Below are 59,951 nucleotides of genomic sequence, written 5' to 3' on the forward strand. Positions count from 1 at the left end.
CGAGGTACCATGAACAGGTGTTGGTGGTGGACGGCCACTGGTGGGATCTGGGAGAGGAGACAGAGTCGGGAAACTGGGATGAGGAGGGGAATGGAAGATGTGGAGTCCCAGCCTGCCGACAGGGAGGCGATACCCTCAGGTACGGGACGGCAAGGCACAGGGGAGCAGAAGAGTCCCGGCTGTGGGGGCTGGAGTGAGCTCAGTCTCAGGGAGAGCAGGACGGCGGGCGGGGGTCTGTGAGGTCAGCCAGTCCTGGGGGCTGAGGGTCCCGACGTACGCTCGCCCCTTGCCGTGCCGGCGCGGTGAGCGGTGAGCGGTGAGCGGAGCCGGCGCATCCCCAGGCCCGGGGCTCCCCACCGCCGCCCCGCGCTGCGCAGGGCGGGGGTCGTAGCGGAGCGGGGGGCGGCGGTGCCCTCGGCGGGCGGCGGGGGCGGGCGGAGGCGGGCGCCCCGCGGGCGGCGGGGCGAGGGAGGAGGAGCGGCGGCCGCCGGAGGATGGGAGCGAGCGGCGGAGCCGCGGAGCGGCGCGGGGGCAAGGCCGGGAGCGCGGCAGCGGGCGCCGCGGCATCGCCCGCGTAGGGCGGCGCGGGAGCCGGGCGGCGCCGCGGCCATGGAGAGGGCGAGCCCGGCGGCGGGTAAGCTGAACGCCGGCGGCCGCGGGGCGGGCGATGGGCACGGCCCCACCGGCGGTGCCCAGCCGCGGGCGGCGGCGGCGGCGGGCATCGCCGAGCCGGGCGAGCTCATCGGACGGGCGCTGGATTTCAAGAGCGAAGGGGCGCAGTGCTACAAGGACAAGAAATTCCGGGAGGCCATCGGCAAGTACCACCGCGCCCTGCTGGAGCTGAAGGCGCTGCTGCTGCTGCTGAGCCAGGAGCCGGCCGGGCAGCGCCCTCCCGCCGCCGCCGCCGCGGCGGGGCTGAGCGAGGAGCAGCGGCAGGCGGTGGAGGCCATCGAGGTTGACTGCTACAACAGCCTGGCAGGTCAGCGGGGCCGCGGGCGGGGGGCGGCGGGTCCCCACCTGCGCCGCGCACACCTCCCTCCCCCTCCGCAGAGCAGCGCTGCCGCCCCGCTCCGCTCGCCGCATCTCCTTCCCTTCCGCTGGCTTCCATTTTCGCGTTCGCGCTCCCGCTGGGCACAGCCGTGTTGCTCCGGGCAGCGCTGGGGAGGGGGCTTACGGCCGCTTCTGGCGCTCGGGCTCTCCCGCCACCCCCAGCCCTTCTCCCGGGCGGCTCCATCTGCCCCCCATGAATCCGTGCCCTCCTCCCCCGGGAGACAGGTGGCAGGGCGGCGGTGCGTGCGTGGGGCGCTCCGGCTGACAGAAATCGTGGTTTGTGAAATGGCCAAGATTGCCTGCTGCGCTGTACCCTCAGCCCGCGATGTCCTTCAGTCCCTTCGCCACAGCTCCGTCCCTGGAGCCTGTAATTAATGGTATTACAGAGAGACGGACTCCAACCACATTTGATGTAAGGAAGCGGAAGGGTTTGGGCGCAACTGCAATACCTCCAAATAGTTCTACCAGATATAAAAAGAATTTTTTGGCTTCTTAGCACTGAAAGTTGAAAGCCAATACAGTCCTGGCTTTTCGCTAGCTTCCAGTCATCACTGTGGTCAGTAGACATTTGATCATGCCTCCCTTTGCTCCTTGCCATCTGTTTAGAAGTGCTGCAGGAAAATGGAGAGGAGTGGTGGGGGGTTTAACTACTTTGTAGTCTGATTCTGAAGTCCTTACAGAAACAGAACTCCTGTTGACTTCAAGAAGCTTTATCCAAACAAGTGCAGGATCAGATGTTATTTTTGGTCCCCAGCAGCACATGGTTTTTTTCTTTCCAAACCTGAAAGCATCTCTACAACAAAAACTTGTGCCTAGGTACAGACAGGGAAGAGACAATTCATAACTTGGACAAGATACACAGAATAACAGCATTAAAAAAGCTCTGCTGTTTTCCAGAAGGATGAAGGGTCACTCATCACCCTTTATATCCTTGGGGGTAAAAAATGGTGCAAATCAGGACAAAGCTTTTGGCTTTCTAGACAGAATTGGTTAGCTTTTTTTCCTGTTCTCTAGTGCTAGAAAAGATGCAGTATAAAGTGAATGGTTTGAAACACCAAGCCAGCATCCTCTCATCATAATGCATGCCAATCTCTTAGATTCAACATGCCTTTTGGGATGTAATGGGGAGCACAATTTAGCTCCTTTTCATCATGTTTCCAAATACTCTTCCTTTGAAAGCCTATTGAAATCTGTAGGTGGAGAGGCAAGTGAGATTTCAGAGCAATACCATAATTGCACAGAAGTAATTTTGTCTCTCTGCAAATTTCTGTTCACAGGTTTATTAAAATTCATTTATTGTATTTTGCAAGGATCATTTAGATGGGCAGGGTTACACAAAGAGCCCACAATACTCTGAACAATACGGCTTGGTGTGTTCCTGGGCTTGAAAAAAGGCTCAGAGGCACTATCTTTGTTAGATACAAATGAGACGTGGTAGGTAGACGGTAAATGAAGTGAGAGAGAAATGGAATTTGCTTCTGAGGCACTTTCTGCCAGTACACAAGTTGCACGTGGTAGAAATGTCTTGACTCCTGCTGATGGAGTTGTCCTGTGTCATTGTCATTGTCCAGCTCTTTTTTACAGTTTCATGTTTGTGCAAGGAATTTTTGTCACTGTTGGTTGTATCTGATCTTGTCAGCAGTAGCAATTGGTGTGAGAAACATTCTCCATCTTTATCCTAGATATGAACAGATTTTTTCCTAAATTTAACCAGTATGAACACAGGAGGAGGTGAATATAATTAACCCTGGACTTACAAGCAGTACTTTTCCTGGGATAACCTCACAGCAGGTCAAGCTGTCATTTTTCACAGGCGGTTGTCACATGTTTTCAGTAGATGGCATGCACAGAGAAGAGAACAGCATTTGTCTCAGAATGCACAGCTTCGTGTGTGTCTGCTGAGCTATCTGCAAGCAGTTTTAAAGAAATGCCCTGCATGCTGGAGAGGGGAGTGTGCAGTTAAACTGGAATTGCAGTGTTTTTATTCCTACCCAAGTCACAGAGCTCCCATTCTAGCAGGAGAATCAGTGAATTTACATTGAAAGAGAAAGGAAGAGAGGAGAGGGAGTTTCCCCAGAAATGTAACAATAATTAGTATATATTTCTAATAGCAGTTTCAAGGCGTGCAGCAGTGAGACTTCATTTTAAGTGTGATGCAGCAGAAGACACCAGTTTCTTTAGACTGTGGGCTCTAGCAGAGGCACCAGCGTGTACTGTTTCAGCTGAAATCAGTGTTACTTGACATAGGGAGCAGAGATGCAGGGAGTTTTGCTTCTGAGCACTGCTGGCTGCCTAGAGCTGTTTCTAAAATAAATAAATCTGTATAGTGCAGAAAGCATAACAGCAGTACATGTTAACTCTGGAGAAGGCAGCTTTTCACTTAGCTCTGAAGTATAGCCGGTAGCATTACCAGCTGTCATCTGAGTGTCCTTATTATCAAGTTCTTTTAGCACCTCCACTTGCTCTGTAAGCCTGGCATTTGAGAAGCCCACCTTGCTTTTGCACTGTCGTTTTTCATGTGGGCACCACACATCCACCTGTCAGAGATGCTTTGCATCACAGCTACAGATGCACACACACCTTGACTTGTTTAGATGCAGCATGAGAGTCAGAGGAGAGCATCAACATAGGTAAATATACACATAGGTGAGAAATAAACCCAGAGGGGATTTTGTGTGATCTCATGGGTAAAGGCTGGGGTTGTTTGGTTTTGGTTTTTTTTAAATCTGACCAAGTGCATGAGTGTGGGCAAATACTAAACGGTTTTCAGTGCCTGTCATTGCCTGCTGAAGGTAAATTTAGGCAGAGATGTGCACACAGATTCTTGTTTAGGTCCACTTGTTTTGTAGAGCACCTTCAACAGGCAATTCTACTGTAAGATGGAGGGGCCAGTTCACATATTTATTAAACCCCCCCAATATTTTGTCTGTTTTCCAAGGTCCGCTGTTGTAGAGCTGCATGGCACACCTACAGCCTAAACTATTTAGCCCATTTCAAAGGATCCCAGATCTGCTGGGTCTTAAGTTCTTGTGATTTTTTTTTTTTAAATTGCTATTTTAAATCAGCCAAGGAGTTTCAGAACTTGCCATTGGCAGAGCAGCTCATGTTTCTTTCGCTAAGCTGCTAGCTGGGCTTCATTTTAAGCTCCAAGAGTTTTGCCTTAAAGGGACTGCCCTTCGCAACTGTGCTGCTGCGTTCTTGCATGGGCCTGCCAATACCCCATCATTTTACCACACGTCATTCTGATGAATGTCATCAGAGGCAAGAGCAGCAGCATGGCCAAGGCTCCCAGAAATTGCTAGGGTAGGCAAAGACAAAAGCCTACCAGCAGCATAGAGCCTTGCGGAATGAATGCAGGGTTGTATAGCAAACAGTCCTTTCTTTATGACTCACTGGCGGTCTCTGACCTTGAGGAAGTCATTTGACCTCTTTTTGCCTCTCTCAGCCCTGTTGAAAAATAAAGAACAAGGACCACAATCTCATCCTGATGGTGCATTCAGCTGAGTTTTCTACAAGTTAGTGGTTTATGTTCTTTTAAAAAGATGGATGTACAAAGAATGCTTATGGAAAAGTAAACTGGCCAGATACACCTCAGGTCTTGATCTCCCACTCGTACAGCATATTTGATCTGGAAGAAGCTCAAATGCTTTATGTACTGCATGCAGATGGGGGTCATTTATCAACTACAAATGCAACCATTAAATGCAATCATTATTTTATGCCACCATTACTGCCTAAAAGTTTACAGGATTAGAAGCACTGTGTCTATTCTGCAGAGAGAAACAAGTCCTAGTCATTCCAAAGCAGCAAAATGCTAAGGGTAAGCACAGTTTTAAGCTTTTCTGGTGAGGGAATGTTGCACTGTGATAAGCAAACCTCTGTTGATTTTCCTAAGCATGCAGAAATTCTAGAGCTAATTCTGGCAGGAGAAATGGAACCAGAGAGAGGTCTGGGGATGACGAGTGGCACTGGGGGATCTGGTTGCTAATCCTCCCTCTCTGTGCTAACCAGCTGTATTATCTTCACCAAATCTTTTGTAAACTCCAGTTTATCCATCTGCATTTTTGATCTCCTGGGAGTACTGTAAAGCTGTTAATTACATGAATGTAAAGTGGATGTAGAGTGTTTATATTCCCATTCAGGTATCTGTAGTTTACTATAGGAGTCTTGGCAGAAGGGCACAAATGCCTGGACAGAGTATTAAAAATTTAGCTCTCCTAGATACTCAGATCTGGAAAATGATGTTTGGCTTCTTACACTGGCAGAAATTTGCACTGGTACCATTCCAATGGCTATGTGAAGGTCATAGTGACAGTCCCACAGAACATGACACTTCTAGCAGCATAGGAACCTTCTAGCCTCCTCAGGCTGGGGTGTAGGTACTACTTGCAATTACCGTTAGTTGCATGGTCTTCTGTGAGTAGTTCTGGTGAGAAATCCAAATACAAATACTTATAATAATGCAATCCAAGTAAAAATGTAACTAAACTTGAGAAAAGCTGGTAAAACTTTCCACTGACCACCCACTAGGAGACGTCAAAAGGAGTTTCTGCTAAAAGCCCATCCAAGTATATAGCCGTTAGCAAGTACAGACTCTACCAGGACACATGGTGCTGTGGGTGTTAAAGCAGTCTTGGATTGTTGCTTGATGTGATGGGTTTTTTTAATGTACTGCATCAACAAAAACACCCTCAAAAACATCCTTAGCCTCTATAAGGATGCCATAGAGTGGGAAAGAGGGGCAGCAGCAAACAGAGCAGCAGGATGTGGTCTGCATTTTCATTTCTTGGCAGAGGGTGTTTCCTGACAGTCTTGTTTTAGATACATCTGACCAGCCTGAAATGCTTGGAAGCTCCTTGTTTTACAGGACTGATGCAATTACTGCTCCAGGCAGGTGCTACTGCAGCAGAGAATAAACACCAATGACTGTGTGTGGTTTTTTAGTGATAGGCCCAAACTCTGACATGTATTTAAGAAAGATGTGGAATTTAAATCTATTGTCATGAATTGCTCTTTAGAAATACTCAGTATTCACTTATTCCTTTTTATTTAGGATAACAAAGATATCCCCTGTTCACAGAGTTTCTTGTGCATTGAAAGGGTGGGATGTAAATACATCCAGATGCCAGGGGGGTGTGAAGGAGGGAAGAGAAAGGATAGCAAGCTGCCACCAACCTTGGTTTAAGTGATACATGTCTGAGTCCATCTCTTGCTGAGGCAGAAGATGTGTTTTTCTCCATATATGTTACTATTTACCCCAAGCATTTTCAAAACTTAAGGCTCTGTGGGTTGCCGGTTTTTTTGCAGCCACTTCTACCACAAGTTTAATTCCCTTTGCATGAGGAAAAGCCTGTCCCAGCTGACCTTGTCAGCATTTGCCTGAAACAGAGAACTGAGAAGATCTAGATCCCCTGGCCAGACTGTCCAGAGGACAGGTCTCAGGTCTTGATGACCTGAGATCCATCAAAGTTTAGCTACGGCTTACTATGGGAGATGAAGCAGGAGATACCGAAAATCACAAAGCTCTCCAAGAACAGAGTGGTTAATTTGTTTACCTAAGAGTACTGCTTGTTTTCCACCAGGAGAACACTGCTGTTTTCTGAGTTCTGTAGTAGCACATCTTTCCAGCTTTACTCCATCCTCTTCTGAAATGTTGTCCTAGAGTTTCCTTCAGCAAGAGTTATGCAATGAGTCACAGCCTCTTACACCTCCACAGGTTTCCATCAGTGCTGTGCTGAAGATGGTTCAGCTGGTTCAGTAAAACCTAGTGTTAAAGATGGGTCCCAGTCAATTGGTAAATATACCCATGAGCTCCATAGTTACCACCTTTTCTGGGATCTGGGCAACTTCTGAATGGTTCAGCAGGTGGAACATCCTTCTCTTCTTGCTGTTCACTTGGGCTCGGGCCCAGAAATGCCTAACCCAGCTCCAGGCCTCTTTCTCCAGCCTTTCTCTTAGAACTGCTTATCAGTTCAGCAGCACATCCCAAGTTCCTTTTCGCTGTCCTATGGCATTGCTACAGATATTCCAAGAATGGAGGATCATCAGGAATTCACACATTAGGATTTTAGGATGGTAAAGGAGCTGCTGTGAGGAAAGGAACAGTAAAAGTAAACCGTGTAAATAAAAAGGGAGGTCTAAATGTTGCCAGCTTCTTAACATTGTGTTGTGTCTCAGAAAGTAACAAAGTAAAAAAGACTGTGAAATGGAGGAAACAAAATGAAGAAGGGGAGAAAATACTTAATAAACTTTTAAGAAAAATTACTGGCTATTTTTTTGTTCTCTTGCTTCATGGATTGATAGAGAAGGAACACAACTGCTATTAATTCTGGTTTCAGCTTACTCAGATGACCATACCAGTGACTAATATTGAGGGTTAAAAATGCTTTGAAAAAAAGTCAGGATTAGCTATCATTAACTAGAAAGGTGTTACAAAGGGCTGCTCAGGAATCTCTCTCCTTTTGTTCATTTCTGCACTGCATCTTGGATGGGAAACAGTAGGCTCAGGACATTGATGGATGAATGCAGGTAAATCTTGTGGTGGCATGGAGTGCTACTATTCTGTTCTCTCTAACAAAGATCGTAGAGTCAGTGCAGTTAGTGGAAGCTTTGCTGGAATTGCTGAACATAACTCCAGCTGGGGCACACTTGCTTGAGTGAAGCTGAGAGTTGGTAGTAGCAGTTTTCTACACTTGCCTAGGCAGCTGAAAATGGTAACCATTGAATATGGGGCTGGAGCAGAAAAATCCATCTCATGATAGCCATTTGGAGTTTAGGACACTGCCAGAAACAGCACCAAGACAGTCCATGGAAATGGTTTAGGCACAGTCATGTTTTTTCTCTGATAACCTATGGCAAAAGTGGCAGCTGGGAGCAGTGGTCTTTAGCTGTCATAGCTTGACATGCCAGAACTCATCTATTACTATGCATAGACAATAATGGATGTCATGATCTTTACTTCAAAATCTGCTCCATTTTCCCCACTTTCCAAAATTCTTGACACACCATTGCCCTGAGGCTCATAGGCTGGATAGCACCATCTGCTTCTCCTTGTCTTTGTCCTGTGTACCCAGTTCTACCATCATATGTCTCAGCACAGAAGTCGGGGCTGCTTGCACAGGCCGTGCCTCTACCCTTTGAATTCCTTTACTTGCTGTCCCAGTTGCAACACAGCTATGTCAGACTTTTTGACCTCCCACACAAAGCTTTGTTCCTTCCCAGACACCCCCATCTCTGTTATGCCAGTGAGGTCATCTCATCCCCTCCATGGGTGATGTGACATTTACAGAAAGCCAGTCAGTTGGTGCTGGTTACCTGTTTTTGTGTGACTTCTCTACAACAGACTGTATGTGTGCAAGCATGAGACTCTATTCCCTATCTTTGCATGCTGTGTCATGCACTCACCTTGATAAAATGACCAACTCTTCGAATCAAGGCCATGAATTCTAACACATGCTTGTCCTGTGTGGCCATGACCACAACTCTGCCCATCACAGTAGCACATACTTAATTTGAAAGCCTTAGGCAGTGTAAGCTGCCATCACTGAATAGTTCTGCAATAGCCTCCCACCAGAAGTGTGGGGGAAAAAAGCAATCCCATGCTGTTTGCACCTTTAGTAGTTGTGGATGTTTTCCAGAAAAACATAATTGCCTGGCAAGTCTTGTGTCTCAGTGTCTTGACTATGGTGATATTGCAGTCCTTTTCACTCACATGTACCGTCAACAAGGCAGGAACTGCAACCCTTTACATGTCCCTGGGTGCAGAAAACAGCCACCCTTACATTGCTACACAAGCTTTTCAGGACCCAGGACACTGATTGTTGCTTGCAAGGCTACAGCATTTTTCCTTCTCCAGCACATCTGTGTTTAACAGATCAAATCTCTGCCTTACTGGAGCAACTACTTTTATAGCCAGGGCTCAGTATTCCCTTTCTTTCTTTAGTGGGAGCACTGCCCATTGCATTTACTTGCTGCCAGTTTAGGGGGCTGTCATGTAGATTGTTCTGCATCGATGGCAACAGCAACTCCTTTCATATCAGAGTGGCAGGCAGCAAAACTCTGATAATCTAGCTGTCGATCCAGTTGCCTGGGAGCTGCTGGAAAGAAACAGCTGGGTCAGCCAGCAAAGAGCCACCAAACTAGTGTTCCTCAAATTTTGATTCCAAAGCTCCTTTGATGCCCTGATTACACCTGTCATTTTCTACGCCCCTGGCATTGTTCTGGCCTGGTCACATCAGAGACATCTGACAAAAAGCTCATTTCCTACCTGATGAAACTCTGATTAGTTACCTTGAGTATAAGTCACCTTATTCTTGCTATAAGTCACCTTAGTCAGTAAAGCAAGAACATTCAGGGCTCTCTTGGTAGAACCCAGTCAGGCAATGGTGAAAATTTGCTGTCCATCTGATGAGTCTGTAAGGTTTAGCCTAACACATAAAGACTGCTTTCAGATCAGCTCAGTTGGATGCTGCTTATCTTCAGCCTTTTCCAGCTTGAAAGACTCCACTCCAGACAGCAAAGCTGTTTACTGCTACCTGAAGAAGAAGGAGACGAGAATACAAAACAAGCAGTGGGGTATCCTTTGCCCTGCACATTCCCTAGTGTATGGGAGAGGAAATTTACTCCTGAAGTAAATTAAAAGCCGAGGACATGTCTGGGACTTGAAAATTTATGTCAGACCTTTAGTGCTTCCTTTGTCTATTCCTGGACCAATGTGACTAACAAACATCTATCCCTGGTGTGCTGTGTTATCCCTGCAGTCACCATGAAATCCAGAAATGTACCATGATATGAAAAGCATCTTTATGATATAAAGGACAATCTAGGAATCTTTCAACCAGCTGAAGGGAAGAAGCTGTGAGAATTCATATTCCTCTGCTCACTCCTGCTTCCAGAGAGGAAGAGGGCAGAAAGATTTTATTTCATCCACACTTTCAGAGAATAAATCCAAGCGAATAGGAGCTGCCCAGGGAGAACATCACACCACCCAGCTGATCATGAAGAAGCAGAGCTGCAAGATCAGCTGAAAGAAGGAGAGGAGTGTCTTAGGGTGCTCTGGAAAACCATCCTAAGTCAGCCCTAGCTGTTGTTCTGCAAAGGCACCTTTTTTGTTGTCTAGTGATTCAAAAACTATCAAATCAGAATCTCTGTACCATACCTGAAGCAATCATTCTTTCATCAAACAATGTGGTGGAAACTTAAGCCTCAACTCCTTTAGTCACCATATATTTTTAATACTAACAAAATTCAAATCCTAGATTACTGTCCTCTTAAATGCTTTGCAATGATTAATTGTTTAAGACACAGTAGTGTGTTCATGTTGCAAGGAAACCAGAGCAGTGTAAGATCCTCGCCCATACTGGAAGTACAAAGCAAATGGATTGATTTTCCTTTTGTCATTCCCTAACTACTGTGATGGAGCTCAAACTGAGGCGGCTCATGGGGTGGGGTGGTAAATTAAATTAATAGATTAATACAAAATATTTTTTAAGCCCCAGGTCTGATTAACTTGGGAGTAAAGTGCCAGAAGGTATCATGGAGTTAAAGAACCTAATAAGGTTAGAAAAGAAGGCTTAGACATATAGCTAATCACAACATTCACTGCCCTATTAAATAGGATAAAAATTGAAAAGCAAATATTACATTTTCATACTTGAGAACCACTGCTAACTGGTTTGAATTTTTGAATAAACTTCTCCAAGATTTTAATTTCCCCATCTATGGCCATGTCATATAAATGACTCAGTCATTCTTTGATCATCTGGTGTATTCACATCCTTTTCCTCTTCATTTTTTTCCAACTCGTGAGCTCAAAAATTATAGCAAAAAAATCTTAGTATGGTCTTAAATTTTGTATCAGCAGATTCTACTGCAAATAAATTTACTTTTGTGTACCAGGTCATGTAGTTCTTTATATATGACATTGTCATCCTCATCCCTTTTGACAATATTTTTTAACTTGACAGTCAGTGGGTCACTCTGACTTTGGCTGTTAATAAAGCACTAAACAAGCTCCATTCTGAAATCATTCCTGAGATATTCTACTGGAGATGTCTTTTCAGACCAGTATCCTTGTCAGCAGAACCCATTCATCACATAATCGTTACACTGTATCTTCTGCTTTCTTAGCTAAATCCAAAAGGCACAGTCAAGACAGAGAATTGTATTGATTCAGTGCAATGATTTTGGTGTTCCTGGTGCCTGAACACAGCCACTATTGGGGTGGAAGTTACCCCCAATCAGAGATGCACGCCTGTCTCATTATTCCACTGCCAGCAATTCACTGCATATATGTGGTTTGTGAAGGCTTTGGGAGTGATCTGAGATTTTTACCTGAAGCACTTTGCCACAGCTTATATTAAAGAGCAAACATCTTATTACAGGACTGGCTTATGCTTTTGCATAGTTCAAACCCTGACTTTTTCAAGCAAATAATATCCTGAATCATCCCTCTGGTCTTTAGTTTATTTGTGTTCAGCCTGATTTCCAAAGGAAATGAGTCATAAGTACATATGTTTTCTGCTGTCTGCCTGTCAGTCCCCTCTCAGTAACTTTCAAACCTGTTGGCCAGCTCGATTTGAGAGGAAGAGAGATGCATCAATGATACTAAACTAATATGCTATAAATGGAAGATAGGGAAGAAGCAGGGACACTAGAGGCTCAACTGCATGACATGGTGATGCTTAAACTGCCTCTACATGGCCTGTCAAAGCTCAGGCAGGTGGCACAGGCAGGGTTAGTTCGCTGTTGCTGACAAATCATTCTTCTCAGTAAGTTTGTTCAATGCATTTTAAAGGAAAATAAGGTTGAGAACTTTGTTTTGTACCTCTCTTCAGTTAGAAAACAGTTAACTTTTGATTTGCCTCTTTGATTCTGTCAGTTGTTCTCTCCATCCCTCCCACAAAGGCATAAAGGTTTCTCTCTGTTTCAAAACATCATTAAAATGGAAAAGCTTTAGGCTACACTGGATCTGGATAAAACATATGAATGAGTAATTAATTTAATGAAGGAAATATTCCTCCTCATTTGACATCTCCATCTTGCCAGATGAATCTTTTCAGCTAGGGAGAGTTCAAGGAAAATCCAAAATCATTTCAGTCCCAATCAATTTTACATGGTAAGCCTGCTCTCCACCCCTCAGCAGATTCTGCAGTGGTCAGCTCTTTCATGTGTCCTGGGAGGTGAACTGTGAGCCACCACAGGGCACAGCACACAGATGTTATCCAGCCACATCGTCGTGCCTTGTTCATGGTACAGCATAAAGTGCTAGCTTTCATCCCAAACTGAGCATGCTGCAGTAAGCCAGGCTTGAGGCCATCATGGTATGCACAACTGTCTGTGACTTCATTGGAGAGCCTTCATGCTGTTCCAGCTGCATTTCACAGTACTGCTGTCCGTTGTTTGACCTACTATGAGCAAAGGATGCATTTCTCTTCAGCAGAGAAAGCATCTTGAAATCCCTCATGTCCTCCAAAGTGCTTCCCTATTTACAGAAGGCCCTCTCTCTTTGTCTTACATGGGTTTTGAAAAAATACCATCATTCCATTAAGACCTTAATTTCAGTGTTTAATATATTACAGTATGAATTATAAATATTTGATAGCAATTGTTGGAGTTGACTGCTGCTGAACACCAGACATTTACTAGATGGTTGTCTGCTGTTGCTGATCTCTGGTAAAATTCTGTGTACTTTTCCCTTGTGAAAACAAATCAAGAGACAAGATTCCTTCAGTGGGTGTCAGTAGCAACAGGAGGCCAGAGGAGGAAAGGGTACTGTGTAGAGAAGGTGCCACAGTGAGAAAGTAAAGCAACACAAGGTGAGCAAAAGCAAACAGCCACAAAGAGGCAGTGGAATAAATAGCAACTGAAGGCCAAGCATGTCTAGTTGACTGGACTAGACTGGATTAGATGAGCACTGATTCTAAAAGATAAAAACAGGTCCAAGATTACTAGATAGTCACAGAGGAGGAAACCTCCCGGGTGTTTAACCTGGCAGATCAACAATAACAATAACAGCCTTGGCAAAAACAAACAGAAGGAACTTCCATCTCTTCTAATGTGGCTGCAGTAGGAGCTATTATAGAATAGAATTTATTTATAGAATTTATCAAATTCTGTAATTTAGAGTTTTTGGAATCAAAATGTCATAGTAGTTAAAACCTGACTGATTCTCTTGCTCTATCAGTGGTTTGATAGGACTTTCCTCCTACCTCTTCTGGCTGAGAAAAACAAAGGTGCAATATTAAGATCATCTCCATGTGAAGCTCTTTATTTTGGTAAAATAAAGATTTGCTGGTACATAACTAGAGGCAGATTTTGGCTTCAAAAAGTTCTTGTTTGCCTGAAATCTAGATTTTAACTACTGCTTTAGTATTACCACTGCCAAGATTTTTCAGTAAGCCTCCGGTTTTGATTTGAATGACTACTAACTACAGGAAGTGGTAGGCCAAAATACTCTTACAAAACAGAAGCTATGGGGATCAGATGAAAAGTTGGCTGAAATTCCTTGCTTCTCAAAGCCTTGGCCCTTTGAAGGAAAACTGCAGTATTGCATCACTGAATTTGTGACAAAAAGGAAGCAAAAATCACACAAACTTATCTTAAAGTAGCATAAGAATAATCATACAGAAATAATGAATACTTTTAAATAGGCTCTTCAAACCTACAGAAGTATGAGATAGTGGAATATAATCACACAGCAAAGGCTAGCAGTCATGCCAGCTGTTCTTAAATGCTTACCTGTCCCCATGTCTGGACAGGATGTTGGGAGGATGTTGACATCCTCCAACAGGACCTTCTGATAGGAATTAGAACTAAATGGCAGCTGTCAAGGGCAACCCAGGATGTTCATGCTCTGAGTGTTCAGGACAATTAAGAATGGTACTGACAAGCTGACAAGAGTCTTCTATCCATACCCATGGGTCGTACAAGCGTACAGATAAGACATATCTCAAGTAACATTTGCTTAACCTGTTCTTAGGTATTTGCAAAGCTATGAACCTTCACAATTTTTCCAAGCAGTCTCTTTCAAAGGTTTACTCTTTTCACTGCTATAGAGTTTTTCCTAGCTGAAATGCAAGCCCTCTTCTTACTTTCTGAGTACAAGGAGAACAGATAGTTTCCTGGTTATAACCTTCTTTGCATTTGAGTTGCTTTTTTTCTTTTTATGTGGATGAGTAGGGTTAGCCTCTCTTCCCTTACTGTCTTGGTGAGGCCCTGTCCTCTCTGGACCACTTGTTATTGTCAGGGTCCTCCTGCAGATTTTCAGCAGAATTGCTTTCCAACTACCTGTTCCTCTGCTTGACTTACACACTTGGGTCTTTTCCTGCATATCTGTAGGACCTTTAAGTTGCCGCTGTCGAATTGCCTCCTGTTTTTATCTGAACATCACCACAAATTTGTGGGGATCCTTTGGAATTCTGTCCCTACCTTCCACCAGATACTAGATTCTCACATCTAGAAGTTATGGGCAAAATAACAAGACAGTCTGCAGTCTGTCATTTAGGTCTGTATTGACAATACCAAATGCCATGGGGCCTAGGACACATCAGTGCAAACTACTAAATGCTGCCTTTCATTTTGTTAACAGAATTAAGTCTATTCATTTATACTATGCTCTTTCAACTTGCTTAAGAAAATGTACTAAAATTTGTCATTTGACTAGCGTAAAAGCCAAGATATCTACTGTTTTTCCTTTATCTTCAAGATTGATCATCCTATCACAGGCTGAAGTTAAACTGATCTGTTCTGACAGCTCATATTAGTCCTAGGGTAGGCTGCCAGCCACAAAAAGCCTGACACACAGACTCAGCAGCTCCTTTGAGAACTCTAAATACCTTTTAATGTGTACCAGGGTGGAAGCACCAGCATACTTCAGTCACTGCTACTGCCTCTCTCTCTCCTAGAAGAGCTAATTGGAATGATGAAGTCAAGATCCTTCTTCTTGATGAGGTATGAAGGACTCAGGAGCAGCAGAGAACTGAAAGACACCATGCTATGTATTGGAAGGAAAGCATTGCCACAATGGCAGGAGGGGGAGGAACAGTTGGTATCTGTTCACAAATTGAGTCAGGCTAAGAAGAAGGGGAAGGCTGTTTGGAAGAGGTGGCTCACTATGGGCTCTACAAACATTTGTGGATCCACACTTCATTTAGCATTAATCCCTCCCTATGGAGAGAGGCAACCTGTGATACAGTTTGGATTTTAATTTTCCACCCATTTCCCTGCAAGCAGAAACATACGAGTATGTTTAGGCCTTTTTGGTACCTGGAGAGAAATAAATGAGAGCCACTGGCTGGAAAGTTGTACTGCCATTGTGATATTCCCTTTTCATCCCATTAAGATTGTCTGGGAACTAGGAGTCAGCTGATCAGATTATTGTCAGACATTATCAAGCTGTCTATAATTAGCTTTTTATTGGTGAGAAGCCAGAAAATTCTCTTTGTTTGCAAGCTTGGACTATGGAGAAAGAAGAGAAATATTTAATGGAAAAGATTGTTTGGAAACTGTAGATCCTAATTAGTATCTCAGTCTAGTAGGGAAACTGCATGCAGCATTTCTCTGAAAAAAAAAATATTTTAAGCATCCTCTTTTGAGGAATGCTGGTTTGCATTCTTGAAAGGCACAGCACACATGGAGCTCTGCGGAGATATGGGTGCTTTTCTCAGTTCCTCTACTACAGGCTTCTTACATTCACACATTATATGGCTTCTTTTAGTGCCAATCTATTGAAAATTTAACACAAGTTAAAACATAGGTTAAAGCTTGGGCTGTGCCTTCTACATGTAGCCTGTGCAGTTTACAAACTCAGGCTCAATAAATCCAGAGAAATTTGGATAAGCATTCAATAGCCAGCTCTTTTTATGCTGTATATTAAAGTTAAGTATTTAAGTCCAAGGTGACTTTAAAGGTAAAATAACCCTTTACATTTTCAGCATCATCTTGTGAGTCACATGTTACCTGATTTATTTTAGAAGTTAATTATATTCAAATTACTAACACATGACTGACATTTTCAGTCTCATGTAGTAATGGTATCCATTTCAATTCTTCCAGTGAACTTTGTAAACTCCATGTGCTTTTTGTCAACACCATTTACAGAGTCTGCAGCAAACAGAGATTATGATACATGCATTAGTGGCCTGGTTAGAAGGTTGCTGTCTAATCCAAGACAAATATTTTTTCTTTCCACATCCCCTGTTGCCCCACTGCCTCCTGTTTGATTTGGGTTTTGTTATTGTTATTATTGTTGTTATATTCCAATAATTTCTCTTCCCAAATGCTTAAACTAGAACTTATCACTGCCATGTTTTCTCTTTTCTGAGGGAGAGCATCACCAAGTCTTCTGAAATACAGGACTCTCTTAGTCTGCCCTGTTATTTTGAGCCTTAAAGAGATGTGAGAACAAAGCCTGTTCAATGATATATGAAGGTCTTAATCAAATGTCTGAATAAAACCCTGAAGGAATTATATTAAAGCATCAATCATGTTTCCCAAAGTAGAAGCCCAGAGCAAGAATAGGAACCATCTTCCTGCAATTAAATAGATTTTAAGTGAGCTGCTGGCTGCTATACCTAAGGTGAGATCATATCGGAAAGTGAAGTATTTTGCAGAGTTTAATTGCGGTTATTTCTGGGAATGACTCTGTCAATTTGTGAAATGCAGGTTGAGTTTGTAGTGGCTGGAGTACCTAGCACTTGCTAAAGAGGAACAATGCACATATGTTGTTAAACTCTAGTGGTGGAGTCAAGAATAAATACAGTAAAGAGGGAAGATTCACTTCAGGTTTAAGCAGTAATTAGTTAAGCTACTTCTCTTTGCATTGCAACTAAACAAATCAATACAGGCTGCTTTTTCCTTCTAAGGGTTGAAAAGAAAGGTTGTTTGGATTCAGACCTTTCTGCACATGTATATAAGAGTGGTTCAACCACATGACTTATCATTAACTCTTGTACAGGACACCTACTCCTTGCCCTGCTTGCAAGGGCAGCCTTTCAGCAGTGCCGGTTAGTGTCCCTTGGTGATATCCCAGCATAGGAAAAGGTGATTCAGAGCAGGGATGTGACTGTGGTTAAGTGGTGTGCTAGAGATGCTGCTGCCATACACAGCTAGGGAGACTGGTTTCTTCTGTCTGGATTGTACTGCTATAAATGCTCCTCTTGGTCTCCAGGCTGGGTGCACTGTGCACTATGTCCTTAGCAAATGCCCCAAACTCTTAACTTCACATCTCCACCCCGACTTACCTCCCCAATAGACCTCAGTTCTCACTTATGCACTGCTTTCACCAGAAACCCCTTTTTGTGCCTCTGCCCCTCCATCTTTCTGTAGTAACTGACGCAACGCCCCTTAGCTTGGTTTCCACTTTCTGCTCTTTATTCCTGTGACCAATGAGCCAAAAGGAGGATTTTTATGACCTCAGAGTTTTCAGATCACAACATTTTTCTGGATCAGACTGTGTCCAGGGTGGACTGAATATTCAAAGGATTTGGGTACCAGATTCTAGAGCATACCTCTACAGAGTACTATATGCAGTACCATACTGGTTTTATTTTCAGAAGGTTACCAGTTGGCCAGCTCAAGATTACCTTGGGGATAACAGAAGGCACTTGCTTGACACAAAGGATATCTGCCAGATTTCTGTTTGCAAAGCCAAACGATGAGGGCATGAGATGCATTCAAAGAGGCAGTGACCAGAGATCTTTAACAAGGGGAAAATAAGCTATGTTTCCCTAGCTTGTTTTTCAAAAATACCTGATCAGTCTTGTCCAACATTTTCCAAAAGCAGATATCAAAGCTGGGTATCACACATGGACCAGCAAAGTTATAAGCAGTTGACTCTCTTTTTCAGTGAAAGGCACAAGAAAATCCTAAAAATAGGCAATGCAACCAGCTTACCTGAGTGAAAGCAAACAAAACAGGAGTTTGTGAAACATGAGTTTGCAACACAAGATTTTCCCGTAAGGCAAAGGCATTTTCATCTCAGTGTGCTGAACCCAAGGAACATGCCACAGGGAAGGGATGCTTGCACAGCCCTAATGCTTCTTGCACAGCAATTCAGCCCACTCTCTTAAGTGTTCTGTAACATGGATAGGCCTTGAGCTTTACCTACAGTGGGAATTTAGCCACCGGTATAAAATATTTCTGGACAATTGTTCTGGAATGAAGATTTGCCCTTTGGTGATAATTCCCAGCTACTAAGCAAGTCTCTCGATGTTGTTGTTCAAAATCTCCATGTTAAAGCCTGGACATGCTACTCCCAGACTCAGGTTTTAGCTCAGCTAAAATTAGAAGCCAAAAGTTAGGGCCAAACTGAGTTTTTTACATAACCTGCAGAGGTATTCTCACAGAAGAGGTTTCTGTAGTAAGACGCTAACTGACAGCACTTTCAGTTGAACTTCATTTTGAGGGCTCAGGGAATAGCTATAGAAGAAAGGAAAGCTGAAAAAATAAGGTGGTTTTTTTTTTTTTTTTTAGTAAGAGATTCCAGATGCCACTTTATACAAGCTAATAAAGAGAAGATGAAGGACTTGATCAGAGTCTCAAAGTACCAACACATTGTTGGATACCTAGGCTTTTCAGGGTAATGTGTAGCTAGCAAATTGAAGCCAGACAAAAATCAGTATAGAAATGTAGTGATGTTTCCTAAACAATTAAAGTTATTGGCCTTTGGAACAAAAAAGCTGTCATGGATCCCTTGTCACTGGTACCTGTCAAGCCTAGATAGCATCCTGAAAGATACTGTGAAATTCAAAATTATTTCAGGGTGGAATAAAGCAGAATCCAAACCCCTCAACTGCCAGGATTTTAGTTACGACTTCCCATCATTGTTCGCCACAGCTGCTGGTAAATATTAAAGGTGTTGATTTTGGCTCCACAGGTGCTTTAATCTTTGTTTTGCTCAACCTTGTGCTGAACAGTGCTATACAAATTCGCTCACTTATCTACTGGTACCAGATCCATACTGCACCTCTAAAATGGAGCTGGCTGGCATAGATTTGAATCCAATAATTAAAATGTATAAATCTGGGCTTAACATTACTCTTGTGAAGAAAACAGCCACATTTTCTATTTCCTTGCTTAAACATCAGCAGTCAGTTGGGAAGCGTGATGGACAGGGCCCCTCCTCTGGAGCTAATAGCATTAACCTTCTGCCTGTTCCCAAGGCACATTACACCCAGTAGTTTCAAGATGGCTTTTATTTGATTTGATTTGATTTTACAGCAGATGGGGATTCTTCATCACTATGTGACGTACATAGGCTTAAAAGTTAAGAATTACTTATTGCTTAAGCTGAGACAATGAATTAGCTGCCAAACTGAGAATGATAACCAAATATGATGGATAACCGTCACATGCTGCTGGAAGCAGGGTAAGCAACCTTTCTGAGTGGGGGAGATGTAATCACCAGGTGCTGTATTACAGTGACAACAAGACCTGCGGGGAATGGGCAACTATACTTTGCCTCTGCAAGTAAAGAGCACCCTTCTAATCACCAGAGAGTTACTAGAGCTGGTTCTGTGTAGGATCAAGCCCATTCAGTTTCAAGAAAGCAGGAGGATGATCTGGATAAACCTCTAGATTTGATCTGAGTGAGCTCTGTTCCTCAGAGGGATTCACCGGGGGCCTAATATGGAATTAGGAGTGTGATAAGGTGTTTGATGTGGGAAAGAAACATTCCCAGCCAGAGTTACATGTCTGTTTAGGAAAACAACACATTTTCAAAACAATTCTCCCCTGACTGAATTAGGTAAGAAGTAGAAAGATTCCATGTCTCCTCCATTTCTGAAAGCTGAATTACTAACAGCCTTAGTATTTTCATTGGATCACAGTAGATGAAGATCATTTCAGGCCACCAAGAACTGGAAGCACGCATGTCCAAATATTTATAAGGGAGATACTCCCTTCAGGTTCATTTCCAACAGCCGCTTCCAACAGTGGCTCTCCAAGTGGCCAACTCTTCCAACAGAACTGCTTCCTGCACATCCATCTGCTCTGTTTGTTCAGATAAACACACGTCTCTCCTGCTGGCCATGTGGTGCTGACTTCTCCCTGCCACGTGCACAGTTAGCGGGGATGCCCTGCAGAAGCTTTACTGTGAGTATGAGTCACAGAAAGAACCCAGCTGGATATCTGGAAACCCATTTGGGTTTATGAAATAGCAGGATGTGGGAGAGTTTTTCTTCTGTTTTCAATGAATACATGAAGCAAGTACAGTATGGAATTACTGAGTTAATATACGTGAATAGACCACCTGTCATTTTTCCCAGAGTCATTTCTGTGACTCTCACTGGAAATACCAAGTAGCAAACGAACAGAGAAACTGAAATCCACCCCCTAGTTGCTCTGAAAGGCAGTTCCACAGGATGTGAAAAGCTGGCTCAGATTGACAGTGTGCAGAAAGCTACTGCTGCTGCTGCTGGTCAGCAGATAAACAAAGCAATCCTGTTTCCGGGGCAGTGAAGCCAGCAGTAAATTTACACAGCCATCTTTCCAATAGCTTTAAAAAATAAAGAAAAACAAGGCACAGTCATTTCAAGCTCCATTAGAAACACAGCGAGAAAAATCAATGTATGACAAATAGAAGGGGACAAACTCTGGATAAGGAAATGCCACTAAGGTTTTAGAAACATATGTGGTTTTTAACTGGCAATCAAATAACAAATCAGAATCTTTCAAAATACCTATGCACATAATGGCAGGAGCTGTTAGTATATATATTGACATTCCATTATTAAAGCAAATGGAACAAAGCTTTTGTTAGTAATGGTTCTGTCACTTAATGTACCTGCAGTGGGACTAGTTCTGCAGTCCTTGTTAAAACTGTCTCTAGCACCAGTGCTCTGGTGGTAGAAGCGTGTTTATGATTGTTCCCAGTAAGCTGTTTAAGTTTTGAAGGTGTATTTGGGTTAGAAATGTGTTTTGCCCACATTAAGTGATCATAGATTTGGACTAATTTAGGTTGGAAGGAATCTCAGGTCATCTATCCAGCCTCCTTCTCATGAAGTAAAGTGTGATACAAAAAGGGTTGTAGGGCTTACTCTTGGGGTATGGGGAAAGGGGATGAAGAAGTGCATCATATTTCTGACCCAGTACCATATCCTCTCAGCTGCAGTTACATGCAAGAAACGAAGTCTGGCTATTCATTGGTGACACCTGACCTGTGATGACTTGGATTTCCAGGAGCACTGAGTCTCCTCCTTGCCAGAGACACACTGAGTAACACCACCTGCGATGGGAAATTTCTCCCTATGCCCTGGCACTTGACACTGCCAGCCTCTGAACTGAACCTTGCAGTGGCATTCTGCCTTCCCTTCCCCAAATAGTGTCATTCTCGAAGTTGTCTTGGATTGCAGCACTAGATGGGCTTGTGTTGCAGCACAACTTTATTTCCCTAGAACTGTGACTGCACCATGTCCTATTCTTGTCAGTGTTCCCCAAGCCATTCATAATGCTTAGGTCACCTGTATGAGATTTAGCCCACTGGAGTGGGCACTACAGAAAGCCATGAGCACAGCTGTAAAATGTAGCTCAGGGATCTTCCCCTTTCCTCTTTATTTCACTCCTGGTTGTGGGAAACTCACAATGGGCACTTGCTTCAGCTCCTAGACATTTATGCAACAAACGTCCTTCAGCACACAGAACTCTCAACGTACTATTTACTGTTTGCTTTTTCCTTTAGGAAGTTGGCAGGACTCACCTCTGGGAATGAACTTGTGTTGTAGTGCTTAGCAGAAAGCAGGCAGCATAGCACATTTGTTCCCTGTACTACAACTTCAGGTGTTTATGGTTTGCTGACAGCACATTCCAGCCCCTTGTCATTGCCTATAGCAAAACTGTACAGGATCTCCTGGATAAGAGGCAATTACATATTATTTTTAAACCTAAGAGCCTTGGATTAAGCCAAATACGAAATCTGATCCAATTTATCCCCCTTTTCCTTGTCGGATAACTGTTAGTCCACCTTGTTGTACTTTTCAGAGCTCCAGCGCTCAGTCCAGGAAGCGATTTCACAACAAATAAAGCCAGCAACTTCCACGTAGCATTCCAGAGCTGTGGAGGGGTGTTTATGTTCTCCCTCTCTCCCCCAGTGTTTCATGTGCCTATGTGTCTCCCGGGAGTAAACACAATCCCTTTGCTTTGCAATGCCAAAAATAGAAGCATTGGTATTTAAATTGGGAACAATCGGGTTTGGCAAACAATCCCTTTCTGAATCACGAGGCTGAGTCATTTCCCTCACCTAAGCTGCTCTCCCCTGCACATTGCAAGAGCAGGGGAAACTCCAGCACTAATGTTTTCCCGTCTGTCTGTCTGTCATCCTCCCCATGCCCTGCAGCCTGCCTGCTCCAGGCCGAGCTGGTGAATTACGAGCGGGTCAAGGAGTACTGCCTCAAAGTGCTGCAGAAGGAAGGCGAGAACTTCAAGGCGCTCTATCGATCGGGAGTGGCATTTTACCACCTGGGTGACTTCAACAAGGCCCTCTACTACCTGAAAGAAGCAAGATCCCGCCAGCCGACAGGTATGGAGAAGGGAGCAGGGATGATGTGGCTTTGCACTGAGTGCTTTTGTGTTTCTTTCCATGAGATGTCATCTGTCCCTGACTTGATTGCACTGATTTCCACAGGGATGAGCATGCATGACTCACTGTATGTCCTTGCCTGGACTCCCCTTCAAGCACTCGTGGGTAGTGCAGCAAGGTCACAGTGCCCAAAGATTAACTGCTGCCAAGGCTGCAGCATGACCTGGAAGAAGACGCTGAGGGTGTGGAGAGGATCCTGCCTCTCTTTTCCTCACTAGCTTATTTTTGAAGAAGAAAGCAGGGCAGGGAAAAAGTGTACCTCAACCATTACATTTTCTGACTCTCTGAGAAAAAGCTTTTTCCCCTTAGCAATTGCCAGGAGACTATCTGTCATCCTCAGTAGCCTTCTGCCATCTCAGTAAAGGGTTAGTATTCTGCTTTGATCAAGGAGACAGACATTTACCCACAAAGCATTCATCAGGATGCTTCAGCTTCTGCCATGAAATCAGCCAATTCCTTGTTAAGTATCTGTCATCCATCTGTCAAAACCATACAGTTCATTTGGGGACAGCAATGAAATTATATATCCAAACAACTGAGCCTTGCCAGAGCAACCATCTCCATGCTAACCTGCCCAGCCTTAGAAGGTGGGTGAAAGGCCAGAGATGAGGGTGAGGCAGAGATGATGCTTTTATTTTTCAGAAATCATAGGGACATAAAACAATACTGTAGTTTTAAATAGAAAGGAATTTTGTAGAACTCAAAATTAAAGAATTTCAAGAAAGTAAAATGGAAGCCATGTGCAAAGAAAATCCTACAGAGCAGCTCTTCATATGAATCTGAGAAGAGTGAGAACTGGGTGGGAAAGAGGGGCAAGCCTGCGTCCCGGTGGAGCACAGTGAAACTGATATTCATTGAACTAGAGGAGGGAAGGGAGGCTGTTGGAGCTGGCTGTGCTTGATGCTCTACAGGCACTGGCCCTGCAGGGCTCCTGCAGTGGCTGTGCCCTGGAGGACCATCAGGGAGGATGTGCTTGGGAGTGTGCTGGGATCCCCTTCCTCTTCCATCTCCCCTAAGGGTGCTTGGTCCCATCTGCTGTGCTTGGCCATGGGCTCCGGGCAGTCTGACAGCACAGCTGTGCACCCCACACTCCCAGAGCAAATGTGTTTCAAAGCTCAGTTTAGCCTATTTTAGTTTACAGTGTGCCCTTCTGCTTTCAGCCCTTGCCAGAACCAGGAAATGGAGAAGCATATGCAAGAGAAAAGTAGTCAGTGGAAAATAAGTTATCCTAACCTTGAAGTTTTGACTAGATTCAGATGTGAAAAAAATTATTTTAGCTGAACAGCTTAGCTTCCATTTTTTAAATATGTTTCTGTGCTTCCTTACCACCCCCCTCCTTATGATACTATTTATTTGGTATTCCTCATTGCTTCTTGAAATAAATACTAATTTATTCAACAGCAACAACTTCAAATAGCACTTGCTACAAAAACATACCAGAAAGTGTCCCTAAAGGCCCTTAATGTATACAAAACCCAGTTCTGGCCTTCAGCTCTGCATCAGACTCTTTCCTGTTATTTGTAGACCATTCAAGGCTGTTGTTCCACTGTTTTATTTATGATTATGGAAAACTTGAAGGGCATTCAGGGAGAAAGAATTGAATATGTACAGTAAGAAAGGATGTGGCTGTTAAAATGCAGTAATAAGAATTTGGTAGCACTATCAAGAATTATTATGTGACCTGGAATAAGTCATTGTCTCCACTTCAAATGTCTCCATCTGCAAAGTGTGATTGTTTTCCTTTATCTGAGGTTTCACCAGGCTCACTGGTTATTATTGCAGTCATGTTCTGTGTGTTCTTTTTTTTTTCTAATAAGGAATGTTTTTGGCACAAATCACTGGCAGTTATTCTCTTTGATGGGAGAGCTTTTGAATGGTAAAGAGGAATTAGTTAGCAAAGGGGTTTAGTGTTCTAAAGGGCTGTCAGCACAGCCGATCCCTTATGGCTATTCACTATCTGCCCAGGGTGAAGGAAGGTTGGATTTGGCCTGATTTCTTGTGCCACCTCCATACAAAAATCACAAAAGCAGATTGAAATAACATGAGATAGTTGTATAACCCTCCTACTAAGGGAGAGGGAGGCCGCTGTTAAGTCATATAGAGCATGCAAGGACCCTCCATGAGCTCTGTGTACAGATGCTGAGGCAGCATATGCAGCCAAACATGCACCTTGCTGCAAGCCTTGTTCAGCCCTCTCCCACTGGGGCTGCATTGTCAGGGCAGGGACTGACTGGGATTGAGACCAGACCATCAGCTGGGAATGGCCTGGTAATGTCAAACAGGGGTCCCTGCTGTCCCTGTGCTGGGAGCCCACGTTCAGACATCCCACAGGCTACCCGGACCAGATTTTTTTTTTGTGCTGTGCAGCACGGGCTCACGGCTGCACTCAGGTGTTGCCTTCCTGCACCCCTGAGACTCAGAAATCCTGGGAACAAAACCCAGGCCATGGTGTCTGCACAGCAGATAAGCAACTGGGCTCTGAAGCTGCAGGGGAAGCAGAAATGACCTTTAAAATAGCATTAGGCCACTCTGCAGAGAGACACAGGCACAGTCCTAAGAGCCAGAAAACACATTCCCGTAGGAGCTCTAGCAGTATTTCTTTGCACAGGTGTGACCCCTTATCTGAGTTCTTCTTTCTTATTTCCACATCAGCCAATGGGGATCACCTTTTGAGAGATCAGTGGATCTGTCTTCTCATTAACATTTCCACATAACTTTGAAATGCTTCTGCAGGCAGAGCTAGTTCGGTGCAATACTATTTGGTAGAAAAAACTTGACAAAGACAGGGCTCCACTCCTATAAACAGAGTGCTGCTCTCATTATTCTTCCTTGGTAAAATAATGGCTCTCACAAAGGAAGTAAAACATGCCAAAACCAGCCTGAGAGATCTTTGAATAGCTTGCAATGGGAGCATATCCCACCCTCTGTCAGGCTACAAATTATTTTGCCCATGGCTTCCCAGGCATGTTGAAATCTCCCAGGTGAGTGAAGCTGTGCCGTCAGCAGTCACTAACTTTCCTGAACGCCAAAGGAGGCTGGAAGCTTTTCCCAATTATGAGCCCACTTCTACCCCCTCGGTGAGATGCTGAGTCTCTGTGGGCCCAGACAGGTGGGATTTCCTGACATGCCCACCGTTATCCCTTCTCACCTGCACCAGGCAAGCATTCCAAGCATGTACCTCCGTGGTGGGGATGTGTACCCAGAACACAGCCCATCAGAGCCTAGAAGGCACAGAGCAGAGGTCACAGTGAGATGCAGGCGGCACAGCAGGACCCTGCTTAGGCCGTGTGTCCCGCCCTCCACTCATTTCAATTTAAGTCAGCCAACTGCACTAATTTCATTTTAAGCCTAAAATTCAGGACTACCCCCTCAACTGAATTTCTTCATTCCAGGAGGCTGCAGAGCTGAAATAATTCAGTTGTTTTAAAAAGCTGCTTTAAAATTTTCTGGACTGGTAAGAAGTGCTAATGCATAAACAGCCCAGGATGCTGGTGCATCTTGTTTGACAGAAGCAACAGCAGAATTCTTAGCTCATTAAAAATGTTCCAAATAGGTCAAGGAGCTTAGTCACTGAATCCCACCCTCTGGAGTGCCTAGAATGATGTAGTTGAACCTGCAGAAAACTCAGCAGGGAGACCCATCTCACCAGAGACAACTTGAGAAGTCACAACAGCATGGCCATGGCCCATAGATGCCCCGTGGCATGTTTGTGGATAGCTCTGTGTGGCAGAAAACTAATCTGTCTGGCACTGATTCAGCACTGGCAGAGGGCACAACGGAGATGTCTTCATCTTTAAAGGAAGCTTTGCACCCACAACTGCTTTGGGGGGTGCAATACTCACCCTCACTAGTGCTGGACATGTTCCCAGTAATTTGTTCATCACTTCGAAAGCTGAAGCACTTCTCATTTCCCTACCTGCTGTGGAACACATTGCAGTTTGCATGAGGGGGAGACAAGATTGTCCTCTGATTGGACTGCATTGCACTTCTGATTGGTGTCTGAGGATCTAATAACTTCAGTGGGCAAAGCTGACCCTGGTTGGCTGTCAGAACAAGGCTCTGAGCAAAGAACCATTTTTTAATCAATACAGAAGTGAAAAGTGGCTGTGGTTTTACTTGCTTTCTTCTGGTACTACATGGCTTTTGCCACTTTGTGGGTGCCATGAGTGTGTGAAGTTTTCCTCATGATAGAAATCAGCTTGGTTTAAGAGAGGATTGACCATGACTGCAGAATCATTGGCTCTGTCTGGAGTCACATACTCATTTAGATCAACCTGTGATTCAGGGTGAATAAGGTTCCCTTAGGGCTGAGGCCAGGAGATAAGCCCAAACTCACATAGTCTCTGTGGTGTGTTGATGCTCTGAAATTCTGGAAGGAACAAGAAGGCTCAGTTTATCACCTGCACAGTGCTGGGATATCACAGCTTTCTACTAGGATGGATCAGTGGTTCTGTACCTCTAGGAACTTCATTAGACAAGACAGACACGGCAGTATGCAGCATATAGCATACGACAAAATTGCAGAAAGAGTGTAATGGTGGAAGGACATGCAAGCAGAAAATTTAAGAGAAGAAGGGGTATAAGACAATGTGAAGGACGCTCTTCCCAATTCTATTCATCATGGAAAAATGTGAAAAGAGTAGAATAGGCTGTTAACAGAGTGGGAGAGTGAAAAGGCAGAGCATAATCATACACAAAATGCTTTTAGGGACTTGCATGCAGGTACTGCAGGAAGAGAAGCCAACAGAGGTGTGTCATTCCACAAATACAGGCAAGGATGACCTGGATAGTTTCAGCTGTGCGAGTTCAGCTGTGCTGACCAAGCGTAATCAGAGAGAAAGTAAAAACTAGCTGAGGCAATACTGTGAGCAACAGGGATGGCGAGTGCAACTCAGACCACGCTTTCCAAAGCCAAAGGTTTCGGTTTGGTTCAGTGCCCCTTCCGACTGGTGCCATTCCAGCACACAGCGCTGGAGCCCTGCTCCCCTGTGATGTCCCAAGGATGAAGGTGCATTCTGTCTGTCTGCCACAGGGAGTTGTGTAACCACCATACCTCTGTGTGTTCTTTCCCTGCAGATACCAATGTCATACGATACATCCAGCTGACAGAGATGAAGCTCAGCAGATGTTCCCAGAGAGAGAAGGAAACCTTGTGAAAATGAAGCCACTTCAGCTGAAGTGTCCAAGGGGGAACATTTCCTTCCTAGAAGCTCATTTGGTGGATTTTCCCATTTGCTCTGCCTCATCCTCATCTCCTCATCCATCCACTCTCCCTTGCTCTTCATTGAATACCAGTTTTGAAATGAAAGAGACTTGGATGCTGGATATGGCTGCTTGCCAACCATGGTAATACCCTTTCCCCGTGGCAAAAGAGCACAACAACTACAGCCAGCCTTGTTCCCAGACAGTGTCACACACCTGGAGTAGGCAATGCTGGGGGACCTGCCTGGTCCTGAACTGACTGCCTATTACCTATTAGGGAAGCAACTCCCAGAACAACAATTTCCTGACCAGGCAAGTTGGAGACAGAGGGTTTCTGCTCTGAGTGATCACTGGAGCTTGGAAGAGCTAAGAAACCAAGAGAGCCACTGGTCATTCCACAGGGAACAGCAAATGCCTTTTTACCATCAGTTCCCTCTGCCTGCTTCTCCAGTGTGTGTTATTGGTCTCCAGTGAGAGCTCACATGCTCCCAGTCTAATGTCAATGAAAACTGTTTCTAAACATCCTCTTGATGAAAGCACAGAGCACCCTATGAACCCCCTGCAGAGCTGTCCCGGTGCCAGAGGAGAAGGCTGTGGGCCACCACAGAATGCTGAATGGACTGTGAAAGCATGGTGTACAGTGTGAGGGGAAAACTGTGAAATAATTCATTAAAGGCAAATAAAAATTATTCATAGGCAACGAGTCTGGGCATTGCTTTTCAAAGGAGCCTCTTCGGTTCCCCATGTCCAGACAGGCAACATTATCTAGGGAGGGGGCAGCATGGGGTGGGGAACAAGGGACATCTCCATTCTTACCTTGGCTCTACCAATGCCTTGCTGTGTGATCTTGGGCAAGTCACTTTTAGCCTCTTGGTGCCTCGGTTTCCCTATCTGTACACTAGGGATAATAATACTTCCCTACCTCGCAGGGGTGTTGTGAGGATGTATCAGTTCATGTTTGTAAGTAACAGTACAGTGATGTACAGTGCTAAGTATTATTAGTACATTGGATTGAGGTCTTGATTCTCCCACCTTGTGTTGGTTCTTCCTGTGTCCTGTTTTTTTTTTCTTTTGTAGGAGAATGTGGTGCTGACAACAGGGTAGGACCAACAGCTTTGGAGCCTATTTGGCAGCCCAGAGGGTCTATTTTGACCTTCTCCAGCAGTTTGATCCTCTCTGAGAGCTCTGTCTCCTTGGCTCACAGGTTCTTTTCTGAAAATGCCAATAATGGGGTCAGTAAGTGCCACAAAAATAATTCTCAGTGTGACTTGCCCCAGTAATGGCCGACAGGGACATGTTCCCAGTTGCAGGATACACATGAGTAGTTTCATCCCATGGCGGTCAGTGTCAAGTGAGTGTAGCCAGAGTTATTTCACTTGGCCCTCAGCTGAAACACAGAAACTGAAACAGAGCTAAACAGACAAAGTTCGGCCAAGTGCTGTGTGCTTTGGTTCCAGCAGACTTGGTATCTGCAGACAGTTGGCTATGGCATCTCACATTCCAGCTGTGGTATCTGGACACATTATTCTCCAACCAAAATTCAAGAGAATTGTTAGAGAAACATCAAGAGAAAAGGCAAATTGAATATAAGCCAACAGTGTGCCCTAGCAGCCAAGACAGCCAACTGTGTCCTGGGGGGCATTGGGCACAGCATTGCCAACTGGGCAAGGGAGGGGATTGTCCCACCCTGCTCTGCACTGGGGCAGCCTCACCTTGAGTGCTGGGGGCAGTTTTGGGCACCACAATATAAAAAAGGTACAAAGCTACTAGAGAGTGTCCAAAGGAGGGCTACAAAGATGGTCAAGGGCCTTGAGGGGAAGCTCTATAGGTAGTAGTTGAGATCACCTGGTCTGTTCAGCCTGGAGGAGACTGAGGGGGGACGTCATTGTTGCCTTTAACATCCTTGCAACACGAAGCAGAGAGGCAGGCACTGATCTCTTTTCTGTAGTAACCAATGACAGGACCCAAGGCAACAACATGAAGCTGTCAGGAAAGGTTTAAGTTGGATATAAGGAAAAGGTTCTTCACCCAGAGGGTGTGGGCACTGGAACAGGCACCCCAGGGAAGTGGTCACAGCACCAAGCCTGACGGAGTTTAAGAAGCATTTGGACAATGCTCTCAGGCTCATGGTGTGACTCTTGAAGTTGCCTTCTGTTGGGCCAGGAGTTGGACTTGATGATCTTTGTGGGTGCCTTCTAGCTCAGGATGTTTATGATTCTAGAATTTTATGAAATCTCTGTCATTGTCTCTGAAAAATCTTCAGTTGTATTATTTAGTACAGGAACACATCCAGCTCACATTGGGGGTGGGGAAGAGACCATCTAAAAGTCACATATAAGTCCTTGAAATAAGACAGACCTACCTCAGTTGTGTAGAACTTAAGATCAGCTAACATGGCCCCAGAAGTTCATGTTCCTCAGGTGGGCTATGGAGAGTAGCTGCTTCCCAAAATCGGGAACAGTGTGCAGCTACTGTAAAGGAAAGGGCTGCTGGAGGCAGCACAGTCACCTTCTTCAGATGGCCCTTGGTTCACACATCTGGGTCACAAATAGCAAGTACCCCTGCCCATCACTAGGTATCTAAGCAGTAAATGGAACTAAAGCTACTAGTAAGACTATATAAAGACAGAGAGGACAAATGAGGGAAATTCTGTTAAGTGGTTGTTAACCAGACCAGAAAATAAAGGTTAGGCAGAGATGTGCTTGGGTGCATGTAAGATGTACCTAGTACTGCATAAAAGACAGTAAGATTCTGGTTCTCAGGCACATGCAGTCTTCTATCTCCTAAATATATCACAGCACACCAAAAAATTCAAATAGAGGTGACTCTCCCCTACTTCATATTGCTGATGACAGTTCATCCTGCAGCCGCATGTGTCTCTTCACTAGGAGTGAAATGAGGATTCATCCTGCAGGCAATGCAGAAGAGGACACCACCTACGCAAACAGTCTCTGCCCCAGGAAAGCTCATGCAAGCAGAGACAAGCTTGTTACTCATGACCTCAATGTAAGAGAAAGGGCATTCTCCAGCCACTGGAGATGTAAGGCCATGACTGTCATTTTGCCTGGGAACAATTTTAGCCCTCACAATGGCTTCACTGACGTACTGTCACTGCATCAGTGCCATGTATATAGTAATATAAAAAGGGCACAGCAGGCTCCAGTCTCCTTAGTTTTAAGAATCTTTCCCTCCAGGAGCACTCTAAAGGGTAGAGGAAAGAAGGAAGTTTTTGAATGTGCATAAGAAAAATATTTCAGAGAGCCTTCAGGTGCTACACAACAACCTATTTTCTTTCAGAAAACTCTTGTCCTTACATACACTGACAGCAAGGGCACCTGTAAACAGTGACACTCGCACCAGAGACTGGAAGAAGGAAGTCACCAAAGAGGGAACAGAGTCAGGGACTGTTTCATGCAATGACACTAAGTTTGACAGAATTATGGACACACCTTTTCCAGTGAGCGGTCCTTAGCAGCCAGATGTGGAGGTGCAGGCAGAGGCCACCCAATTCCTCCCAAGTTACACAGACCTTGTTGTAGGGAATTGCAGACACACTGCTGGAGGTAGCCGTGTCCACTACAAGTTGATGGTATGTTTCTGCAGAGCAGTCAAGTAGGATGGGAAGATACATGTCCTGGAACCCCGAAAAAGTAAACAAAGCTTTAGCTCTGCCAGGCAGTGAATCTGCATGTCAACATGCAGTACATAGGGCCCTGCCTATACCCAGCAGGGCTAAAATGTCCTCAGTGCAATGAGAAGTGAGCCCATTCATCCATCTTATGGTAAAACAGCAGGAACAAAATGGCAGGTGCCAGGCAGAGCAGTAGGACAGCAAGCAGGAACTGAGGGTGAAAGGAGAAGGATGAGATGATCACGGGATGCAAAATATGAGCCAAACCCAGGTTCATGGGCAGAATGATAATTGAACTAGAAAAAAACTGACCAAAGGCTTAGACACACTATTTGCAGTTCATAACAGCACCCAGTTTTGGCAGGATACACAGCAGGGAAAAAAGACAGCAAGATTAGATGTGATTTTTTTCCACTTGGAGGGGGCAAAAGAGGGGGAGGCTTCCTTCCTGCTGCACAATCATTTTTGAAAGTGCAAGGAGAGGACAAACAGATGCTGGCTGTGGAAATTTTCCAAATATGTGTTAGCAGTTGCTGTTGGTAAAGCTGGCTTGAAAAGGGTGGAGAAATCTTTGTTTAAACTAGGGAGAGGGTAAGACTAGACTCTGGAACTGATGGGAAACAAAGGTCTGGATATTCTTGCTTACTAGTGAAATCCAGGAGCCTCTAAGATGAAAAGGTGGGTCTTGAGTGCAGAGCAACCCCTTTAGCTGTGCATCTCTATTTAGCTTCCCCAGAATTCCTCTGCAAACCTCATCTGTGTAAATGTTATCCCCAAAATACATTGAGTAGGCCCAGGAGTGGCTGTGTTCTCATGCTTCACATCACATCTCCATAGAGTTTATTTGCACAGTTTTCTTTATGCTCAGTCCCGTGATGATACACTTTTGATTTGCTTTTTTCCTAGGAGCAGGAGAAGGGAATGGGGAGGGTATACACTGGGTGAAGGTGAAATCACACTAAATTCACACAGGTCCTGCTGACTATCCAACTTCTCTGGTTGTTTATTCACCTTTCCTCCTGCACCCTGAATGATGGTGATGCTCTTCTCAAGTTTCTATGGTGAAATTTCTTGATCTGCACAGTATTTTATAGGCTTGGGCAGGAGTTACTTAAATAAGGAGGAACAGTGGTGAGCTAACATGCCCCCCAGGCGGGATGCTTGGGAGGGTCCAGTAAATGATCAAGTTTCTTAATACTATCCTTGTATTTTCATAACCAATTACTAAGATCACTGCAGCTGGTAAGAATTCAGAGATTCCAGAGATTCCAGAGATTGCTCTTGAGGAGTTCCTAGGTTACTAAGGTGTTGCACGTTGTACCACCCTCCCCCACCAACAACAGCTTCATGCTGCCTCAGTGAAGGTGATGAAAAGACAAGGCACTGTCCTGGCTCCTCCCACAGCTGCAACTGAAGGAAGGTAAATTCATGCATTCATGATAAGAACATAAGAAGAAACCTGTATGTAACTTTGAGGCAGTTAGCAGCTTGTGAGATGGAAGGGCATATAAGTGGTTCCACAGATGTAAGGAAGGGAAAACCTTCCCTCTCCTTTGCTTCCCAGAGACAGGTGCTCCCTCTGTCACAACACAGGCCAGCTCAAACTGTTCAGCCCAGAGAACTGTGCCTACAGAAACTCTTTCCAGTAGCAGTTGTGGTTGAAATCAGGAAGTAAATAGACTGTGTAGTGCCAAGGAAATTACCTTCTTACTCTACCTTCACGCTTACTCCTTGTCCCTTGGAAAGCACGTGTTGTGACATGACAGACAAGGGGGCATATATGACAATATTCAGCCATGGCCATGGTGAATGAGGCTGCTCTCCAAGAGAGGCTTCACAGGCCCTACCACAGCCTCCTTTTTTCCTTTAATGCCAGCCAAGTCTTATACACGGCAGCAGCTCTGCAAAACCTACTTCCACAGCTTTTCCTTCCACAGGGCTCCCCTTCACATTTTGCCTGGAGGGAACATGAGCCTGCGCCAGCTGGTAGCTACCTCTGGCGGCTCCCCATCACTGGTTAGGAAATAATTTGTAATGCAGCCAGGTGGAACTGGCAAGGGCATCAGGAAATAAGAGGAGGAATTTGGCTGGGGCTTTTGGGCCAACACAGATTCTCATACAAGTACTGGCACCAGATCATCAGTGATTCCATGTGCCCAGGTGCAGAATGCCGGGACCACTGTATATCCACCCGCAAGGCACACAGAGAGCTCCCTGTTGCGCTCCAGAGCCTACAGAGGAGATGGCAGATGAGCTCAGAGGAAGGGTGAATCACCCATGTACTCTGTACTATTTTCTCCTCAGAGCTGAGCTAACAGAAGCATATAAGCATATATTCTCTTGTCTATTGTCAGAGCTTCAAATCAAAACTGTGATTAATCCAAAACTGTACATTTTTGGTATTAGGCCCAGTTTACCTCAGTACTGCAAAGCTTTGGTGTTAGCTTTGTGTAATTTTGATATCTAAAATGCAAAATATGAGCACTGAAGATGACAGAATAGCTTTCTATAAAGAATTCTCCCAAGAAAAGTAATTTCAAAACAAAAGGAAAAATACCTGGTTACTAATAACAGAAGTGATATTTAATATTCAATAATATCAACCAGTGATTTTTTTTTCCAATATTTATGGAGGCACTCCTCAGTCTCTGCATATGTGAATGTGCGTGTGGGTGGGTGCACAAGGGTGTCGTGGGGTGCAGCCCTAGGGGGAGAAATGTACAAGGAAAAGCTGAACCTGTCCACATCCTGCTGCCCAGTCCATCCCACAGCAGGACCTGCTCTACTACAACCAGTCCTGACATGTTCTTCCCAACTACTTGACTCTCTTGAAATGAGAGCAGGGCAAACGCTTGGTTGCCAATTATTGCTGTTACCAGTTACCAGCTCTGCAGGCTTTTCTCTGGCCATGAATGTGCCATGAACATAGTGGCTTACACATGCTCCCCATGGAGAGGAAGGAGAAGGTATTCCAAGGGAAGCAAGAGCTTCATTGAATGTGAAAGCCAGCCTGAGTGAAAACTCTCCTGACAAATCAATAAAAGCACATGCAATTTGGAGTCTGGGATCCTGTTTGAGCAAGAAAGCAGAATGAGAGTATCTCAAAGGACAGTTTAGGTGGGTAAAGGAACACAGAAGAAAGAGACACAGATACCCATACCTGAAAGTCTGAAGGACCAGGCAGAAGCTCTTGACTCCAGGCCAGAAGAGGTTTTTCAAATGGGAGACACGAGGAGTGAAATGGAAGAGGAAATAGAAAAACAGAAAGTGGTAGAAAAACTAAAAGACAGAGTTGACCCCAGTAGGATTTGGGCATCTGGGTAACCAGCCCCTACCACAGCTCTGACTCTGGAGGCAGAAGGAGGAAGAGTGAGGACAGTATCATCCTGAGGACACAAGGAGGAGACCTCAGAAGTGGCTGTCTGCTGGATCTTTAAATCCTGATCCCTTTCTTTTGCCTTTGTGTTGCTTTCAATATCATGAACCAAGAGACAGCCCAAATGGCTTATCCTGATGTATTCCTTAACACATGACAGCAACATCAGGGCTGGGGGAACAGGGATAACAGGGTCATCATTTTAAGACCTATATTAGCTGGAAATGGTAAGACACCTTCATTATGTTTTTGGGAAAGAGTTATTCTGACCCCTGAAACAAAGCAAATGGCAACTTTTTTCCAAGGCTGATATTTTCTTGATAACTTCAATTTCCAGCCCTTATACCAAAGTTGTCCATAAAAGCAGGCTGCTGTTCCAGTTTGGTAGGGGGAGCTATTGCTGTCAATGCTTCTGCTTCAGCTGTGATCCAAACTCAGATGTAGTTGCACCTGGTTCTTCCTGCACCAGCATCTTTGACTCATGTTCTAAATGTTGTTCAGCATGTGATACTAAAATTATAGTGTGTTTTAATGACCACAAGAAAAAAGTACATATTCAAAAAATCCAGGATGAAACAGATGGACTGTTTCTCTGATTTTGCTTAGCAAAGACAGGTGGGGAATTTACAGTTGGAAACAAAGGATTTTCACTTAACCAACAATGGATGGTTGGCAGCCAGTCCAGCTGCCAGTGCTATTTCATGACTGCAGCCCAAAGAAAGCAGCTTAGCATGGCCTGTAACAGCCTCAGGGGAAAGCCTTGTGCAGGATGGACTGTATTTTTTGGCTCCCTGAAAAGAGCAGGTGATAGAGCAACAGCCTCTGCAGGCTTCCTCCACTTCACACAGCAGCAGTACAGGGTTGCAGTGGAACTTTTGGCAGCAGACAAACCCCAAGCTGTTTCATATTACCTCCTACAAACTTCTGGTTAGAGAAATGGCCACATACAAATGGCATATTCCTCACTCAGAGGTGGTCTCCTGCATTTTTTGGGGGCTGAATTAGATCCAAACGAACAGTTGCTGAATTCAGTAGGTTGTCTTTGAGGCTCAGCTGCCTCTTGGCAGGCTCTGAGCATTGACTCAGGGAGAGCATATGAGCCCAAGGACACAAGCCAAAATGCCAGCCCTTTCATGGGGTCTTTTGGATGGCCTCTAGCTGAGCAAGATATGGGGGATGAGCCCGGGTGCTCACAAAAACAAGGTCTTGGCCTCAACTGAGCAGAACAGATGTGTGACCCTTTCATGGTCCAGAGGCCAGGCCCTCACATCAGCTCCCCAAGCTGCAGGGCGGTGTCACAAAGCCAGGGCTGACAGCTGACTGGCAGGCTCCACTGCTAACAACCCTCATGGGCTTGTTAGATGCACCAAAGGCTATCCCAGTCTTTGGTGCTTGGTCTACACTGTCACCCTGAGGTCTCTCTTTCTAAAACCCCTTTAAAACCTCAGTATTAAGGACTCTAAACATCAGCAAATAAACTGTAAAAGTCCATGAGGATTTTTTGGTGCTCAGAATGGCTCAGGTTATCACTTCTTAGTGTTTGCGGCAGGCAATCCTGCCTGCTGTTGTGTCACACAGGCCTGGGCTTCCATATAAACATAGAAAAATAGCTACTTCGTCAGTAAAATGGATGCTGAGCAAGAGCAGCAAAATGGAAGAGCTGAGCAAGAGAAAACCTTGCCTTGAGCATCACCAAACCAACATGTCACAGCAACCCAAACTCAAGTTATCAACCCAACCTGGCAAGCTCAAGTTGCTGTTCAACAGGCTGTCAGTCTGCGAGATTTGATTGATGTCTGGAAAATTATTTCAATATGACAGAAAAAAAAAAGCTGTACACAGGAATAGAGTCTGAATCTGCAGTTTACAGGTAACTGCATAGCTTGACTCTCAGATCAGGAGTTGGGAATACAACACTCTCAGTTTGGAAAATCCTGAAACTTCCAGCATACACAGTGTGCTGGTTTTAGCTGGGGTAGAGTTAATTTTCTTCATAGTGGCTGGTATGGGGATGTGTTTTGGATTTGTGCTGAACACAGGGTTGATGATATAGAGATGTTTTTGTTACTGCTGAGCAGGGATTACACAGAGCCAAGACCTTTCTTCTTTTTGTACGGCCCCACTGGCGAGGAAGTTTGGGGTGCATGGGAGCTTGGGAGGGGACACAGCCAAGGGCAGGTGACCCCAGCTGACCAAAGGGACATTCCAGACCATGTGACATCGTGCTCAGTATATAAAGTTGGGGGAAGAAGGAGGAAGAGGGAGACATTTGAAGTGATGGTGTTTGTCTTCCCAAGCCGCTGCATGTGATGGGGCTCAACAGAGCCCCATCCCTCCTGGAGATGGCTGAACACCTGCCTGCCCATGGGAAGCACTCAGTTAATTCCCTGTTATGCTCTGCTTGTGTGAACAGCTTCTGCTTTTCCTATTAAACTGTCTTTATCTTTTCTACCTTTTACCCTTCCAATTCTCTCCCTCATCCACTGGTGGGGGAGTGAGCAAGCAGCTGCATGGGGCTTGGCTGCTGGCTGGGGTTAAACCACAACACACAGTCAAAATTCAAATCAACAGAAAAATTAAGAACCCCACAGTAGCATCAGCACTGTTTCTGATTATAAAATGAGCCCCATTTTTCTTCTCAAGCAATGAACCTCCTTCTAAGACATATGCTGTTGTTGAGAGACATCCTTCTTATTTTCTGTATTCTGGGACAGCCATGTCCCACTTCACCTGTTATTAATCTACAGACTGATGTGGAGCTCTAGGGATCCCAGATGTTTACATCTTTGTGATGTCAGATGGACTCATTTCACTAATGAAAGATTGCTGTCTAATAAAACGTAAGATCTCTCCTTTTCACTCATCAGCAATATAAACACAAAGTCCCTGCAGGGACTTCACAGCTCCGTTCATGATGAGCAAGCCAAACCAAGCCATGTCATCTCACACTAGAAATCTGAGGAAGTACCAGCTCTGAAAATAGAACTTGAAAAGATCCTCAAGGAAACATGCACATCACCCCATTACCTTAAGGCAATTAGGTCAGATCAAGTCAAACTACTCCTGAGTTTAGTTTATCTAACCTGTTCTCAAAAGCCTCCTATGACAGAATATCACTGCCTTCATAGATGAAAAGTTAAGAGACTTCTTTCTACAGCTTTAATTGTCTCCTCTGCAGTGATTTAAATTAATTACTTCTTGTTTCAGCTACAGCAGCTATTATCAAAAAGTTAGTCTCTGTCTTTGCAGTAAGTCATTATGTTTGTAAAGGGCTCTTCTCTAGGACTGATCTTTCAGCTTCCATCAAGATTTCTTACACTCAGCAAGTTTTCTGGCTCCTTGCTTGTTCTACTCATTCTCCTCTGGACTTCTTCCAGGTGGTTTACATGTTTATTGGAGTGCAGTGCTGAAAGCAGGACTGTTCTCTAGCTATGGCCTTCCGGCACAAGACAGAGCAGAAGCATTATTTCAGATAATTATTTCTGATATATGATAGGCCAACTTACATATTTGCTCTACTAACAAGACATTATTGACTCACATTCAAGTCTCACCCCAGACTTCTTTGACTCACTCCAGTTTTTCTTCTATGCTGTCATCATGTCCTTTTGTATTTCTGCAGCCAACATTCCTTACTGAATTGCATCCCATGTGGCTGAGAAAGTCAGATTCCACAAAATCAGACATCACAATTCCTTTCCCATAGAAAGAAGAGATCTGCATCTCTGCTTTTTAAAGGATGCACGTGGTCAAATTTTAAGAAGAAGCAAAAGTAAGATTCAGCACAAAGTACCAGGTTTTGGGTGGGGAAAAATCAATATACTTGTTCCACTTCTGTGCTGTTGTTAACAAGTTCCACCGCACAAGCCCAGCAGTGCTTTTAGTAGCTACAAAAACCACTTAGAGTTGAGAGTCGCAGGCTGTTGGGATCATCACTCAACAGTGTCTTTCATCATGCAAAACAACTCATCACTCCTTTAAATTATGTTGCAGAGTCAGGCACATTCAGATCTTCCGAAATAAGCAGGATTAATAATGCCTGAGCAAGACTGGAACATTGAAGAACCAATGGCACAAAATCAAGTGTTATTCACCACACCTTGCAGGCCCTTTCCCCATCGTACCCCAGTCAGGTAGAAAATTCGTGTTTCTTTCAAAACCTTCTAAGCAAAGGCCACAGGAAGCGCAGCCCATAGATCTGAATTACCAAATCTCCTGTGTGTCTTGATTTTTTAGCAGCTCATGCACCTGACCATGAACAGAAAACCAGGTGCTCCTCAACAGAAATGAAAACTGAGGATGAAAGATGGAGGGAAAAAAAAGGAAAAAAAGAAAAAAAAGGAAGAAAATGCTAATTGAAGTTTGAAGATTATGGCTTAGCTTCTCTTCATAGATTTTTATTTGGTACTCACAGGTAGCGAGTAGCTCAGTGACATCCAGAAAGACATTCTGAATGTCTGACCTGCTGTTTGCTCTTTCCTAGCAAGAGAAAGTGTGTGCAGCGAAGGACTTGGCTTGGTAGGTCATGGGTTGGAATGCACACATTCCAGTGCTTCTGTCTTTAATCAACATGTAAGAAACAAATATCAATACCTCCCCAAAGCACTGAAGGAAATAATGCTAATTAGAGTAGCTGAGAATCTGACAGATTGGGTACAGTGCTGAAAGTGGATCAGAGGGGAAGAAAAATTGTGTAGGGTAGTAGAGGCTGGACTTGTCTCCTAGTTCTGCACTCTCACTTAGCCCATGTCAGAGAGCTGTTCTGAGCCCCAGTTCTCACTTCATTGAACAAGCCCCATCTTCTGTTGCAGAGTATGGAAGAACTCTACAAATAACATTTCCAGCACACTTTTGAAGGGACCCTATGAGCATGAAGTATTACTGCTGCTGTTGTTACAATTAAGAACAGAGTCTGCTGCTGAATAATTCATTTGATGTAAAAAACAGCCGGCAAGTTGTTGAACAAAAATGATGTACAATGAGACATAATTACAGAGTGGTTGCGGAGAGCAGGATGCAGATGGGACTCTCAGGTTGGTTGCTGGTGACATCAGAGCATGGACAAGCACAGATGCGTGTTGGCTTGCATGCTTCATTTTCTGAATTATTGTATCACTTTGTCTTTAACTTTTGAGATACTCAAGGACTCATTTAGACGGACCATTTCTGGTGGAGAAAGAAGATTCAGTATTCCCAGTTTTTTAGTACTTACCATTACTGATAGGGCTCTAGAAGTACTGCTGACTGGGAGGCACTATCTTGTCACATCATTACTGGTTTTCTTGATAGAAGGAATGGGCAGAGCTGCTAATTCCCCACAGATGTTGTGGACACCAAAACTTTCTGCAGCAAATTTTAAAAAATGGAAGGAGATTCTGTGCCTCAGATTGCTGCTTGCAAAAAGATACCAGCATTCCCAGAGCCCAGCCTGCAGTGTGTGAGCTTCAGAGCCATCTCTGTTTTTCATCAAATCACACAGGAAAAGCTTTCTCTGCCTAAGCTTGGGAAGAAAATGAATTCCTCTCTACTCTGCTTTCTTTATCCCCCACCTGGAGTACTGCATCCAGCTCTGGAGTCCCCAGTATAAGGACATGGATGCCTTGGAGCAGGTCCAGAGGAGGGCCATGAGGATGACCAGAAGGCTGGAGCATCAGCAAAAAAACAGTAACTAAATCAAAAACTAAACCAGAAACTGAGACCTACTTCAGCCAATTTGTCATCAGAATTAAACAGATACTTCCAGATACTACTGATAGATTCAAGCCTGGCTTAGGAGACTGAATGACAAAATCCCTCCTGTATCCCAGATCTCTGGCTATTTCTCATATGTGAGCCAGATTCAAGGGATGGGGAGCTTGGAAGATATGGATGGCCTGGAGCCAGGGAGAGAAAGTGGAACACCAGAAGAGGCTTTATCACTCATTTCCTATATAATAGCCAAAATACCCTTCTGTTCTTTCTCATATATCCTAGAGAGAGCACAACTGAAGTGTGAAGAACTGTTTAATGGATTTAGCAATAGTATTGATCTTCTGTCATTTAAAAAGGGTCTCAGGGCCTAATCAGATCCTTAGAAGGGTCTCATTATTTACTTTGCCAAGGGAAACGATTAGATATCAGAGAAAGAAAAGGCCCTTCTGCAGGCATGGGTTTACTCAGCAGGATACAAATCCATTCCATTTACTCTACCTGTATATGTGTTTAAATAGGAAAGAATCCAAACAACCTCAATGAGACTCTGCCTGGAGGAATCAGTACAGTAGCAATAAACAGAAGTAGACTCAGCGACACAGCAAATTGACTCTTAGATTTCCAACACCCTGATTTAGCTCCATTATTTGGTCACATAAGAAATGACAGCAGAAATTATATTGTTGATGATAGAGACAGATTGAAAAAGTTTTCACCTTCTGAGATACAAAGGTAGAATGAGTAAACCAGAAACCCTCTGATAGCATTTTTTTAGTCACCTTTGAGACAACAGAAAATTATCTTATCACACCATTGCCTGTAATGCCCCTGCCTGAGAAAACAGTGATGGTTTTATTTCCTTGACACTTGAACCCAAGTTAACTTCCCAATCTGTCTTTCAGGGTGGCTGCAGATGAGCCAGCCCATTTTGCACCTATGTTGTCGTACAACCGAAGCTATGCAGACATGGAGCAGCAGCTGTAGAACTGCCTACTCAGCCCATGTTGGGTCTATCAGCAGAGAGAAATATTTCCGGTTGAACACAAACACTGACTTTGCAGTGAGATTTCTTTTGCAATGATATTTTTTCATGTTAACATCCCAGGTATTATCAGTACGTTCTGAGATAGGCACACACACATACACATATACTTGCATGATAACAATAGTGAATAATCTGGTTTGATTTGGCTTGCAGGAGATACTTTGAACATCTTTTTATTTCAATTCCATGCAAACTCTACACCAGTTTCTACTGCTGAATTCCACAAACAATAGAGTCAATTCAAGAACCTTTGTATTTTCCTTTACTGGAAAGATTTTGCATTAGTTTTCTTTCAGGTAGTTATTTTTGAGAATTTTACTTAAAACACCTCACTGTTTACCACATGAACCTTGCAGGTGGCTTGCTTTCTTGGATCAACATTGATCTGCCTTGCTCAGCACTGTCATTGTACTCACTCATCCTGATGCCCACTTGCATTTAGTCATGGATTTGCCAAATCCCTGGCAGGTTTGTAGTCAAGTTAATGGACCATTTTATGGGACATGAAGGTTTTGGACATCCCCCATGTCTCAACCACATATTTGAAGGAAGGAAGGTGCACAAAACCGAATGACCAAGAAAAGGTTAATTCTTTCATTTTCTAACCATAGAAAACAGGGTTCTTCTTCCAGGGCAGAGGTGGGTTAAGTAAGTGAGCAGGGTATCCCCTTGGAGCAGCAGAGGCAGGCCATCCCAGTGTGACCTTCAAAGCACAGGGACATGGCTCCCTGAATCAGAGGCTTCAGCATGGCAAAAAGAGCCACTGCCAAATTTTAAGAGAAGCCTGAAAGTGACTGACAAGTGCACAGACTGTGTCAAAGTGTCGAGAGCAACAGAGGGTGTGCTGCTCTGCCATGGCAGCTGTAGCACTGGACAGAAGTCCCCAGGATGGTGGCTGCTCCCAGGGCAGAAAGCCCAGGGCTGGCAGTGGCAGCTGGAGAGGCAGAGGGCAAGAAGGAGGGGGTATTGGGAGTGTAAACTGTCACTCCTTGTATAACCAATAGATTTCACCTGGCAGTCACTGACGGACAATAAATTTAGAAAGAAAGGAACACCATTATTTTAGTGTTCCTCTTACATACTTTAGTATGACATTAGAGTCCAGTATCTCAGAGACACTTTAATAAACCTGTACCTCTGAAAGTTTGATGTAGATTCAAAAAGCCTGCAGAGGCAGGAGTAGCCAGCTGCTACAAATATGTTCTCTGATTACAGGAGTTCCAAGGCAAGAGTAGCTTTGCCTAAAAAAAGAACCTTCCTGTTACGCTCAACCATCTATTTTGTGCAATAATTGAATGTCTGCTGAAAAACCGTCTTGTGATCTGTTGCAATAAAAGGAGTGTGTTTGATCATAGCTTGGTTGTGCTCCCTGAAATGCTGCAGCCCACAGCCTTTAGTGCAGAAAGCCTGACATGCTCCTTCTCAGAGCACCCCTCATTCTACAGAAATGTTTTGGGCCCCTTGCACATTTTGTCTACAGTGCCAGAGCCCTTTCCTTCCTAAAGCAAAAGCCTTCAAGCTCTCCTTCCACTGCTGGAGTGTTTATTACAGAGGAGGGTACCTTGGGCTTTCTATCAGGTTTGTAACCTCCTTCCCAGATTTAATGCTCTGTATTATATCCACAGTTGATCACAAAAATAGACGGCAGTTTTTATTTCATGCTCAGCCTGAACCCTGCTGGCTTAGGAGGAGCAAGGGTGATGTGGTGAATTTGTCTTAGTTTATATCATATTCTCTCTGCATCTTTTTAGCTATAGGAGGACCTGCCATCTTATGAAAGCAATCTACTGCAGTATGATCCAGACAGCAGTAAATACTTTACTTCTATTTGTTCATTTGTCACCACATTTAATCTAAATCAAGTTTTACAGCCTAAAACCAGATATTCCTTAGAACTGCAGATAATTCAGCACAAGTAAAATGCCTTTTTTAGAACTATATTCAATAAAAAGCAAATGTTAGTAGGAGCGCTAATATCATTAGGAGTGAGGAGATGTTTTGGTTTTAAATTCCTGATTTCACTATGCTGAAAAGCCCATCACAGTTGTTCTGTGCTGTACTCCAGTGGCTACTGCAATGCCAGCTGTAACACCTTCTTGGAAACTACAAAGAATGGATGTCCTCTTCTGAGATGGGTTTGGGTGCCTCCCCCAGCTCACACATACTTGGGTGCATGTGTGAGAAAGGACATGAATGCACAGGCACATACACACTTTAGGGGTATTTTGTATTTCCCTCAACCGTATTCCACTTGCCAAAGGAGACTGTTGAATAATAGCCTCTGAGGCTCAGTGCGTAGCTATTCCAGCCTTTCCCTGGCTATTTTCTCCCTCACTGAAACAGATTTTAATTCTACATCAGACTTCCCCTCATGCAAAATAACTTCATGAATTTTTGTTTTGACATAGGTGACCCCATGACACCAAGTCACATGGCACCTGCTCTCCAGCTCAGAAAATCACATCCTTCCTTGGCTATTCTTCACCAGCTCGTCTATTGCCATCATGCCCTCAGTCTTACCCCAGGCAATATGACTTGCATGTGAAAGCTTAGACATTTTGTTGCTCTTTGGTAGAAAGAGGTTGTTTATTGGAGTGATGCCCAGAATATCATTCGTCTTTGTTGAGCACACATAGGTAGGAAAGGCCAGGAGCATAAGGAGAGAAGGAATTTAAAGTTGTGTCAAGGTCTTGACTTGATTCTTCTTACCTGTACAGGAGGGAGGTGAGACATTACTTTCCTTTCCTTGTCTGCCACCGGCACTAGAACAGCAGAGATTGGGTCTGAGAAAAATGTATTCAGCCCACAATGCAAATCAGAGGGTGATTAAATGGGACTAAGACTTAGAAATCAGTACCAAGTAGCTGTTAGGAACACCTGGTACTTCACAAAGTGAAATGAGTGGAAGGGCATCAAACTCCCAGGATAAGGGCAGTTCCAGGATAGTCTGTGCACAAAGGCAAAAGCACCTCTAGTTCCCTGGGCTCCTGTCCCCTCACTCATTTCCCCCTCAGTGGAGGACAGTAACATACAATGACAGCTTGGACTTCATGTCTCCTTTATCATTCACATCCTTTAGTTGCTATGCTGTCCTAAGGGGTAGAGAGAGCACCAGGAGTTTTCTTTCTTAGTTATGAGGAAAGCTCTGTTCCTTTCTCCACCAAAAGTTATTTTGCCATTTTTGTTTTTATGTTAGCATTTGATGTTAATCCACAGGCAACTCTATTTCCATCCTCAAATCCTTTTCTGAGATTCTGATTCTCAACCAGCATTTCCTTTCTCTCTTTCATGTAATGTGATATTTATTCCTTTTCTTTGAATCAATACAGCTTTATTTAGGATGGCATCTTTCATAGAAACTGTATTCTGAAATGCCTGTGAATAACTCCAGACCATGGCCTGGGACAAAGCACTGCAAGTGGTAAATATTGCATAGGGTCAAATCATTCAATCACACTTTGTTTCACCAAACCCCATCTCATCGATTCCTCAACTTTCCTGCATCTTAGAGATTTCACACCTGCATACTTTTCCCCTCCCCTCAAAGGCTGATGTTCCCCTACTTTGTCATTTATACAGCTCTGATCACAACCACATGAAATCCTCAGGAAGGAAGATGTTCTCAATTAAAGTATGCGCCCAGCCTATACTTGCAATGAGCATTTGAGATGCCCAGCTAGATAGCTCCTTACCTCCCAGAATATCCAATCCAATTAGTTCTACCTAAGTTATTGAAAGACTTGCTTATTCAGAAGAGGTTCTGAGTGCTGACTCCAGGACATCAGCACAACACACTACTGTAAGAAGTCCCCAGTAGCATACACTGAAGGACTTGTACCTGCCCTGAGAAGGACACTTTGAGCCCAGGCTTGTCAACATCTCATCAAACAAAAGGCTATCCTGTAGCAGGAAGAGGGTGAGAGGCATATAGGTGGCCTCCTGGAGAGCACTAAAAGGGAAAATGACAGTTCTTCCCCAGCAAAGCTTTAGACTTTCTATATTCTCTCCCTATGCATCCTATGGCAACCTCCCAACCCGTTTCACTGTCTCCATACCCACTGATGCAGGGGTACCAATACTAACTTCTGCAGAGGCATCTCCTGTAAGCTCAGGAGTGTCCCCCTGAAATATGAGCTAAATAAGGGGCAAAATGGGAGGGAAGAAGACTCTCATTAAGACTTATTTGGTTTTATATGACCAGAGTGAGAACGGGGATTAAAAAGTATTAGCACATACAGTGAAAAATAGAAGGAGCATCGACCCCATGTACTCTGATGCCCAAATCTGGTTCCCCTCAGGACTCACTGGTGTTAACCATGCTTGTCCTGCCCACTGGATTGTGTGGCAGATAACCACTGTCTGCCACTGATTGTCAGCACCTGCCTGCATCCCTGGACCTGGGGGACTCAGGAAGCCTAATACATTTATCAGAAGGGCTGGAAGACCCTGTCATCCCCAGCAGGTCAGGAGACAGCAAACACAGCTCAGGGATCATCTCTGGTGGTGTGTGTAAGGGGACCCATGGCTGGGACTGTGTGGGCTCAGCACTGCTGTTGAGCAACCCTCTGTGTAACATATACCACTGATGAGGCATGCTGACACTCACTGTGTGTTTTAAGTTTTGACCAAAAGAAATGCTTTAACATTCTGCATTCACACACCAGTAACCTTCCTTTATTAGCTAAAGCCTGCAAAACTCACAACAAAACATTTAACTGATCCTCTGCATAGAATGCAATATATTCTTAGGAAACAATTAGCAAAATGAAAAATTAGCCTCAACTTCTGTATGCCATTTTTCTTAATGGGCCATTAAAAGGCTTCTTCGTGTGCTGCATTTATCTCTTTCCTGTTAGTGCTGCTCTTATTAAAGCATCTTGTGCTTCCCTGTAGACCTCTACAGACATTCAGCCATTTTGTTTTAATATTATTATCCTGCTAACAGCTGAATGCAATTTTCCAAGAGAGCAAGCTAATGTACACCTATAGTGAAAAACACTTGCAGAAAATTGAAGAAGAGAGCTGTGGCCAGAGAAGGGAATTGAGAAGCAGGACTCCTAGGATCTACTTCCAGTTATGCTTAGAGCTTACACATCTGGAAAGATTTTTTTTAACCTCCTTTTGCCTCAGTTTCTAAACCGTTGAATGATCCATGAAGACCTGGATTTAAGGTATCAAATGCACTCAAAAAAAGGTGGTCCACACTTCCCGTACCCCTAATCACATCACTTTCAAACGTAAATTGGCAACTCTATCCATCTCCTTCCTCCCTTCTCCTCATCTCATCCCTCAACTCAACTCATCCTTCTTATAAATCTACCCTCCGTGGGATTAGGATTTCTCCCTTTTTTTTTTTTTTTTTTTAAATTTTTTTTAAGGGGGGAGTGGGTGGGGGGGAGAATTTTTGAATTTTCTCCCATTTCTTGCTAAGAGACTTTAACTATCAATATTTAAAGAAATAAAAGAAATGGCCAAGGTGAGGGAAGGGTGCAGCCGGCCACTCTCTTACCTGAAGTCTTCTCTTCAGAAGGGCAGAGATGCCATGAGATTTTGGCCGGGGGGTGTGGGGCTCACTCTCTCGCTGCCAGCATCGGAGAACAGTCGAGCTGTTGCTTAGTGTGGGGAGTGGGGAGATTTCCCTGCCACCGCTGGAGCCCAGCCCGGTACTGCTTCTTCCTTACTGTGCCTTTGCTCCTAAGAGTAGCCATTGAACTGCGACCTTATTAACACCCTACCTCACTGGAAAGGACCCTCACCCTCTGCTCGAGGGCCCTCAGGGGAAAAGCCTTCCGAGGAGCCTCTCCCGGCTGCTTTTGGGAGCCCGGCTGCCACCGCCCGGGCCTGACCTTTCTCTGCCGCTCCTCTGGGTTTTTTTCACTACAATGGAACCCTGCAGCCCCTGCCTGCCGGGACACCCCGCGGCTCCTGCCACAGCCGTGGAGTCTCTGGTACATTTCTCTTGCTACACCGGGGTCCGTTGGTCCCTGCCATTCCAGCCACTGCTCCGAGGTTCCTCCGACAGCCCGTTCCGCCATCCAGCCCGCCCGCCATTACCGCGTGAGGGAGACCCGGCTGGGCTCGCGCCACAGCGCCCCCTGCAGGCGCAGGTGAACCCTCGTGCCCGCGCTGCCCGGCCGGGAGTCAGCAGCGCCCCTGCCGGCCGTGAGCGGAACCGCAGCGAAGGGGAAGTGCCTGCGGCCGAGAGCAGGCTGGGACTGGGGTTCTGGTTCTGCCCGTTGTTTGTTTGCCTTGTCATGCATACTAACAAAGAACTGTTGTTCCTTTTCCCCTGTCATTGCCTAAAAGCCCTTTGATTTCAAAGTTATAATAATTTGGAGGGAAGGGGGTCATATTTTTTCCATTCCAAGGGAGGTTCCTGCCTTCCTTTGCAGACACCTGTCTCTGAAACCAAGACCCTCCTTTTTGGCTGTTATGTGCACTCATTAAAATTCCAGCCAGAGACATTTGTAGTGGATGTTAGGAAAGCAATTCTAACAGGAAATATAGCGAAGTGATGATCATTTCCCCTGTAATGTAGTTTAAGTGAAAGGGAACAAACATGTAGGCCGCACAATTACTGCCTACACAATCTGTGTAGCTGCAAAGTGTTCTTAGCCTCAGGCCACGTGGCAGAAAGGAGGTCACAGCCGTGCACTGCTGTGGTTTCCTGGCCTTACTGCTGCCTCTCAGCTGCCCTGCAGCACCTCAGTTACCTCTCATCCTTCAATATGTGGCTTTGCTTTGCTTCCACAAGGCTCCTGCACCCAAGGCCAGGAGTGAGGACATGCTGCACAGCCTTGTAGAGTCAGAGCCCTACCTTGTGCTGGTGTGTACTAGTACTTCACTTATCTGTCTCCCTCCTTGAATATAGAGAAAGTAAAAATTGTTGGTTTTTAGATGTGCTATAGCTCTGACCACCTACTAGATGTGGAAAACACAATTCACAGTTCACTGGAGTAATTTAGCCAGTGAACAACTTACAGAAACCAGAAGTGCCAGGAAGACGTTTTGGGGAGGTGGAAGCACATAATTTGCACTTCAATCATGATGTTCACTGCCAGATAAAATCAGCACAAGCCTTAGCCTGTACCTGGGACAAAAATGACAAACGGTTGATGAGCCTTGATAGACAGAAAATGGAGAAAAAAATCTGAGAAGCCATTACAGAATCAAATGCAAGGAGCTGCACGAGCTAAGCCCAGTTCTGTGATGGTCATACACTCACCTTGATTATTATTTTGTACCTTGTTACTAGCCTGTGGTTGGCATCTATAAAGGCAAAAAATCAGCTCTGCTAGAAATAGATGTGCTCTACACCAATCTGTATCTCATCCACTCGAAAATACAGGAAAAGGCACAGCTACATAAGCTGCAAAACTGAGTGCTGGCAGATGAGACTCTGGAAACGCATCCAAGAGGGGCAGGTGGGAACTGGGAAACAGAATGGCAGCAGGAGGAAAGGAAGGATATATGGGGGTCATTGCTCCCAGAGTTAGCAACAGGAGACAGGGTTTCATGGTGCTCAGTCAGCAGACCGGGAGAGGTGCAGGCATCCTTATATCTGACGACTCACTCCTGACTTATGTGTAAGGCTGCTTGGCAAAAAACACCAAAAGCCCAGGGGCTCCTGAGAAAGCTGTCATTTTGCAGCTTTTGAAGGCACTTACAACATGCTGTTAAGTCACTGAATGCCTGCTGTAAAATTTAAGCCCCCTGTGAAATGCAGTTTCTGCACAAGCAGTGTGTTGGACAAGGGGAGGGCAGCAAGGTGCAGGAACATACACACCTACTTCCCATAGACCCACAGCTCCACATCCAGCCTGACAAAGCTCAGCTAATCCATCCCACAGATCCTTTATAGCATCATCTCGTCTCTGCAGGGTTCTGCTTCAGTGTGGTTCAGGCTGCAGAACCCAGATGGGAGCTCTGGATGTTTTCCTTTCCACCCACAGAAGCCCTTTTATCTTTCAGCTGCCAAAGAGGCATGTGGATCCTGACAGGAAAACAATCAGCAAGTCTCTATCAGCCAGAGACATCAGGGACATAGGCATGTTTATATTCCAAGCCCTTATCTGCCTGGATGGAGACGTGTGCTCTCTGAAGAGCCCAAACTGCTCCCTCACCATGCACGGTGTCCAGAGTGATGATCCTTATCCTGCCCAGATCCTCCTCAGAGCTGCTTGGCCTAACACCCTGGGCACAGCCCTACTTTTTTTGCCAGCTATCTTGGATGAGTGACAAGGGGTGTTGAATAGAAAGGGAATTGTGACACCCCCATGGGGACTCTTGTGACTTGTCAGCACTGCTGTGGTTCTTCCCACTTCCCCTTCATCTGCTCTGAACTGGCACCAAGTGTGCCACATCACCACTGCTTCTTGCCTAGTAATCATGCAAGAAACCTGCAATCTATTTTTAAAAAAGGGCTGAGTACTCTTAAAGATGAGGGACTGGGGCAAGGAATATAACTAAAACAATAAAACAGGAAAGAAAGTACACATGTGTTCCCAGGTCTGCCAATACAGGCTCCAGAAAGGTTATATATGGTGCTGCTCACATCCACATTGTGCTGCTGTTTGGAGTTAATGCACAGTCTTGGAGACAAGAAGCTTTCAGCCCTGGAATAGGTGCCCTCAGTCTTTCTGGGCACTGTCCTCCTGTTCTGCCTGAGAGGCAACTAGCAGCAAAAAGAGCATCTAATCAGCTGTAATTGAAACCAACCAGCTCCAATCCATCTACCAGCAAAGGGAAGGGCTTCATAAAAAATGTCCTCTACTCCTGCAAGGAGGTGTCTGTCCTCATGAGCCTCCTGGGAGTGAGCAGGAGACCTTTTCTCACAAGAAGGAAAACTGAGGAGTGTATGTGCTAACCATGGACCTGGGAGCAGGTCTGTGCAATGCTCTTCTTGTAGTGCCAGAATTCCTTCAGGTGTAGAACAGGTCATGAGTGTGGTAGTGGCCTCTGTGTTGTGACTGATAAGGTGAATGAAAATCTCTGCAACATAGGACTTTTGGCTGCTGGCTAGCACAGGACCTGAAGCAAATCAAATCCGTTCACCTCTCTAAGCAAGGTTTCTTTGCCCTGTTGTCCAATGCTCATGCAATAAAAGAAACTTTTTTTTTTGGCCTGTCATGGCTTAGCACTGAGATGCAGATGTGGTAAACTTTCTCAGGCATTAAAGTGCTGAAATGAAACAGTCATTGCAGCAAGTTTTGTCCTTCAAGTTCTTAAGCAGGACACAGACCATCACATCCTGAGTCATCCAGCTTCACAGCAGCATGAACTTGCTGTCTATACCTTGAGTTGCTTTTTTTACGATAAATCCACTTCTCTACCACCCTGTCACAGCACAAAGCATTTAGCAATGAATAATATTTCTGCACCAGTAGGAACATCCCCTGCAGTTTGAGGATGCAAACAGTTTCTTCCTGGCAATACATAGTGCAGCTGCCAAAGGCTACCAATCTGAGCTGGAGCCTTGGTGTTATTTTAAGCACTGTTCCCAGCTGCAGCAGAACTGTGTTTGCCAAAACCCTTCCTTCTAGAAAGGAAGAAAACTAGCCAGGCCATATGGTGTCTTTCAGGAAGATGAAGTGTTGACTTTTCCCAGCATGTCATGAGCATAAAATTAATCCACACTTTAGCATAGCTGGTGAAGAATCTTGCACACCTTTCATGTTCCAACCCATGTGTTTTGTCTGTCCTTTTAACTCTGAATTTATATGTCCCTCAAACTCCAGTTTGATGCCAGGACCTAGATGAATACCTTGTTTGTGCCTGTCACTGAACAAATGTATGGAACATCCACTGACCTGCGTTAAAAGCCAAAGGTAGGGACCCAACTATAAGTGCAGATCAATTAAGTCTTTGAGGGTAGAAGACTGGTGTCAGACTGACACAGAGCAGAGTGCCAAGAATTTGCGTGCTTTTGACTCATCTCTGCCTACAGAAGGATGATTAAGATAAGGACTCTGCCCCGGGGTTACCAAATATTTCTGAACAAGTCCTGCTGCTTTTCTGCTCCTCTGCCAGAACTGAAAAGCTTAAACACGTCCACCAGGTACCTGGGTATAAAGGTAGACACAAGTAGTACCCACAGAACCTTCCCAGCTGCCAGCAGAGAGGTTTCCCTTCCCATTTGCACAGTCATCCCAGGACACAAACCCAAATAGCTGCTGTTTTAACTACCCAGCAAGAGACACACTCAACTATCATCTCGGTCAATTTAGCAAATGTTTGCCTTAGATAAAACAAAACTGAAAAAAGGTGAGAGCCTTGTGTAATCTAAATCACATTTACTCCTACACACAGAGTAAATAAAAAAAATCTTTTATATTGTGCACTGCAGCCTATGGAGATGTATGTATATAATAAACATCCCCATTCTAGAAGTAGTTAAAGAAGGAGTGTAATGAGCCATATAGGAAAGACATTGGGAAGATGAATCCAAGTGCTCAGTCAGCTCTAAGGTCTCCTAGCTTCAGTCTGCTTTCCTATGGCAGATCACAGCAGCCAGTATCAGCAAACTGAAGCAGATCCATTGGCAAAGAAAATGGCCATTTGAGTTACAAGATTAGACTCCTGGCACTTCAAGGAATGGCTGGCATAGTACTTCAGTCACAAGAGAGAGGCTGATGAGGATATTGCTCAGGGGCAATTCCTCTCAGCTGGTATTATTTAGATTATGTAGAGGCAACATCCCGATGCACACCAAAACCTTTGGAGAAGACTAAGTTTACAAAGGGTCTGACACAAGGTTAAGACTTCCTGTCTGAGATGGAGCCCAAGGTCAGAAGCACTGCATCAAAATAAGGCAGTCTGGATGTGCCATACAACCTGAGAGGAATCTTTTGTGGTATGAGACAAAACAGGAGTTGCACAGAGCTGGTCAGGCCCTCAGATTCCCATAGCCACGTGGTTCCAAAGCCCTGTTCTTAGCTTGTGTGCAAGCTTGCTGTTAACCACCCACTGCATAGTTTAGATGAGGAAAGGAAAACAGCTTCCAACACCCTCAACTGTGGCTTATGCAATACTTAACATTATTATTGCTCAAAGGCTCTCACAGAAGTTTCTGTCTGACCCTCCCTAGTCCCAAAAGCCCTTTAGTTCCTGAGAGATATTAGGTAGCACTTACATCTTCAAGACTGTGTAGATTCAAGTCCAGAAAGGATTTGCTTAAAGAGCAGGTTATTGCAGCAAATTCCTGCACTCCACCAGACATTTTCAGTTGTGTACTGTCCAACAGCAATTTTTAAAAAATCTATTCCATCTTTAGTTGGATGGGAAAGAATTTGCAATTGAGACTTAGACATCTGTTTTTCTCAGAGCTGTGTAAGTTGAGGAACCCTACAGACTAAGTGGCTGTGATGCCATTTCAGAATTAAGATCTGATAATATTGATTCCTTACTCATGTCTTTAGGCAGAAGGACAGTGAAGGACATTGCTTGAAATAGTACTGCTGAAAGGCTGTGTATAACTCATGAGAAAGTCCTATCATGCATGTAATTTGTAATAATCAATGCATATGAAGAGAAAAATACTTCAGGCTAACCCTGAAGGGGTGGATGCAAGAAGTGCGGTCCTAATGGATGCAAGAAGTGTGGTCCTAATGTCAGAATTGAATGCAGGTGAGGAACCAGTTGGCAAACATGGTTATGACAGATTGCTCCAGAGAAAGCTATGTGATTGCAGAAAAGGAGATTGGATTATAAAGGCAGAAAATTACATGGAGGAGAAGGCCAGCAGAGAATCTCAGCTGTTTGTATTGAAGATATGAAGCACTGAGGCTGCAGGAGCTGCTTCCTCCACTAGACTCAGCAAAAGCTGAGTTTCTGAAACCCCCAGTGGTGGTGAAATCTCCTGGCTTCTCCTCATTCTCTAACTGCACTTGATTACAATGCAGATCTGCAGAACTAGAAAAAGATAATAACGAACTTTAATGGATTCTGTCATTGAATAGGTGCCTGCCCCAATAAGTATCCAACAGCTTCTGTAACAATGGCCCCTTCGACAGTTTGGCTGCCTGGGCTCATGGTCAGCTCAGATACAGCTGTATGGCTGTGGTTGGGACAAGAGCTATGAGAAACCTCATCACAGCCTCCTGCCTTGACCAAGTAGCCACATTTTCTTGCCCATAATCCTTGCCTCAGCTAAATTATGATTATGGCTACACTTACCCAGTACCTTGCTCACCCAGGCCCCTTTCTGCCTACCAACTTCACCTTGGACCTGCCTTATTCCTACAGACTTGCCTGATGATCACTGGACTGTGACTAGCCCCAGGTACTGTCACTTAACCTGCTCTGCTTACCTTGATCAGGTACTCTGGGACTGTATCCATGAGGCCACTGCCCTATGGTCACCCTTTGCTCCAGTTCATCTTCCCTTACAGAGCAGCTTCAGTCACAAGTCATTATCAAGAAGTTCTCCTTTACAATGCACCAGCTTAGAATATTCTCTTACCTCTAAATAAGGCCTGCAAGATCTGGGGGTACCTGTAGCAAAAATGAATAACCAAATGCAATTGCAGGAAGATCACCAAAAGCAAAAATTCCAGACTGCTGCAGAAATAGTAAGCTCTTAGTACAATGAGTAGTTCTCCAACTACTGTCTCAGGGCCCCATCCCATCAGAGAACATGATGGTGTATGACGTTCACATCTATGAGAGCTGGTTCTTTTAATACTGGCTGCAATCTGTCATAATCTTTTCCTCAAAGCTTACTGCTGTACAGGTAACCCCATTCATGCTTTTTTTACAAACATTCAAGACCTGTGATTTGTTATAAAGTTAAGATAGCATAATCTGGGGAGAAAAGAATAAAACTGAAAGCAAATTTTGCAGGCATGAAGTGTACAGACTTTGGTTATATTTAGTAAAGCGATTATAGTTCTGTTCTACTTTGTGTCGGAGTGCTATCAGTTGATCCTGCCTCTTTTCATTCCACTCAGATTTGTTCATTGTTAAATTAATGAGGACTTAACAGCAAGTAAATCACATGTCATTTAATAAGATTTCAGATGAAGCAGCAAAGAGGGGCAAAGCATGCTGAAGTCTACTTGAAAACGCCAGAGCTTTGTTCATCCTTAGTTACAATTATTTTCATTCCCTGCCAAAGCAAACTGCAGTGTCCATTGTACCCAAGCATGAAGACAATGCTTGTTAATCCTTGTTAAAAGACTCTGACATTTGTTATTGTCATGTTCACTCCAGATTTTTTTCAAGAGCTTAGTCTGTTTGAGCCTGATAGCAATATGCCTACAAACTTTTCATGTTACATGTAATTAAGCTCTTGTTAAGCCTAGCTTTAGTAGGACATCTTCTCCATTTACTTCCATGTCAAAAGGACTAAGAATGTCAAGGACTAAGAAATAGCAGATTAATTAATCAAATTATATGAACTGTATGATAGAGGAAAGCCTGCTCTCTTCTCCCTTAATCTGCAGAGCCTTGGAAGTCTACTAGAAGTTTTATCAAGGTATGCTATGGACTTTCAGAGCACCACTTGCATTTACTATTTCAGCATGTGCCATCTCAATATAATGTAATACATGGTGATTTCTTCACCTGAGTACATTCAGAGCTAAAAGCTACCTATGATTTGCACTGCCACAGTAGAACTGTGGTACACCCAACCCTTGCCTACGCATCAAACAATGAAAAACTCAAGTTGCTCAGCCTAAAGCATCTGCTGGTGTGTTTGCTCTGCATCGATGCTGACTCTGCCAGTTTTCATTTAAGATAAGTTCCTTCTCTGTTAGAAGTTAAGATTTCCCTGTTTAGAAAACTGCTATTTTATTTTCCTCTTCTACCCCAGTGCTTTGTGCTCCTGCCATGTTCTGCAGAGGCTGCAGTTGCTGGCAGAAATTGATGTGCCATGATGCATGTAGATTTCTGTTGCTGATGAGGCCAGCTTGAACATTAGGGTAACCTTGTCATCAGGTGAATAAATTCAGCTAGAAAATCTGAATCTTTTAAGACATAATGCTACTTTGCAGAACATTACAGGAGGTAGAAATATTTGTTTCAGTTTGAGACACTCCAGATTTGGGGACGAGTGAAAAATAGCTTGAAAAACAAAACACTGTAAGAGACCTTCTGTTAAAGCAAGTGAAAAAGCAATTCTTCTTGCATGCTATTATCTCTAACTTAATTGACTGCCTGTTCACTGTCCTCCTACTTTATCACAAAACACAGCACTACAGCACTCTGAATGGAATATATGGCTAAAGGCAGCCTACCTATGCATTGTTCAGTCTCTGCATCTGTTGGAAGGGTGAAGGATTTCTTGCATGTACCTGCATTAGAAAAAAATCTTTTTTTAAAGGAAATTATGAAATGTAAGTGCTTGTAGTGCATAGTCCTTCATCAATACAGCTACATTTCTTAAAGCAGAGAAATGTGAAAGGATGGTTTTATGGCAGAGAAGAGCAAAAGTATAATCTAGGATTCAAATACATGACCTAGGAATCAAAACCATGTTGTTCTGGCTTTCACACCGACAGCAGATGAAAACAGCTTGGAAAGATCCTTGTTCATGTAACTTTGTCTCACTGAATGATGTGGCAGGGACAAAGGCACATCATCACAAGTGAATCTAAACCATCTGTTAAATGTCACTGTGCACAAAACATGTTACTGCATAAGCTCCACATCCAGCCATTTAGATTCATATTCTAGCTGGGATATTGAACAAAGAGTAGAAAAACCTTAAGCTAACATAACAGAAATATTAGCCTTAATAAAAATGGTATGCAATTAATTCTTTGGTTCAGAGAAAAGCCAGAAGGGGCTTAGCAGACAGGTACTATGTGCCAAGACCTGCACTAAACTGAGTTTTCACAAAAACATTTCAAAAGCCCTGTGGAGAACCCAGAGGTGGACTAGTTGATCAGGACTGAGGTATACCTAGTGAAGAAAAATAAACGTCTTGTTGTGCTGAGAAAAATTTTGAAATCCTCATAGCAAGGTAATGCCACTGTTATTCTAAATACCTGCTTGAAATTATTTGGAGCACAAACCCAAGAACTCAAGGCCTGAAGATAATCGCTTTTGTAACAGTTTTATTCAAGTCTGTGTGCTCTAGTGTTGAGACAAGGCCTAGATCAGCATTACACTGTAATACAATAATTTTAGCCATTGAACCAAGCCTGCTTGGCATCCTTGGTTTACAATTTACAGTACATCCAAAAAAAGAGCAAAGAGAAAAGAAATCCCAAAACATCAACAACTTCCATTAGCTCTTTGCTTCACTTAAATATTGTTCTATAACATAAAATAATTTAATACAAAAAGAACTGTAATCCAAATACACATAATACATTGACACAGAACAGAGGAAAGATACAGTAGATTATGCACAAGAGTATTCAGTTGATGTGTTACCTACAGTGAAACAAACTGGACATTAATATAATTTAACTATTTAAGCCCAAGAGGGTCAGAGGCAACAAGTCCAGGTCACAAATAAAGCTTTTTAAAAAATAATGCAATCTTCTTTTCCTCTAAGCTTACTGCTGTACAGAAGTTAAAGGAAGGCTCCAACAAATCACTTAATTTGACAACATTTCATCACACAAACAAGAAAAACTTGGTGGCCTCTGTTATTTTACTCAATTCTGGGGTACATTGCCATTTGGTAATGCAACTGCTTCATTGCAGGTTCTTCGGGCAAAACATACCTTCAGGTGCTAGTTCCATAGCAACAGACTTTTGAACACCATAAACAGAAGAGAAGACATACAGAGGTCTCCAAAACCAGACTGAAATACTTGAGCTGTAAGATGAATCCCAGTCCTACAGAGTTTGGAGTTCCTTTTGAAGTACCCAACACCTTCCACACAGTGATTTCAACACAAGCAGGAACTATTCCATATCTCAAAGGATCAGAAATGGGAGCATGATCTTACACTAGAGAAATCTACTCACCTGGTTATTCAGATTTACAACACTGTACCTAGGAAAGTCAGGTTACCAATTTTTGCATCTGGCTTGAAATAGAAGCAGGAGCAGATCCACAATTAATAAGGCAAAAGAAAGAAGTAGCTTATAAAAAGAAGGAGGAAATACATTCTCTGGCTGAGAAATTCTTGGACTTTCAAAGCCACAGAAGAGACATTGTTAAAAGCACAGGTATTTTCCCTGATTTTTCCACCACTGTTGCCTGCTCACTCCATATAAGCCTCTCAACTTAAGTCAGGCAAAATATCTCAGATATTTTCAGCTTGTCCTGAATTTATGACAAAGAAATCAAATATAGCAGCACAGTGTGCTGTGCTGACAGCTGACAGACAAGAATCCTAGAACTCTAGTAAAAGTGGCGGATGTTGATCACCGCTGAGCTTGTCAGGTCTGTCCACCAGCCTGGAGGGATGCATTTGTAAAATGAGAAGAAACACTTGAGAACAGGCCTCAGGTTAAACTGCCATTTGCACACACAGCCTCCAGTCACCACTTATTGCCCCTTTACAGCTAGCAATCTGCTAATGCAGAAGTTCTTCACCCCATGTCAGAAAACATTCTCAAAGCTTACCCTGCTTATGGTTAGAAGTAGCAGTCAAATAGGCATGGCATGTGAAGCCATGGAAAGGCCACAAGAGTCAGCAATCAAACCAGCATTTACTCAGGGGCTTGTTGAGGAGCTTGTTCCTCAGGTTAATTGACCTCTTACTCTGACAATCAAGGTAAGAAACCTGGTCCTTCACCATCAGTCTCTACACAACAATCCCCCAATTCAGATTAAAAGAACTTTGCTCAGCTGGGGTCTTGTGCATTTTGACTCAAAAATACATTCCACTGATTTCAGTGATATTTAAGTATGTGATGAAGAGCTTTCTGAATTGAGGCCTCTTCCCTTTTAACTTGAAAGTTAATTACCCTAAATACAAACTTTTATTACTAGCTGCTCTTGGGTTTATGCAGAATCTTCTTTTAACTGCCAAACATGATGGGCACCAGTGCCCATGGACTTTATGTGAATCTATTAATCTATAAATTCTGCAGTTCAAACCAAGCCATCCCCCAAACAGATCTATGTTGCAAAAGAATGGATCCTACTCTACCAAGAGCACTGGCCAAATTCAACCAGTTCAACTGGCAAACACTCCTAAATATGCTTTCTTTTTTACCTATTATTTTTTTTCTGTGGCTATATTCTTTACAGTCTGGATATTACAGTTGTCAAGATAACCTTGAAAATAGAGCAATGGCAGAACTGATTGAGTAACAACTGCTTGAGAAGCAGTGCGAAAAGTCAGCTCAGAGATATTAGCTGCTCTGCTCAGATACAAATGTTAACCCTGTTGACATTGTAAGAGCTGCTCACTAAAGCATGCAAGACAGAAGAACAAGCCTGCTATGAATATCTGGGCAATAAGTTGAGGGTGACAACTGATTTTGTGACATTGACTGGGCCTGGGAGAAAACAAATTACCCAAGCTGAGAAGTGGCCACATTCACAAATTCCAGCAGAATTCAAGGAAGAAGCTCTGTTTGCCTCCAGATATAGTCAGACTCAAGGAGCTCAGTGTGCAACTGAGCTACCCCAAACAGTAATCAGAGGCCAGGTTTGTTCTGGAACTTAACTGCTGCTAGCGGCAGTTTTATTAATGAAGCTTGGAACAACACCAGCATGTCCTCCTGCACCATTATAACCTCTCCAGCTAAGATCACAAGACACAAAAGATCAGGACATGGCTAGAGCCATGTTTCTTCTTCCTCATACCTATATGCCTCTCCAAGAGGAGAAGGCCAGTTTTATCCAACCTCAACATCTGCTCTTGAGAAAATGCTGAATTGAAACAATCAAGGTAGAATGGGAGACTGTGTTAATCAGTCTGAAATGGCATATATAAAACGAATTATTCTTGTCTTAATGTTGAGGTTTCAGCCACATTGAACACAATGTAGATTCTCACTAGCTATCCTGGCAAATAAAGTTTGAGCATGGACAACATCTGATAGATGTATTTCTGATTAATTAAGGGCCTCTCCCCTGCCTCTCTCCATGCTTATTTTTCAAATTGCTTATTTTAAGCAAATACAACTTCGGCATTGCTCCTGCTGATTTGTTCTAAGCCCCCTTTTCCTAGCTGTGCATCCATCTGACTCATCAGCAACAGACCTAACAGTAGCCCACTTCAAGCTGGGTTAATAAAACCACCATACTGCACACTAAAAATGTGTCATATTTCCTTAATATTAGTTCTATTGGGCTGCCTGCACATTTTTAGCATTCAGATACAGTAAGGACTGTATTAGGAGCCAATACACTAGGAAAACAATACTGCGAATACAAGAAGACAATCAGGATCATGCACAGCTCTACTTTAAGAGCACATTAAATTATTTTTTAAAAAAAATCTGTTTTGAAAAAAGAGACTATCAC

General features: G+C 44.0%; 1 protein-coding gene across 1 annotated transcript; it reads left to right on the forward strand.

Annotated features, from left to right (window-relative positions):
* Positions 1–488: 488 nt before the first annotated feature.
* TTC9 (tetratricopeptide repeat domain 9) lies at positions 489–28,496 on the forward strand. Its single transcript, XM_084207633.1, has 3 exons — positions 489–979; positions 22,382–22,564; positions 27,701–28,496. The coding sequence occupies exons 1-3, from the start codon at positions 610–612 to the stop codon at positions 27,778–27,780; spliced, it is 633 nt and encodes a 210-aa protein (XP_084063759.1). The 5' UTR covers positions 489–609; the 3' UTR covers positions 27,781–28,496.
* Positions 28,497–59,951: the final 31,455 nt, after the last annotated feature.

This window comes from Fringilla coelebs (genome assembly GCF_963513975.1).
Source record: "Fringilla coelebs genome assembly, chromosome: 6".
In the NCBI taxonomy this organism is placed as follows: domain Eukaryota; kingdom Metazoa; phylum Chordata; class Aves; order Passeriformes; family Fringillidae; genus Fringilla; species Fringilla coelebs.

Bases quoted from the DNA above. Each gene is read 5' to 3' on its own strand.
- TTC9 (XM_084207633.1), top strand. From the start codon at position 610: ATGGAGAGGGCGAGCCCGGCGGCGGGTAAGCTGAACGCCGGCGGCCGC. The intron at 980-22,381 runs GTCAGCGGGGCC...CATGCCCTGCAG, and splicing joins CTGCTACAACAGCCTGGCAG to CCTGCCTGCTCCAGGCCGAG. The intron at 22,565-27,700 runs GTATGGAGAAGG...CTTTCCCTGCAG, and splicing joins AAGATCCCGCCAGCCGACAG to ATACCAATGTCATACGATAC.